The 72,089-nt window shown below is 37.5% G+C and overlaps 4 protein-coding genes across 4 annotated transcripts; 2 read left to right on the forward strand and 2 right to left on the reverse strand.

The window, feature by feature from the left end:
• Positions 1-7,446: 7,446 nt before the first annotated feature.
• On the forward strand, positions 7,447-9,120 carry LOC134212339 (cuticle protein 19-like). Its single transcript, XM_062690101.1, has 2 exons — positions 7,447-7,600; positions 7,731-9,120. The coding sequence occupies exons 1-2, from the start codon at positions 7,589-7,591 to the stop codon at positions 8,559-8,561; spliced, it is 843 nt and encodes a 280-aa protein (XP_062546085.1). The 5' UTR covers positions 7,447-7,588; the 3' UTR covers positions 8,562-9,120.
• Positions 9,121-20,639: 11,519 nt separating this feature from the next.
• On the reverse strand, positions 20,640-21,513 carry LOC134212341 (larval cuticle protein A2B-like). Its single transcript, XM_062690102.1, has 2 exons — positions 21,377-21,513; positions 20,640-21,318 (listed from the first exon to the last, which is right to left on the reverse strand). Exons 1-2 carry the CDS (start codon positions 21,386-21,388, stop codon positions 20,788-20,790), a joined length of 543 nt encoding a protein of 180 aa, XP_062546086.1. The 5' UTR covers positions 21,389-21,513; the 3' UTR covers positions 20,640-20,787.
• Positions 21,514-29,872: 8,359 nt separating this feature from the next.
• LOC134212342 (larval cuticle protein A2B-like) lies at positions 29,873-30,752 on the forward strand. The gene is made up of 2 exons (XM_062690103.1): positions 29,873-29,954; positions 30,027-30,752. The coding sequence occupies exons 1-2, from the start codon at positions 29,943-29,945 to the stop codon at positions 30,543-30,545; spliced, it is 531 nt and encodes a 176-aa protein (XP_062546087.1). The 5' UTR covers positions 29,873-29,942; the 3' UTR covers positions 30,546-30,752.
• Positions 30,753-65,259: 34,507 nt separating this feature from the next.
• Positions 65,260-66,049, reverse strand: LOC134212344 (larval cuticle protein A2B-like). Its single transcript, XM_062690105.1, has 2 exons — positions 65,932-66,049; positions 65,260-65,863 (listed from the first exon to the last, which is right to left on the reverse strand). Exons 1-2 carry the CDS (start codon positions 65,941-65,943, stop codon positions 65,372-65,374), a joined length of 504 nt encoding a protein of 167 aa, XP_062546089.1. The 5' UTR covers positions 65,944-66,049; the 3' UTR covers positions 65,260-65,371.
• Between the last annotated feature and the right edge of the window lie 6,040 nt (positions 66,050-72,089).

Here is a 72,089-nt window from a genome sequence, read left to right on the forward strand (position 1 = left end):
TTAAAAAATTTAAAATTTAAAAATTTTAAAATTTTAAAATTTAAAGATTTAAAAATTTTAACATTTCAAAATTCAAGAATTTAAAAATTTAACAATTACAAAATTTTAAATTTTAAAATTTAAAATTTACAAAATTTAAAAATCTTAAAATTTTAAAATTTGAAAATATGGAAATTCATAAATTTAAAAATTTAAAAATTTGAGAATTGAAAATTTAAAAATTTAAAAATTTAAGAATTTAAAAATTTAAAAATTTTAAAATTTTAAAATTTAAAAATTTTAAAATTTTAAAATTTTAAAATTTAAAAATTTAAAAATTTTGAAATTTAAAAATTTTAAAGTTTTAAAATTTAAAAATTTAAAAATTTTAAAATTTTAAAATTTAAAAATTTAAAAATTTAAAAATTTTAAAAATTAAAGTTAAAAATTTTTAAATTTAAAAATTTAGATTTAAAAATTTAAAAATTTAAAAATTTAAAAATTTAAAAATTTAAAAATTTAAAAATTTAAAAATTTAAAGATTTAAAAATTTAAAAATTTAAAAATTTAAAAATTTAAAAATTTAAAAATTTAACAATTACAAAATTTTAAATTTTAAAATTTAAAATTTACAAAATTTAAAAATTTTAAAATTTGAAAATTTTAAAATTTAAAAATTTTAAAATTTAAAAATTTGAAAATTTATAAATTTAAAAATTTAAAAATTTGAGAATTGAAAATTTAAAAATTTAAAAATTTAAAAATTTAAAAATTTAAAAATTTAAAAATTTAAAAATTTAAAAATTTAAAAGTTTAAAAATTTAAAAATTTTAAAATTTATAGTTTAAAATTTAAAAATTTAAACATTTAAAAATTTAAAAAATTTAAAATTTAAAAATTTAAAATTAAAAATAAAAAAATAAAAATTAAAATTTAAAATTTTAAAATTTAAATTTAAAAATTAAAAATTAAAATTAAATTTAAAATTTAAAATTTACAATTTAAAATTTAAAATTTAAAAATTTAAAATTTAAAAATTTAAAAATTTAAAATTTAAAATTTAAAAATTTAAAATTTAAATATTTAAAAATTTTAAAATTATAAAACTTGAAAATTTTAAATTTTCAAGTTTGAAAATTTGAAAATTTTAAAATTTACGAAATTAAAAATTTAAAACTTTAAAAATTTAAAAATTTGAAAATTTAAGAATTTAAAAATTTAAAAATTTAAAAATTTAAAAATTTAAAAATTTAAAAATTTAAAAATTTAAAGATTTAAAAATTTAAAAATTTAAAAATTTAAAATTTAAAAATTTAAAAATTTAAAAATTTAAAAATTTAAAAATTTAAAAATTTAAAAATTTAAAAATTTAAAAATTTCAGAATTTAAAGAATATAAAAACTTTAAAATTTATAAATTTTAAAATTTAAAAATTGAAAAATTTAAAAAAGTTTAAATTTTTAATTTAAAAAAAATTAATTTTAAAATTTAAAAATTTTTAAAAATTTAAGATTTAAAATTTAAAAATTTAAAATTAAAATTTTAAAATTTTAAAATTTAAAAACTTAAAAATTTAAAAATTTAAAAATTTGAAAATTTAAAAATTTAAAAATTTAAAAATTTAAAAATTTAAAAATTTAAAAATTTAAAAATTTAAAAATTTAAAAATTTAAAAATTTGAAAATTTAAAAATTTTAAAATTTTAAAATTTAAAAATTTAAAAATTTTAAAATTTACAAATTTTAAAATTTAAAGATTCAAAAATTTAAAATTTCAAAAATTTTAAAATTTTAAAATTTAAAAATTTAAAAATTTAAAAATTTAAAAATTTAAAAATTTAAAAATTTAAAAATTTAAAAATTTAAAAATTTAACAATTACAAAATTTTAAATTTTAATATTTAAAATCTACAAAATTTAAAAATTTAAAAATTTAAAAATTTGAAAACTTATAAATTTAAAAATTTAAAAATTTGAGAATTGAAAATTTAAAAATTTAAAAATTTAAAAATTTAAAAATTTAAAAATTTAAAAATTTAAAAATTTTAAGATTTTAAAATTTAAAAATTTAAAGATTTAAAAATTTTAACGTTTCAAAATTAAAGAATTTAAAAATTTAAAAATTTAAAAATTTATAAATTTTTAGAAATTTAAAAATTTAAAAATTTAAAAATTTAAAAATTTAAAAATTTAACAATTACAAAATTTTAAATTTTAAAATTTAAAATTTACAAAATTTAAAAAATTTAAAATTTTAAAGTTCAAAAATTTTAAAATTTAAAAATTTAAAAATTTAAAAATTTTGAAATTTAAAAATATGGAAATTTATATTTAAATTTATTAATTAAATTTGAATTTAAAAATTTGAGAATTGAAAATTTAAAAATTTAAAAATTTAAAAATTTAAAAATTTAAAATTTAAAATTTAAAAATTTAAAATTTAAAATTTAAAATTTAAAAATTTAAAATTTACAATTTTAAAATTTAAAATTTAAAATTTAAAAATTTAAAATTTAAAATTTAAAAATTTAAAATTTAAAGATTTAAAAATTTCAAAATTTAAAGATTGAAAAACTTAAAAATTGAAAATTAAAATTTTAAATTTAAAATTTAAAAATTTAAAATTTAAAAATTTAAAAATTTAAAAATCTAAAATTTAAAATCTTAAAATTTAAAAATCTAAAATTTAAAAATTTAAAATTTAAAATTTAAAAATTTAAAAATTTAAAATTTAAAAATTTAAAATTTAAAAATTTAAAATTTAAATTTAAAACTTAAAATTTAAAATTTAAAAATTTGAAAATTTAAAATTTAAAATTTAAAATTTAAAAAATTAAAATTTTACAATTCTAAAATTTAAAAATTAAAAAAAAATTAAAAATTAAAAATTTGAAAAAAATTTAAAAATTTAAAATTTTAAAATTTAAAATTTAAAATTTTAAAATTTACAAATTTTAAAATTTAAAGATTCAAAATTTAAAATTTCAAAATTTTAAAATTTTTAAATTTAAAATTTAAAAATTTAAAATTTAAAATTTAAAATTTAAAAATTTAAAATTTAAAAATTTAAAATTTAACAATTACAAAATTTTAAATTTTAATATTTAAAATCTACAAAATATAAAAATTTAAAATTTAAAATTTGAAAACTTATAAATTTAAAAATTTAAAAATTTGAGAATTGAAAATTTAAAATTTAAAATTTAAAATTTAAAAATTTAAAAATTTAAAAATTTAAAAATTTTAAGATTTTAAAATTTAAAAATTTAAAGATTTAAAAATTTTAACGTTTCAAAATTTAAAAATTTAAAAATCTAAAAATTTAAAAATTTAAAAATTTAAAAATTTAAAAATTTAAAAATTTAAAAATTTAAAAATTTAAAAATTTAACAATTACAAAATTTTAAATTTTAAAATTTAAAATTTACAAAATTTAAAAAATTTAAAATTTTAAAGTTCAAAAATTTTAAAATTTAAAAATTTAAAAATTTAAAAATTTTGAAATTTAAAAATATGGAAATTTATATTTAAATTTATTAATTAAATTTGAATTTAAAAATTTGAGAATTGAAAATTTAAAAATTTAAAAATTTAAAAATTTAAAAATTTAAAAATTTAAAAATTTAAAAATTTAAAAATTTAAAAATTTAAAAATTTAAAAATTTAAAAATTTACAATTTTAAAAATTTAAAAATTTAAAAATTTAAAAATTTAAAAATTTAAAAATTTAAAAATTTAAAAATTTAAAAATTTAAAAATTTAAAAATTTAAAAAATTAAAAATTTAAAAATTTTAAAATTTTAAAATTTAAAGATTTAAAAATTTTAACATTTCAAAATTCAAGAATTTAAAAATTTATAAATTTAAAAATTTAAAAATTTAAAAATTTAAAAATTTAAAAATTTAAAAATTTAACAATTACAAAATTTTAAATTTTAAAATTTAAAATTTACAAAATTTACAAAATTTAAAAATCTAAAAATTTTAAAATTTGAAAATATGGAAATTCATAAATTTAAAAATTTAAAAATTTGAGAATTGAAAATTTAAAAATTTAAAAATTTAAGAATTTTAAAATTTTAAAATTTTAAAATTTTAAAATTTTAAAATTTTAAAATTTTAAAATTTTAAAATTTTAAAATTTTAAAATTTTAAAATTTTAAAATTTAAAAATTTTGAAATTTAAAAATTTTAAAGTTTTAAAATTTAAAAATTTAAAAATTTAAAAATTTTAAAATTTTAAAATTTAAAAATTTAAAAATTTAAAAATTCAAAAATTTAAAAATTTAAAATTTTAAAAATTTAAAAATTTAAAAATTTTAAAATTCAAAAATTTAAAAATTTTAAAATTTAAAAATTTAAAAATTTAAAAATTTAAAAATTTAAAAATTTGAACATTTAAAAATTTAAAAATTTAAAATTTATAAATTTAAAAATTTAAAAATTTAAAAATTTAAAAATTAAAAATTTAAAAATTTAAGAATTTGAAAATTTAAAAATATAAAAATTTAAAAATTTAAAAACTTGAAAATTTATAAATTTAAAAATTCAAAAATTTAAAAATTTAAAAATTCAAAAACTTAAAAATTTAAAAATTTAAAAACTTAAAAATTTGAAAATTTGAAAATTGTGATTTTAAAATTTAAAAATTGAAAAATTTAAAAATTTAAAAATTAAAAAAAATCAAAAAAATTCAAAATTTAAAAATTTGAAAATTTAAAAATTTTAAAATTTAAAAATTTAAAAATTTAGGTATTTAAAAATATAAAAATTTAAAAGTTAAATGAAAAATAAACCTTCTTGTAGGAATTTCCGGACGAGCTTTTTCGAGAATTCCAAGCATGCTCTTTAAAGGAATTCCTGGGGAACTTTCGTTTTACTTCCTGATGTATCATCCAATGGTACCCGACTAGAAGAGCATAACAGAAACTGAACACAGTTTTAACATATTGTGATATTTGTAACTTATTTTGATACAATTTTGTTCTTAGTAGGAATTATCTTTCAAATGTAGTAACAGAATTTTATCATAATATGATTAAAAAAATGCTGAATACCGAACTGCCCAATAGTAGACAATTAAAATAGATGTAGCAAAGTCTCCCAGCCATAGATATCACAACGCCAATACAATTTGAAAAGTTTGCCTAACTGGGAATGTTGTTAGTGTTATGTTCTTGAAAAATATTCTTGTTCAGACAAAAACAAAAATTTCTAATTGTTGATCACAATCTGGAAACCTATCACGACCTGTAAAAAATTCCAACTGCTCAGAAGCAATACATTTTGTATCTGATTCTGTTATAAATTTCTAACAAAATATGTTATTTTTATGATAAAATTGTAACAAAATTTGATAGTTTTTTTGTTTTCAGTAGTGTAATTTTTGATAGAAATTTGGATATTTTAACAACATCCTGCACCATGTTTATAACAAATTTTGTTATAAAAAATTAGTATATCATAATTACATATGTTGATATAATTTTGATATGACCTTCTAGTCGGGTAGTCGTAAAGGAGTTTTCGATAAAATTTCTGAGGAAATTTCCGGAGTTATTTTTCGGGGAATTTAAATTAAAATTTTCGGAGTCTGTTCTCGAGGAATTACTGAAAGAATTTCCACTTGACTTCCAATGCAATTCCGGAATCAAATTCCAGGGAATTCTTGAATGAATTTCTTGGGATTTTATTAGAAATTCCTGGGGCGTGTTTTGAAGTTATGCCTGGTAGAATTTGTTGGGGAGTTACAGAGGAAATTCCTGCAATAATTATTGGAAGAATTTCAGGAGGAATTTCCGAAGTAGTTCTCAGGGGAAGCTCCGGTGGAGCATTTGGAAAAAAATCCAAAAACATTCGGAGGAGTTCCTTATTCAATTTCCGGAAGAGTTATTGAGTGATTTTTCAGAAATAGTTCTCCGAGAATTTACTGGGGAACGCCTGGAGTAGTTTTGAAGTAAATGTTGGCGCAGGAAAGTGAGAAAATTTCTGGGTGAATTTCCGACGTAATTCCTATCAGAATTTCAACAGATTTTTTCGGGAAATTCTTTGGGGAATTTTCGGAGAAATTCTTTATTTTGCTTTTTTAGAGATATTCGCAGCAATTTTCGAAAGAATTCCTGGACAAATTCTTAGATATGTTCCTGGAATACTTTGCAGAATATTTTTAGAGAAATCTAGCAATTCTCGAGAAAAAATTCGGCAGATTTCTTTAGTGTTTGCTGAAGAATTTCTGCTGGAATTTCATGAGAAATTTTATAAGCCTTTTTAAACTAAAAATTTAGAAAAAAAAAAGTTGTAATCTAAGACTCCGAAAAAGAATGGATTTTTTTTCTGTTGATACAAATCAAATAGAGTTTATAAGACAGCGAAAAGAAAATAAAAATAACGAATAAATTAATGAAGTTCATTGAACGCTTAGAATAATAGTATTTTTTTTTTTCAAATTAGCATAGCAGTTGATATAATTACAAATTTTGACCAGTCAGATAAAACTTAACACTATTTATTGTGTTTTGCCTTCATAATAGGGTAAATAACCCGAAACCGTCGACGACGATAATACCCAGAATAAAAAAGCCTAATGATAAATTAATTTGCAAATAAAATAGTAGTATTATATTAAAATTCATGCTACTCCCATTGTGCTGTGCTCTTATTAGCAGTATGAATTAGGAAGCTCTATTAGAAGGGCTAATAATAGTAATCAGGCCTTAATCGTTTGTCGGGGTATAACTGGTTCTGATGCTTGTTGGCCCTTCCATTGTTCCTCATACATAGCATAAGCATTTTCCATGTTATAATAAGATTTGCAGATTTTACTGAAAGAAAAAAAATATACTTAGAATACTTACAGGAAGTATTTAAATATTGTCGTGCTATAACTAATTTCATTACACTTCATCATTAATCTAATGTGGCATTCCAATGTAAGAAGGGAATTGATTTGTTGCCACACTGACTCATTAGGAAAAAGAAATACCCCACAGCAACATACCGATTGCTTTACAATGTTACAACTTTTTTCCGTCATTCTCAGTGTGATACCGTTTGGATCGGAACATTTGTGTGTCGTTGGTTTGGGCTTCGGATAGAAAAGCTTCGGATGGGAAGCTGAGAGCGATGTCGACCCGCGACAACCCATTCATGAATCTATTTACGGAGCCTCTCGAGTGCGTGTCGGATTGGCACTCGAGTCAACAGTCAGCAAGACGCGGTGATGATGAATAGCAGGTGCTCTCGCTTGAGGTCGGTATTGCCCTCCGGGGCGATAGAGGTGTGGCATGTGAGCGCCTTAAAGGTAGTAATAACTATAATCGAAGCGTTTATCGTAAAGCAGAGCAAAGCGGTGTGTGTTTTTGGCTATTGGCATGTGCCCCCCACAGAATTCCTACATGTAGTGGGCCGAACTGAAGTATTTTTTTTTCCGAAAAAATAGTTCGATACGGTTTTAACAGGGAGCGGATTTGCTGACATCGAACGACAGCCGATTAGTAAACTGTTCTTTGTTTAGTATATATACGGAAAATTTAAATCTGAATAGCACAGTTCTCCGTCGTCTGTTCTACTGATCTAGTTACATCTCGCAAGCGATTCTTCAATCAGTGGAAATGGCATTCAAAGTATGTGGTGGTGTGAAATACTTCTTTTAATAGTGATAAAAGATAAAGGACTGTTATCAAACAACAATTGATTAAGTGATCCCAGTGATACAATGTTCTAATCTGAATCTCATGTTTTGTTTTTTGATAGTTCGTTGCTCTGTTTGCTGTGTTGGCTGTCGCTACTGCCCAGCATTACGATTCACAATATTATCAACAGCAACCTCAGTACCATGCTCAACCAGCTCTGGTGAAAACCGTCCAACCTGCTCTGGTGAAAACTCTGCAGCCAGCTTTGGTCAAAACTGTCAAGCACGTCGAATACCCCGATACTCCTGCTGAATACCAGTTCCAGTACTCCGTTCATGATGACCAGACCGGGGATGTCAAGAGCCAACAGGAGGAACGTCAGGGAGATAATGTCAAGGGAGTTTACACCCTGATCGATGCTGATGGCTTCCGTCGTGTTGTTGAATACACTGCTGACGAACACAACGGATTCAACGCTGTTGTCCGCCGTGAGCCTCTTGAGGGACACAAGGTCCTGAAGACCGTTGCTCCAGTTGCCAAGTATGTTGCCCCAGTTGCCAAGGTTGTTGCTCCAGTTGCGCCAGTTGCCTACGCACCCGCTCCATTCCAACATTATCAACCAGCTCCTGTCCAGAAATTGCACTACCAGCCAGCCCCTGTTCAGCACTATCAGCAAGCTCCTGTTCAGCACTACCAGCAGGCCCCAGTCCAGCACTACCAGCAGGCCCCAGTCCAGCACTACCAGCAGGCCCCAGTTCAACACTATCAGTCAGCTCCAGTGCAGCACTATCAGCCAGCTCCGGTCAAGGTCTACACTGCCCCGGTTGCCAAGGTTGCCGTTCCAGCTGTCGCTAAAGTTGCCGTCCCAGTTGCCAAAGTAGCCTACGCCCCACACCAAGAAGTCACCAACCACGTACAGTTCAGCGGATTGTCTTCCAACTACCGCTACTAAATCGCTTGCTGTCCGGATCAACGACTTGAGGATGATTTTAACGCCATAACTCCTGATCTTTGATCAACAAAGATGCCCAAGTAACCATTAGCACTATATTACGCCAAACCGCCATATAAGGCCACTTTACGGCTATTTAAAAACTTACAAGCATTAAAGTAGCACTATAAAGCCGATTTGGCGAAATATAGTGCTTATTGGTTACTTGGGTGGGGGTGTTAACTAGTTGTAAGTGTATATAGTCATTATTGTTATTATCGATTGAAGCGAATACAGATGATGAAAACTAAAAAAGTTCATTTTTAGTTAGCATAGGTATTATGTTCGATGTAGACATTTTGAAAACTTACCAACGAAATTTACTCCCTACACCCAACCACCCCAGCGGCTGGTAGATTTTGATACAGTTCTGCATAAGGACCTTACAGAAACTGTATAAAATTTTGACAAGTCCAATTCTACAGTTTTGTATTATTTTAACAGTACAGTATCTGTATAAAAAGTTTACCTGTTTTGTATTTTAACCTTGCAAAATTAAATACTAGGTTTTATACAATAATTGTATTTTTTTTTTGAGTAGTAATAACATAAGGAAATATCAGCTTCCACACTGATATTCTTCCCTCCCCCTTCATACGGGAGCTTGGCAGAAGGAAGGTCGTGCCATCACAAATATTGCTCGCTTTCAAATCGACTTCTATAAAAACATTCTTCATGCCTGCCGTATCCTAACGGAACTATCAATTCTATACATTCGCCTCTAATTCTATCATGAACATGTGCGTCTAAGTTTGGAAGATGATATTAGCATTTCCATATCATTATAAGGAAATAGTTTTTTTTTTCGGTGTTTACATCAATGAACATAGAGATAATCAGTATATTCATCGGCATATTTGCACCTTAAATCCCCAAGCCGCCGTCAATAGAGCACATAGCTCTTAAAGTTTTGGGACACGGATCAAAATATTCCTCACCATCCAATTTAGCCGGAAACATGGCCGTTTTAGTTTTAGAAATCAAAATTCATCATTCTCCCTTTTTTGCTGAAAAGTCATTAATATTTAAAATTCTGTGCATTGCTACACACTCAATTTTGTTCGCCGAGTTCTCAGCATTTTTTGTTTATTTTTTCGAGGTGGGCACCGCCAAGTTTCTGCAAACATTATTTTTGCCGAGATCTCAGTAAAATTGAAGTTTCGGTTGCTGAGACACGGTTAATATTGATGATGATGATGAAGATACTACCATCTATTGTAGCAAGGCACCTGCCGATAGCACTGGCCATATCTGAGAAATGATTTGATCATGATTAAACTATTGTTTGTATTTCATCAAACTCCTGTATGAAGGGCCAAAAATGGGAGGGGTGGTTCCATAAGCAGAGACACTTATGCGAATCCACGGGATGAGTAGAGAATCTCCTTCCAGAAGAAAGTTCGTACATACAATAATATAATCAAGCCCTCATTTCCCGGATTGACCCAATAGATGGGGAGAAGAGCCCGCCCTTTATCCACGAAATGTTAACAATAGGAAGTTGGCGATTCCACTCTTCCTATCCAAATCGCTTCAATCGGGTGCCCTGATGGTTTTTTTTATTATATAATCATATAGTTTAAATAAAAATTGGTAAATGTATACAATGGAATTCTCTCACCAAATTTGTCCGTTTGTCCTGGATGAGCGAGATCCTTTCTTCAAATTTAGGGAATACATCTTGGAATGTGCTTCTTTTTGGCAGAAAATTGATAAATAAAATTTTTGAATCCTCCTATTAGCTCAATTGACTTGCTGCCCATGCTATCCGGTTCATGGCTCCAATTAAATTTGGTTGATTGTAAGTTTGTCAACACTTGCTTGCGGTTCTACGGTTCTACTTGGAGCTTTGTGAAAGTTGTAGTATCCTCGGAAACGGAACTAGCATCAAAAGAGGGACAGCTGTTTGCATTCCGTGGGAAGAAATTGTTCAGCGTTTGTTGTACTATGGAAGACCGCAAGCTTCAGCTGCAATCCATTCGAAGATATAGTTTGCTGAGACACGGTTAATATTTGGCTGAAAATCAGTAATTAACGAAATTTTCAGCTGAGATTCAGCTTTAAAATTGACTGAGCTGTACCTAGCAGTGCCCGATTTTGCGAGCTCGAAAGAAAACTTAGTGCGTAAATTGTAAATATTAAGATTAGCAGCATTTCGAAAAATATCGTGTCACGTGATTCGGACTCCCGGAGGAAAGTAGGGTTAAGGCAAGCATTTCCGTCTTTTCATCATAATATCTAAAATCAATAAAAGAGACACTTTCTTTTTGCCAAACTCATTCCTACCAAGTCGTAAGCTCAGGAAGAACGTTCTACTATAATGGAGTTCTAGTAAATGGATTTGCTTTCGTTGGTTTCAGTCCCTACGGCGACGGAAATACCTGCCGTGTCCCTACTCAACATTTCTTGATTCTTTGGGGAGAGTCTATCATGACGTGATATGCATAGCGTTTTGGATAGATGTAAAAAATGATTTCTCGTAAACACCTTCAATATCAGTGAATGTTACTAAATGCAATTCCTTTACTGAGAAGGATTTATCTATTTTTAAAACAAGTATATGAGGAGCCGTAATTGTTGACTTATCTGATTGATGAGCAAATTTTGCTCTAGTCAATGGTTTGTTCTGAAGAATTTCAGATAAGATGTGTTCATTATTTTTTGTTCATTATTTTTAGAAAAACTGATGATAGACTAATAATTGGTCTAAGGACTTTGATTAAGACATATCTTTCTTATTTACTTTGGTATAAAAACCGCCAGTATTTCTTTTTTACAATGATATGGAAATGCTAATATCATCTTCCAAACTTAGACCAATATGTTCATGATAGAATTAGTAGCGAAAGTATAGATTTGATAGTTCCGTTAGGATACGTAAGGCTTAAAGAATGTTTTAAAGATGTCGATTTGGAAGTAAGCGAAGGGCAATATTTGTGATGGTATAAATCGCACGACCTTCCTTCTGTAAAGCTCCTGTATGAAGAGGGAGGGAAGAGCAGTGTTGTGCTGAATCATTATCAGACGATAATGATTGTAATTTTCATGTGAAAACTTTTCACGTGAAAACAGTAGGCTAGTTACCGCCGGCGACAACTACTCAAATATTGTACTCAAACGATAATAAACACAGAATTTCCATTCAAACATTTATCTTCACTAATACCAACTAATTGTCAACAGACCCGTTATATCTTATATTTGGTTAAAATACTATTATTCTTCCATTTACTTCCACTATTAACTTTTTTATGTATCAACAAGCAGATACGTATTTCGTTTCCTACTTGGAAACTTCTTCAGTGTTTGTTATCGATAACAAACACTGAAGAAGTTTCCAAGTAGGAAACGAAATACGTATCTGCTTGTTGATACATAAAAAAGTTAATAGTGGAAGTAAATGGAAGAATAATAGTATTTTAACCTTGTAGCATTTCCCCTAAGACGCTCTAAAATAATTAATTATTATATTTGGTGTTATGATTTCATGGTAGTAAGGAAAAAGAGTTCAGAATGTAATGGTAAATGCTTCAAATTCAGATACGATTTTTAAACGATTCTTAATCGCTGGCGAGTTTTTATCACTTGATAATTTAAACGTAAGATCGCGAGTGAGTTTGATCACCCTCGATTTTTTGAAAAATTGATTTTTCCCATCCCTGGGGAAGAGTACCAGTGTGGAAGCGTACTTGCCTCCATGCGTGAGGAATGTGACTAGATAAAAACAAGTTTTTAAAATATTTTCATGAAGTGGTACTAATGAAGTTTTACGTTTTTGTATGAGTGGTGGGAAAGCGTGAGGGGCCCTCCTTAGCCGTGCGGTAAGACGCGCGGCTACAAATCAAGACCATGCTGAGGGTGGCTGGGTTCGATTCTCGGTGCCGGTCTAGGCAATTTTCGGATTGTAAATTTGTTCACTGTGTATATTTTTTCACATAGCCTCAATGCCGAAGACACAATTTTTTTTTGAAGATGTTCTATGTGTTTTTGTTTAGGTCCTTGTCAGAAGTAAGGCTGGAGTCAAAATAGCAAACCAATGATGCAAATTATGTTTTTTGATCACGAAGAATGTATAGGCAAAATTTTAGAGAAATCAAAAAATACAAAAATAAAACGACCTTTGGTCAAGAAATGCTCTTTTATATAGTAATCATCAATTTTCTCGCAACAAGTTTTATTCGACAGGGGACAAAGCCTAGTTGATCACTATTGAATTTGATAACGATCGGCCGTTGCGTTTAAAAGTAATAACGAAAATGGTACATACATCGAACCATATAAGGTTGGCAGTCCAAGAAATGTCCAATTAAACAGATGAAATTGACCTTAAAAAATTGAAAAATGCTCCTTAAAAAAGTGATCATTTTTCCTTAATTTATCTAACAAATTACCTTGAAATATATAAAATGCTCCGTAAACATCCGAAAAGCGTACCGTAAAAACGAAAAAAAATGTACCGTAAACAATTAAACATGCTCCTTGATAATTGCGCATTATACTGACAAAAGAATTATTATAAAACGGTTAAAAAGGTACCTTGAAATTGGCTATCATAAATTAGATTCTTATGCACAATGGTGTAGCCCCTAGAGTTTATTGCTGCTTGGTAACCCTTTTAAACCGAAAACTAAGAAAAATGCTCCTTAGGATGAATAAAATGCTCCATAAACTAATAAAAAATGCTCCTTAAACTAAGAAAAATGCTCCCTAAAATAAACAAATGCTCCTTAAACCAACGAAAAATGTTCCTTAATTTGAGGAAATGCTCCTTAAACGAAAAACAGTGCTCCGTAAAAAATGAAATGCTCCATAAACTTATAAAATGTAGTCTTAACCAACATGCTATTCAAAGCATTGTTTACGAAATTGTGCACCTGGTTCACAGACAAACAGACGTCCCAGACAATTGCACATCGAATAAAAAAAAATTGGCGATACGAATTTCATTACAATCACATTGCATTTAATATGCTAATCGGTTTATTCATTAACTTCCCCGCATAACCACACACGACTTGAAGAACTCGGAATTGTCTTCTTCTTCTTTAATGGCTCTACATTCCTACTGGATCTGAGCCTGTTTTTCAGCTTCGTGTTCTATGATTAGCATCTCCTCAGTCATTAATTGAAGCATTTCTATGCCCGTCATTGCATGAGTATGTATTTCGTGTGGCAAATACAATGGATACACTATGCACAGGGAGTGGAGAATCGAGCTCGCCATTTCCGGATTGGCAATCCTACGCCTCTACTCGCAAGGCTACTGGAGACGGAACTCGAAATTGTAAAGCACACAAAAAAACTGCTAGTGAAACTACTTTCAAAAAACAGAGCTGAATAGTCGCCTTACAAAAATAAACCTGAAGGAACGTGGCGGTGGATGCTTTGACAGCACGTGCAGTTTGTATTGTGAATCAATTTTACTCATTTACATTTTATAAGTTTATTGAGGATTTTTTTTTTGCGGAGCCCTTTTTTTCGTTTAAGGAGCATTTCCTCAAATTAAGGAACATTTTTCGTTGGTTTAAGGAGCATTTCTTTATTTTAGGGAGCATTTTTTATTTGTTTATGGAGCATTTTATTCATCCTAAGGAGCATATTTCTTAGTTTTCGGTTGAATAGGGTTACCAAGCAAAACAATCAGCAATAAACTCTAGGGGCTATACAATTGTGCATAAGACTCTAATTTATGATAGCCAATTTTAAGGTACCTTTTGAACTATTTTATAATAATTCTTTCGTCAATATACTTTGCAATTATCATTAATTGCGTAGCAAATTTTTGCTTTTTTAAGGAGCATTTTTAATTGTTTACGCTACATTTTTTTTCGTTTTTACGGTACGCTTTTCAAATGTTTACGGAGCATTTTATATATTTCAAGGCAATTTGTTAGATAGTTTAAGGAAAAATGATCACTTTTTTAAGGAGCATTTTTCAATTTTTCAAGGGTAATCATGAATATTTCATGATGCATTTACCATTTTGCCTATAAGGTTGGTGTTTTAGCTAAACTCGAGAAAGCCAGTTTCACTACTCGGTGAATTAAGTTGGGTTTTTCAATCACACATCACATAAGAAATTGAATAAAATCGTTGTTCTGCAATAATGTTTGGTTTTCCTGAAAATGTTTGGACCATATAATAACTTATATAAAAACTATTGATAAACACTTCGAAAAAAAACTTTTTTGGATGGAAGTAAAAGGGCTTTTATTACCGACAAAAAAACACCCTCACGTTACCGACAGGGTACCCGGGTACCCACGGACTTAAAATGACCATAACATTGTCGGTTTTTCACCAATTTCGACAATTTTGGTTGCTACGGATACAGGAACTTACCCGCTATTCGATACATGTTACATAGAACCGATTCGGATTACCTGATTACCGGAATTCCGGATTAACTTAACTACGTTACAAGACCATCTCATGATTAAATCCCGGAATGGTTATTCCGGAAACTGGTTCCCGTGGGGCCTAAAGTGGCCACAAACTCATTTTGAAGAAACCCTGGCAATATGGGTATCAAAATTCATGAAATTGTTTCAGAAGTATGATCTGATCAGTAATTGGACCATAGGATGGTTTGACAAAGAGCCGGTCATCGTGGAACAGGTTTCCGTGGGGCCTACAGTGGCCACAAACTCATTTTGAAGAAACCCTGGCAATATGGGTATCATTCATGAAATGGTTTCGGAAGCACGATCTGATAAGTAATTGGACCATGATGTGGTTTGACAATGGATGGGTATCAAAATTCATGAAATTGTCTTGGAAGCATGATCTTTTGGGTTATTAGGCCATAAGATGGTTTGACAACGGACCGGTCATTCTCAAACAGGTTTCCGTGGGGCTCCTCATTTAGAAGAAACTATGGCTATCTTCTTTTTCCATAATTTCTTGTAAAAAAAAATTCTTGACAGGTACCCAGAAATGATTTATAATAAACCACAGGCGCTATAAGTTATTTCATGAATAATTTACAAAAATAAAAAGAACGACTAAAATTTCTTTCATTTCACTTTTTACTTTTCTCTTTCCACTTTTTACTTTCCACTTCTCACTGCTCACTTCTAACTATTCACTCCTCACTTGCCATTCGACCTAATAACGATTCGGCCTAATGACCCAGCATCAGTCCCATCTTCTTGGAAAAACATGTTTCTGAAAATATTCCAAGAATTTTGACCCCAGGGTATCTTGTGGTCACTGTAGGCCTTTCGGAAACTTGTTCCAGGATGACTGTTCCGGTTGATATCCATCCTATGGTTTCAACTTTATGGATAATATATTTCCGAAACAATTCCAAGAATTTTGATACCCATATTGCCAGGGTTTCTTCTACACTGAAAACCAAAACTACCCAAAAGTGGGTTGTTTGCACTCAAAACCGTGGTTTGGGCCAATAACCCAAATTTGAGTAAAATGACTTTTCTGGCACTAGGTAGTTTGCCTTTAATCCCATGTAAACAATTTACCCAAAGCTGAGTTTAATTTATCCAAAGCGGACCTTAATCAACCCAAAATAGAGAATATTGAATTTACTCAAATTTGGGTTATTGGGCTGAGCAACCTCGGTGAGGTGTTTGCATCTTGCTCTAGTTTTGATAGCAATCATGGGAAAGAAAGGGAAAACTACCCAATTTTGGGTAAATTTTTTCTGCGATATTCTCATCAGTGCGTATATTGAACTCAAAGTTTGGGTTGATTTATCTGTCCGTGTAAACAGAGATGGCATTTCACCACAGTGTTTGCACTGTAGCGCATGAGAAATGCAAAAAATTGAGCCTACAAACAATACTCACCACACTTTATGCGACCCACTCTTTCTTTCGCTGGTGAGTTTATCGAACGCCGGTGAGTGTATGTGCCTGCATGCTACAGTGCATGTGTACCAAACTTGTGCTTAGAAAAACGCTCGCACGCGCTCGGCTGCGTATTCACTGCCGTGTACACGCCAGTGTGCGCTCTTTCAGGATCGCAGCAATAAATTGGTGCGATGTGGTAGAGATCGAATGATTTATTTTAACCGTTAAGACGTTCTCGATCCTGAAACGCTCATGCAGGCTCGCTCGTGCTGTGTACCACGAGCAATGATTTTTTCATAAATACAAAATGTACAAAATACAACATCAAACGTGCTCGAGTGTTAATTTCATTATAATGAATATTTCTCGCTTAACTTTTCAAAAGGACCTAAGTAACATTTTTTTCATGAATTAATTTAAATAGCGCAATCAAAAGAACAACATGAAAGCTTTTGATTGCAGTGCTCAAATTAATTCATGAAAAAAAAGTTACTTAGGTCCTTTTGAAAAGTTAAGCGAGATTTAAGCCTTACTCCATAGATTGTCAGACGCTGGATGAATAGAAGAATAATGTTAAAATGGATACATTCAGTCAAACTATCGTTTTCATCAAATAAATGTAGCTGTTACTTATCTTATTCTTCTTCAATGTTTCTACATTTCAACCAGAACTTGGTATGCTTTTCAACTTAGTGTTTTATTAGCATTTCCACAGTTATTAATTAAATGCTTTTCTTTGCCCGCCAACTGCATGAATATTGTGTGGCAAGTACAATTGAAACACTGTGCCCAAGGAGCCGAGAATGTTTCACGCTATCCAGTGACGAGTCAGCCAAGGCCTAAGGGCTGCAAGTTTCTTTAATAAAGACATATTGTGGTCATGTCTTCTGAAAACATCCTAGGCCGGACCGAGAATCGGCCTTGTCATTTCAAGATTAGCAATCCTACGCCTTTTCTCGCAAAGCTAACTGGATACCCCAAAAAATGAAATGTAGGTAGATATTATTCAATTCATGAGAGATTACAGGTTAATTGAACCAATGCATTATAAAGATAAGAACACTCTCCATCATCATGCGGATACAGTGGGCAACGTTAACTTTACTATTGGTTATCCTCTTATGGCATGTTCAATGCATACACTTGGCCCAGGGAGTCGCGAATGTTTCCCACCCGAAAACATCCTAGACCGGACCGAGAATCAAGCTCGTTATCTCCGGATTGGAAATCCTATGCCTTTGCTCGCGGCTAACTGGAGACCCCTCACTCCATTCCTATAGACAAGAAATGAAGCACTCCTTTTATGCAGATACATATTTCTTATATTCGAGGCTACTTTAGATTAAAGTTTCGCTATGTATATTCCTGGTTTACGTTTTACGGTTATTCCTACAACTTTTTAATCCCACCTAATTTTTCTTCGAATTGTGTATTGTTTCGTGCGGTCAACAAAAAGTATAATTAAATTCAAAGTGTTCGTAATTTTTATTACCTGAGAGATTATCTGGACCCTTCTTATTCTTCAATGGCTCTACATTCCAACTGGAACTTGGCCTGCTTTTCAAATTAGTATTTTATTAGCATTTCCTCAGTTATTAATTGAAAGCTTTCTATGCCCGCCATTGCATGAGTATGTATCTTGTGTGGTAAGTATAAGGATACACTATGCCCAGGGTGTCCAACCTGAAAACATCCTAGACCGGACCGAGAATCGAACTCGCCATCTCCGGATTGCCAATCCTACGCCTTTGCTCGCAATGCTACTGGAGACCCTGGACCCTAGAAAATTAGTAAGCTCTGGCCTATCATGAAGTATAGTATGTATTCCAAAATTAAAATAATTTACCCAAAATGTAACACCGAACCAATTAACCCCATATTTATAAGCTAAATTCGAGAAAACTTGGTCGTGATACGAAAGGCACTATGACCCTTGCTCAGATGCTTGGGATTCAACAAAAATGTTGTGCGTGGCCTGAAAACTGGAAAAATCGAGTATGGAGTCGCAGTATGTCAGTCGCAAGAATTGTAAAATAGATTTATTTTCTATGTGGTTGGTGATACTAGTGAAATTTACGTGAATTTTACTATTCATTGTAATTTCCAAATTCTTAATATGTATGTGGGAAAATGATTATTATTCTCGGCAGGCCTTTGCGCTTTAGTACACTCCTCTAAGGTTTGATGTCCACTAATTGTCCAGTCAACATAGAGTGCATGCTCTCTGCAGTACCCTGCATCGAAGGGGATCATGAATACATTTGTTTAAACACGGTTTTTATTCCATGATGCTCCACGATGCTTTTCGTTCAAGTGAGTTGAATGGAGGTGTTTAGACGTTCAATTCGAGTTCAATTCAAGCGTCTTGTCCAACCCACTTGCCTTGCATTATACGGCAGTTATAGAATTTGTAAATTTTCAGTAAAATTAGATTTTTCGTACGACCGAAAAAGTGCCGTGTGAGAAAATAATTCATTGGGGCAATCATAATGCTTTACATGCAAATGGATTAAGCTGAAAAACAAAAGACTTAAGAACATTCAATATTATTTCCTAAAAAAATTCGCTACAAACTGCTCGGTTTATTCTATTAGCTCAGCAGTAATATTCACACAGAAATGCCACCGGCGCGTATACACGGCCGTGCGCGCGGCTGCGTATTTATCAACGCTAACTGCAGTGCGTTTTAGGGCCCTTTTTCCACACTGCACTGTTCTGCTGTTGATTGTGCGCTCGGTTCATTTTGTTCGATCTTCTTTCATCACACATTTCTCCAAAGCTGTGGTGAATTCAAACGTAAGAGGCGCGCTCCCGTTCAAATGCAACGGTGCGTGTGAGTGTATTAAAATTTCTTTTCACCACACTGAGGAGATGGACATCTATGCTTCTAAATGAGTTTGAGGCCACTTTAGGCCCTCCGGGAACCTGTTCCAAGATGACCGTTTCGGTTGATATTCATCCTATGGTCTCAACTATATAGAAAACATGTTTCCGGAACAATTCCAAGAGTTTTGATACCCATATTGCCAGGGTTTATTGTAAATGAGTTCTTGGCCCCTACGGGGCCTCCGGGAACCTGTTCCAGAATGACCTTCCGATTCATATCCATCCTATGGTCTCAACTACATGAATAACATGTTTCCATAACAATTCCAGGAATTTTGATACCCATACTGCCAGGGTTTATTCCAAATGAATTTATGGTCACTTTAGGCCCTCCGGGAACATGTTCCAGAATGACCATCCCGGTTGGCATCCATCCTATGGTCTCAACTACATGGAAAACATGTTTCTGGAACAATTCCAAGGATTTTGATACCCATATTGCCATATTGCCAGGGTTTCTTCAGAATGAATTTGCGGCCACTATAGGGCCCACGGGAACCTATTCCGGGATGTCCGATCCGAGTCCATATGATCAGATGGTCCTAATAGGTTGGGAAGACATAATCCTCGATTTTTCTACGAAACTGGTAAATCAGGATACAAGAAATCATCATTTGTATTCTATAAGATCAACTTCTCCATTTTTGAGACATGGTCTAGCAAATCCAGAACCCCGGTAACAAGGTAACCCTGATCGGTTCTATGGATCGGATAGAGGATGAATTTCTTAATCCATAGCAAACGGAATCGTCCAAATCGGTTGAAAACTGACGAGGTTATAGTCATACCAAAAACGTAGGTACCCGGGTACCCGGTCGGTACGTTACGGGGTAAAAATATTCAGAAGCCCCTCCTCAAGCCCCCCCTTACTGGATTTTCATTCTCATATCACCCAAACCTGAATTTTGCCGAGTTTGAAGATGTCACGGAGTTTCAATTTCCTGCGATGTTTAGAACCCTAAAAAAATTTCACTTGAAAACGAAAAAGGTACCCCGGTACCCTGTCGGTAACAAAAGGGTTAAACTTGAAGATTTGCTCAAGAAGCACGTTTGATCGAATTTTATTTTTACTTGTTTATGCATTTGTTCCAATCAGCAGCATCAGTTTTGCCCAAATGATCTAAAAAATTTCTTTTGCCTTGTTACTGCTTCCATTTCATTGCAAAACATAATCACTAAAGCCATAGGGGGGAAGGAGGGGTACGTGGGTCATTCACCCGGTAACTCCTGGTTGGGAGCAGTGAAGGGCCTATCAGCCCACCGTTTGACACCTTTACACGTTCTTTTACTAGAAAGGTAGAAATTTCCAATGAGTCTAGGAAAATAAACATTTTAAGAGATGTCTTTTCAATTCAATTATTTATTTACAATAACATTCAATTATACTAATTTGTGAGAGTGAGATAATCCTATAGAAAAGGAGTATGGCGAATCTTTGCTCGATAATGAGGACGAATGACTGATTCTAGGTCCAAGCCTAGATTTGATGTCTAGTAGTGAGAATAGTGAGGTTCTGGGAGGCTGTAGTGTTGAGGAGCGACGATCTTGGCGACTGGAGCAGCGTAAACCTTGGCCACAGGAATAGGAGCAACAATCTTGGCTACCGGGGCAATGGTCTTGACAATCTTGTGACCCTCCAGAGGCTCCCGGCGGACGACAGCGTTGAATCCGTTGTGCTCATCGGCGGTGTAGTCTACAATGCGACGGTGGCCATCGGCGTCGATCAGAGTGTACTGTCCCTTGACATCATCTCCGTGACGCTCCTCCTGCTGGCTCTTGATGTCGCCGGTGTGCTCATCGTGGACGGAGTACTGGAACTGATATTCGGCAGGGGCTTCTGGGTATTCAATGTGCTTGACAGTCTTGACTAGAGCTGGTTGGATTGTCTTGACGATGGCTGGCTGGACGGTTTTAATCAGGGCTGGTTGAGGCTGGTACTGAGGCTGATACTGAGGCTGGTAGTAGTGAGGGTCGTAGTGTTGAGCACTGGCCACAGCCAATACGGCGAAAACAGCTAGGAACTATGAAAAAACATTATTATTTAGAGTAACTTGTTGAACATATGATCAAAATTCTTACTTTGAAAGCCATCGTCTAACAGTGATGAACGCTCTAGTCTCAGATCCTGGCTCGGAGGAAATGTTCTGCTTGAGTGAATTTGTTGAACTGTGATATTTCGAGGCCCAACTTTAGTTTTTATACGCAAAACGAGCCGACTGACGATTCGCGAAACGGTCAACAGTCATCCGTATTGGTGGGTCGGTCGTGTCATGTCAATAATTTGCTTCTATTTTTTTTGGCAATCTCTGCATGCAAAATATTACTCCACCTTCTGCGACGCATGAAACGTAACGAAAGCACTCCTTTGCTGCCTTGAGGGCCGCAGGTTAAACGTTGCAAAAAAATATTCATTCAGTATATTGTTTCCATGTCCAGCCCAGCAGCAGGCAAGCTTTTGGCTAGCCAAGTGGTACGTTCATTCATCGTTTGCACTGGCACAGGGGAGATACTATGCAGGAGATAATGAATGGATATGATCAGAAAGATAAGAACCGGTATGAAGTTTTAGCACGTTGCGAGTGCAGCAGCATTTCATGGTTTGAAAGATGCACTATATGTTCAATCCGTACAATTGTGAAATTTCATTAATTACTAATTTAAGATATCGATTTTCATTAAGAAATGAATTGTGGGTGTGAAAGAGTAGCTACGGCATAGTTGCAACTATAATTGATTATCATTAAGTATGCTGTAAGCAACCTACATGGGTGCTCTAGTCCAATCCACACATTTGCATTTAATTTTTACGATATTGTTTTTATTTTATTTTTTAGTCACAGAGCAAAATGTTGATGTTCGCATTGCTTAATTGGCGTCGATAATTTTCCAATATGTTGTACATCCTCCAAGAGTGCATTATCACTAAAATTAGAATGGACGCGCAGGTCACAAAGGAAAATTCTTCTAAGTCTTTGACATTTATTTTTAAGAAAAATTTTAAAGGTTTAAAATTATTTTTAAATTATCCATATGCATTTTGTGAGATGGAAAAACGAGCAATACTAGATTGTTCGAGCTAGTGCAGCACATAATATATGAAGTGGTCATTGAATCCAGAAAGACGTGCCATCAAGTTCCTGCTTCAAAGATTTCGCGGTCCACTGCTGCGAATTAGTAAATGCTCCCCCAAACACACGCTACGTGACAATCGCGACGTGATTCTATCGCTTGGCGACTGCGATTCTGTCGCCGTTGGTATGGAAGCGCAAATGGAACATTGCCTGCAGCGACCCAACGATAGATTCGCGGCGACAAGTTGTCGCCATCGCGGCGATGAAATCGCTTAGGTCTGGGGGAGCCTTAATACCGTTCAAATCTTTTGGTAGGTACCTCATCAAAAACTGAAGCTCCAAATGCAGTCTCTCCGATGTCAAGTTCTTCGTCATCTGACTTCGCTGATATTTCCAAACAAAGATTCTTTCTAAATTTGCACCCCGCAATAAGTCCACACACGTTTACAAGAATGCTTAGTACTAGTGTCCCTATCCCGTACCCCTTCACGATCAGAATTTGCATTCCTATCCTGCTTCAATTTTTTTGTATATGCTTCCAGGCTTTTGCTGCTTCTGGACCGCAACTCAGGGTTTGGAGACGCATGGTGTAAGAGATTATCTACAGCATTGCCTGTGTTAACGGAAGCCGGTATATATCCCTTCCGTTTATCCTAATGTCGAAAGGATCATGATCAGGGTTCATAATGCTCACTCAATCTCAGGAGCACATGATTTTCCCTCACGAAAGTTTTCGGGGAGAAATCGCTTTTCGGGAAGAAAAACAGCCTGGAGAATGATAACAATTTTTCGCTCACTTCGATTGCCGCTAAACGTTGGTTTGCTCTTTTTCTTTCATATGCGAGTCTTTTCGTGGCATCATCAATGCAAATGGTAGTAGCTTATGTGGAACAAATAACTTAACGCTTTTATACAGATAGCGTGGTGGTGTGGCTAAAGTAAGCGCATTCCCACAGCTATTATTGTTACTATTTTGGGTTCGAATCCCGGTGCGGCAATACAATTTTGTAATTGTTCTGCGATAATTCTCGCGAAAAGTGAATGAGAGGTGAAAGTAATGAAACGAAAAAGGATTTTCATCTAATAGGCAAGATTTTCGTTCATCTTCCAATGCTAATTTTAGAGAAAAGATTGATGGGTGAAAGATGATCCAACTTGGAGTGTCGGACTCGACCAGTGACAGATAATACTGACTAAACTCACCTTGGAGTCCGCCATCATTTCCCTCAGGAACTGCCTCCCAGTATTACTTCTGGGGGATAGGCAGTACTTGGGGCCCTCCTTAGCCGTGCGGTAAGACGCACGGCTACAAAGCAAGACCATGCTGAGGGTGGCTGCGTTCGATTCCCGGTGCCGGTCTAGGCAATTTTCGGATTGGAAATTGTCTCGACTTCCCTGGGCATAGAAGTATCATCGTGCTAGCCTCATGATATACGAATGCAAAAATGGTAACCTGGCTTAGAAACCTCGCAGTTAATAACTGTGGAAGTGCTAAATGAACACTAAGCTGCGAGGCGGCTCTGTCCCAGTGTGGGGATGTAATGCCAATAAGAAGAAGAAGAAGAAGGCAGTACTTACTGTACTGGCTCATTCACACATATCTCTCAATCAACACAATAACAACGTTCATTTGGCTCAGATTTTGGTAATGCTTTGGTAATAATAAATGCTCGATTGGCTTATGATAAATGTGCCAAGTGACGTCACTATTTGCATTGCATAAGATCAGCGGAAGAGTAAAAGAGACAACTAGACAACTCATTTGCCTAGAAATTTATAAAAAAAAAAATATTAGCGAAGTTTCCTGGAACATGTTTGAACTAACCTGAATAGGGGAAGCGTATTGGTTTTGGCCCACTTAGTGCCTAATTTGGCCAACCCTGAAAAATACACATTTATCCAAAATAATCGATCAGTTGAAAGCAGCGTAGAAGCGAGATGAGATGAGAGATATATCTCTTGTTGGAACTAATAAAACCCTCGTGAATTGCTTATTTTTGGAGTTATTCGCAAAATTGGCCAAATTAGGAACATGACCAAAACCGGTATAGTTCCCCTATTCGATAAGACCAGAATTTTCTCATCACTTTTGATACAAATTCGTACAATGACATCAAACTCCACGAGGTTTCGATTTGCAAATCAAAATGGCGTCGAATGATGCGGCATTAGGTTGAAAACTGATGACTCGGTACTTTTTTTACCGAGGACTCACTGAAGCGTATTTAATTTTACTGAATCAATCGTTTTTTTTTGACAAATGCAGGATTTTTGCTTAGGACAGGGTGGCTCGGTAACACTATCCAACAAAATTGAACTTTTTTCGCTGCCTTCAACCATTTTCAATGTACTCAATAGATTATTTTGCGCTGAATTCAGGTACGAATTCAGATTTTCTGTAACATGTCCAGTTTTTGAGAAAAACGCATTTTGATTCACGAAAGTACGTATTTTCATAGAAATTTAGTTTCTCTCCTCTGCAATACTGAATTTCGACTCCTCACTTTTAGAATAAAGTTTGAATCTGGTGAAATGGGCCTTGTAGAATGCATGTGGGTTGCTGGATTACATTTGACACGTTCGTTTGTTGTGAAAAACGGAATTGAATTCACAAAAGTACGTCTTTTCATAGAAATTTGGTTTCTCTCCTCTGCAAAGCTGAATTTCGGCTCCTCACTTTTAAAATAAAGTTTGAATTTGGTGAAATGGGCCTTGTAGAATGCATGTGGGTTGCTGGATTTCATTTGGCATGTACATTTGTTGTGAAAAACGGAATTTCATTCACAAAAGTACGTCTTTTCATAGAAATTTGTTTTTCTCCTCTACAAAGCTGAATTTCGGCTCCTCACTTTTAGAATAAAGTTTAAATTTTGTAGAATGGGCCTTGTAGAATGCATGTGAGTTGTTGGATTTCATTTAGCACGTACATTTGGTGTGAAACCGGAATTTCATTCACAAAAGTACGTCTTTTCATAGACACATTGGCGTAACTAATAAAAAATTCTAGGGGGGGCTAACTTTTTTTAAAACTTTTCTATTTTAGCACTCATAAGACAGAAAGTTTACCATTTTCGCTCGATTCAACTGATGTGTGATATTATTGGTCTACCAGATATCAATGGACGACTTATATATTTCAAATGATGTTCATCGACGCTCAGCCCTGTTTAAAAAATCTAGAAATCTCGTATACGAAATCGTTGATAGGTTAAGAAAACCATAGGTGTTGTGCTCGCCGTTAATAGAATGTGAAGCACGATCCTGAGTTTTAAAGGATTTTTTGATTTGCTTAGAACCGAGAATACATTATAAATTAAATATTAGCTAGTAAAACTCTTTTTGCCAGCTTTCAATTCAGTGGCATACGAGCTTTCGACGATCTGACCACAACAAACTAACCTTTCTTTTCTGTTAGAATAACTTCTAGGATGATTTAAAAAAATCTGTTTTACATCCCAATACAACTTATTGGTCGTTAATTTTCAATTTAGTTTAAAAAAATTGCAACAAATTAACTTATAGGAGCATTTGTTAACACATAGGAACATTTAACACATCTTTTCTCTCAGTAGGTCTGTTTCACGCCTACTGAGTCATTTTCACTGGTTTCATTGCTGCAGCGACAATAGGAGTTCAGAGAATTAAATAGTATGCGGAGTTTCTAAAACCCATCCGAAAGAATACAAAGCTCTTTCTTATTCAACTTTTAGTTACCTCTACTTGAAATCTAAGAGTTTTACCGAACCTTCTCAAGAAGCCTACAGTGAATTAAAATGCGCTGCAGCTTTTAGGATTGATATTAGCTAGGAAGGTTAGGTTAGGATCATACACTCGATTTAGATAACAATTACTCACAAAACCCTGGAAAAACTTAAAAATCTCAAGGAATTGTCCATTATCCATTAGTACTTGTAATTCTAATAAATAATATATTTTTTATTTCACTTGTTGATGAGGTATTTCTTTTGGTATTTCATAAGTTATACCGTGTTTTGATGGGTCCAGATTTTGTCGTGAGCAAGCCTTATAACAATTGCTTGAAGTTCAAAAACTTGAGCGAATAGATTCAACTTGCTGTAGTGTTTCGAAGAGAGGGATTGGATAATGAAGACAATCCTTTCTCTACATTTACCCCCGTATATAATCAGTGGACTAGATATGTGCAATACTTATACAAAGTAACAAATTTTCTAGGGGGGGCTAGCCAGATCCTAGGTGGGGCTATAGCCCCCCCTAGCCCCCCTGTAGTTACGCCAATGCGATAGACATTTGGTTTCTCTCCTGAGTTTGAGTTTGAATTTGGTGAAATGGGCCTTGTAGAATGTATGTGGGTTGCTGGAAATCCTGCAACCCACATGCATTCTACAAGGCCCATTCTACAAAATTTAAACTTTATTCTAAAAGTGAGGAGCCGAAATTCAACTTTGCATAGGAGAGATACCAAATTTCTATGAAAATACGTACTTTTGTGAATTCAATTCCGTTTTTCACAACAAATGTACGTGCCAAATGAAATCCAGCAACCCACATGCATTCTACAAGGCCCATTCTACAAAATTTAAACTTTATTCTAAAAGGAGCCGAAATTCAACTTTGCATTGGAGAGAAACCAAATGTCTATGAAAATACGTACTTTTGTGAATTTAATTCCGTTTTTCACAACAAACGAACGTGTCAAATGAAATCCAACAACCCACATGCACTCTACAAGGCCTATTCTACAAAATTCAAACTTTATCCTGAAATTGAGGAGCAGAAATTCAGCTTTGCAGAGGAGAGAAACCAAATTTCTATGAACGTACTTTTGTGAATTCAATTCCGTTTTTCACAACAAACGAACGTGCCATATGAAATCCAGCAACCAACATACATTCTACAAGGCCCATTTCACCAAATTCAAACTTTATTCTAAAAGTGAGGAGAAGAAATTCAGCTTTGCAGAGTAGAGAAACCAAATTTCTTTGAAAATACGTACTTTTGTGAATTGATTTCCGTTTTGCCAAATAGTAGGTGCCAAATAAAATCCATCCAGCCTTGCATCATGCAAGGTCTATTCTACGATATTCAAACCTAATTCTCAAAGTGAGAAGCCAAAATTGAACTTTTTCAGACCAGAGAAACCACATCTCTTTGAAAATACGTACTTTTGTGAAATAAATTCCGTTTTTCGCAACAAATGAACGTGTCAAATAAGATTCAACAACTTACTTAGATCTTTTACGATTTCTTCTATATAATTCAAACCTTTTTCTCAAAGTTATAAACAGAAAACCAGCTTTACAGGATGAAAACCTCTATAATAAAGACAAAAAAAAAAAAAAAGCTTTACTGAACAGAGAAACAAAATTCCCATAAGAATAAGTACACCCAAAAAACAAATCTGACAATTATTGTATAACATTTGGGCATATACAATTCTATAAGCTTTTTATACAAATATTGTATTAAAATAATACAAATCTGTATTATTGCAATACAATAATTGTATTGAAATCTTCCGAAATTGTATATGCCCAATTTTTATACAGTTTATGTAAGAATCTTATGCAGAACTGTATTAAAATCTGCCATCCGCTGGTTGGGTGTAGTTTTGTGAATTTAAACCCGTTTTTCTCAAAAACTGGACGTGTTACAAAAAATCTGAATACATGACTGAGTTCAGCGAAGAAAAATCTTTCAAGTACACTGAGAATGGTTGAAGGGAGTAAAACACTGTTGACTAGTGTAATATATACTACCGGAACTCAGTGTTTTATATTTGCAACTGACACATCGATAAAAATGGTTGCATATATCAGTAAATACCTTTGAATTAACTGAGATGTCGTTTCAAATTTTGTTTTACCGAATGAAATTAGTAAAAAATATTACCGAGCTGAAATTCTCGATTTAAGTGTGTTGGCATCTACGGACGTAGAGTGGACATGTCTGCTTGGAATTGCATGCAACGCAACGGTGCCTTAACGAGTGTAGCGAAAAACTTGCGGCATCGGTTGTGGTCGTCGGAAGTGGTTGCTGCAGAAAATTGCTCCTTGAATTATGACCAGAGATATCGAGATAGGGAGAAAATTACAAAATTTGAAACGGCATTAACCTTCCGGGACTCGCACCGTTGTAAAAAGTACATTATTATTTATTTATTCAGACTAAGGCCGAAGTGGCATGTGCGGTATATAAGAGTCTTCTCCATTCGGCTCGGTCCAGGGCTACACGTCGCCAACCACGCAGTCTACGGAGGGTCCGCAAGTCATCTTCCACCTGATCGATCCACCTTGCCCGCTGCGCACCTCGCCTTCTTGTGCCCGTCGGATCGTTGTCGAGAACCATTTTCACCGGGTTACTGTCCGACATTCTGGTGACTGCCGAAAATGACACCAGCAGAGAAATTCGGAGACGCATAGTGGCTGGAAATCGTACGTACTTTGAACTCCGCAAGACGCTCCGATCGAATAGAGTTCGCCGCCGTACCAAACTGACAATCTACAAAACGCTAATTAGACCGGTAGTCCTCTACGGACACGAGACATGTAAAAAGTACAACACCTTCGAAAAAAGCGCGCTTGTCGTTCACACGAGAGGCGGGGCTGCATGACTGATCCAGGACAATGCGAGTCCCGGTAGATTAAGTATTCCATACAGACCTTGTTCTTCTTCTTCCTTGTTCTGCTATTTAAGAGGAGAAGCGTTATGGTAAAACTTGAAAACATTCAATATCTAAATCCAATCTTCCAAAGAAATAATTATTCGTAGGATTTTAGAATCAACATTCGAACATGGATAGTTCGATGTTAGCTAATATGCACGCAAAAAAGCATTCATAAACTCGATAACTAATAAAATCACGGTGCAATTGAATCATTTGTTTGAAAAACTGCATACATCCATTTTACACAATTTCAAGAAAACAACAAAAAACTGTTGTGAAAACTCATATGTGAATATGTACGTAATGTGGAAGATATTGATTTGGAAAATGTATTGGAGGTAACCACTTTCTTTTCGATGGGACTCGAACCCATGACCCTACAGTACGCTAGACTGGTGCTTTAGCCAACTAAGCTACGAAGAACCTCCGTCGGCCTTCGCAACCTAGCGGCTACTGAACGAGCTCGAGATTCCCAAATTGGACGCATAGTCAAATCACTCGCAATCCATTTCTCAAGCCAACACATGTGTATAGTACACCTTCACATTAGAGGAGCATGAGTATTTAGAATGTCTGGCAGCTTTGTCTTATCAAAATCAAAATTAGACCTTTCGTAAAAAATATATTTATTTTTTAGATTGATACAGATATGATTATAATTATATCAACGGATATCATTATTAACGCATAAAATATCTCCACTGCAAAAGAATGAGATAATTTGCACGCCGGTCTGCTCATGAGGGAGAACGAATGATCGTAAAAGGAAGCCGATGGCTGTTGATCGTTTCGCAAATAGTACGACGCACCAATTCGCATATAAAAACTATGATTGACCTCACAATCGACACAGACCAGCGAGATCATTCAAGCAACGATTTTCCTCTGAACAAGGATCTGAGTCTAGAACATTATTCATTGTTAGACGATGGCATTCAAAGTAAACATTTGCTCTAGTTGTTCTTTAGATAAATATTCAAATAAAGTTAAATACTTTTTTTTTTAATTTTAGTTTTTAGCTATTTTTGCTGTTTTGGCTGTGGCCAGTGCTCAACACTACGACCCTCACTACTACCAGCCTCAGTACCAACCTCAACCAGCCCTGATTAAAACCCTCCAGCCAACCATCGTCAAGACAATCCAACCAGCTCTAGTCAAGACTGTCAAGCACATTGAATACCCAGAAGCCCCTGCCGAATACCAGTTCCAGTACTCCGTCCACGATGAGCACACCGGCGACATCAAGAGCCAGCAGGAGGAGCGTCACGGAGATGATGTCAAGGGACAGTACACTCTGATCGACGCCGATGGCCACCGTCGCATTGTAGACTACACCGCCGATGAGCACAACGGATTCAACGCTGTCGTCCGCCGAGAACCTCTGGAGGGTCACAAGATTGTCAAGACCATTGCCCCGGTTGCCAAGATTGTTGCTCCTATTCCGGTGGCCAAGGTTTACGCTGCTCCAGTCGCCAAGATCGTCGCTCCTCAACACTACAGCCTCCCAGAACCTCACTACTCTCACTACTAGGCGCATTCTCGAAATGTCATATAATGGTACCCTCATTCCTCTAGCTTTATCTCAATCTCCCAAATTAGGATAATTGATGTGAATATGGGAATAATTTATAATTCATACATTATACGTCATTCGAATTAACTTTAAATTGTGTGAAAGCTGGTATGATTTATTGTATGCTAATCTTTATGTATCCATATGAAAAATAAAAGAAATGTTATTGCCAACGAGACAGCCTTCCAAATAATTTCGGACTTGATCCAATCGACAACATATTTGCACTGCCCCAAGCTCTCTATACATAATTTGATTGCAAAGAGTTGCTTGGTAGCTATTCATGAACACCTCAAAACCAATGTCAAGGTTGCAAGCAAATCTGCACAGATGTCCATTTTCGACTTCGGTACCTTGACATCGCCTTGCATGTCAAACCAATTCACGTTTCCCATTGGTCGGAATGCTCAGTGTGATGAATGCTGTGCGGACATTTCGGAGCGCTGTTACACCCATCATCAGCTTGTCAACCAGTTTTTCGATTTGTAGAAATGGCAATGACAGTAATAAAATTATAAGTGAAGAGTGATGGCGATGGAGAGATAATGTAGACGGGCCTTCAATAAGGTTCGTAGAAAAAGGTTTTAGATATATTTATATAGGGGAACGGTTCGGCACTTCATCCTATAGCTCCTATTTCCATCCCATCCCATCCCACAAGGCAATGAAAAGGAAGGAAATCATATTTTTGTGATTTTTTTTCACCAGTGTTAGCAAAACGAAGCGACGAGATTAGCGCTGTATTTCTTTGTTTTGCGATGAGATGAATATATCTCGCTTAAGTTTTCAAAAGGACCTAAGTAACATTTTTTTCATGAACTAGTTTGAGCACTTGATTGCAATATTCGAATTAATTCATGAAAAAAAATTTTTTAAGGTCCTTTTGAAAAGTAAGCGAGATATGTTCACGTTCAGTGAGATGGAAAACGAAACAGTTACCCTATAACACTAGTTGACCCGGTAGACGTTGTCCTGCATAGTAGGCGAAAATGTGCGTTCTGAACTGCCCATGAGAAATTTCCATCCGAATCTTAACTTTAGTCTTTCACGATTTACTCAACTTTATTCGCATGAGGAAATCTGTATACATTAAAATGGATTTCTGTCTGTCTGAACCTGATAGACTCAGAAACTACTGAACTGATTGGTGTGAAAATTTATATGCAGAAATTTTTAGGGCCGTGGAAGGTTCTTAAGATGATTCCAGACCCCTCCCCTTACAATGCATAAAAAAGGAATAATCACCGCAAGATGGATTTATCCGTATTTTTTCCTCATTCTCATTTGTTGGAAATTAAATTGTTTCCAATCGAACTGTCAAAAGCGGTTCCAATTCGAGTTGTTTATTTCGAGTTTTATTATTTCCAAAAGTGATCAACAAGGGTTTGTTCAGCGTCGAATGCAATTTGTTGAAATTTTCGACTTTGAACATTTTTCCCATGCGGGGAACAACAGTGATTCGGCAATAACTCCGGAACGCAATAACCAATCTGGCCAATTTTCAATAGAAACCAATGGGACCGGTTTCCACGTCGAATGCAACGTGTTGCGGATAAGTGCAATAAAATTAGTGAGTGTCTCGTGCACATACACACACATACATATATACTAGAGTGGGGCGTCATAGTCATTTTTTCAAATCAATGGTTTTTCTAAGCCATTCTGGGTCCTGAACAACTCTGCAAAATTTGGGACCGATTGGTTGCCTCCTCGCTTTCCGCATCGCGTTTGAAGTTTGTATGGAAATTTGTGTGGGAGAACGTATATTTTTGCATTTCTACTACTAGAGGTTTCAGTTCATCGTAAACCAAGCGGCACATTGCGTTAAAGTATAACCCAAAGGATGCCGAAAAATTTTGCTGAAGAAGGCACGTTGCTGGAACGTCCACGGAAAAAGTTATAACGCTTCGAAGATTGAGTGTTCAAACCATATGCAATAAATCGTTTATTCTGCCAGCACTGCCGAACTACGTAGACCAATAATTTGACTGAGTGTTATTTCAAAATTATTGATCTTATAGGGCCTTAAAGCTAATGGGAGCTATTCGGAATTATTTCACAAAGAAAAAAATCCGACAAGAAGGAAGATGGGTTTTGCCCTTCGATAACCATAGTTTGTCCGGTAGTGCTGGCAGGAACAATAATTTCTTGCATTTGGTTTGAACAATCAATTTTCGAAAAGTAATAACATTTTTTGTAGACCTTCCAGCTACGTACCTTCTTCGGCAAAGTTTTTCGGCATCTTTCAGACTATATGCTAACGTATTAAGTCACGTGATTGATGATAAATTGAAACCGCTAAGAGCAAAAATGTAAAAAAGTACGTTTCTTATACTAATCTCCATGTATGTAAATTTAAAACGCGATGCGGCTTGCGAGGTCGCAACCAATCGAGCCCATATTTTGCACAGTTGATTGGGGTCCCAAAACGATTCAGATAAACCTTGATCTGACTTGATCGGACGAAATTTGCGTTTTCCCATACAACAGCGCCCCACTCTAATATATACACACACATACATCATATCATATCATATGGGCTGCGAAATGGTGAGTTGACATCTGGGAAGGAGCGACCTACACAGCTCTGGTCCTCACAAGTTCCAATCTCACGCTTCCACGGGTCTTCTGATGACAATCGACCGCCAGCTAAGGGTTTTGTACTTAGCTGGTAGTGCAGACTGGCCACTGTTGTCCTTCTGACATCAGATAGAGTGAGTGGGTGCGACCAAAGGGACCATCGTCCCTAACCCCTGATCCCAAGGCGTTAAACGACCCGTGCCGAGGGGATGCATGGCCAGGAGGGGTGAAATAATGAGCTAGGCCTTTAACGGAGCCTGTGGCGTACCTGGGCACCCTCAACAGTAACCCAAGTAACATTTTAAGTTTCATAACGCTCTTGAAGACCATAATTTACTCTTCAAGAGTGTTATAAAACTAGCATAAAACCAAATTGTTACTAGGGAATTGTCCCTTACCGCGTCATGCTGGGCTCTGGCATGGTGGACCTCTTTTCCCGAGCAACTCGTGGGACCAAAATGGAAAACCAAGTCAATTCTTCAATTAGTGGTAGTAGTGTAGGGGACAACCCCTTCGCAAGAGGTGGGTTGTTCAGGTCTCCGCCTAGGAGGCCAGAAGCAATAGTCGGCATTTCGGCGTTTAAGCGTGCTGCAAAATCACAGTGCAGGTAACGCAGCTGGCTTGCTCGGCCTCGCCCGAGTGTTTGGTGTGCGCAGGTTTAGAGGAAACGGCGGAACACGTGTTGTTCGTATGCCCACGTTTTCGCGCAATGCGTGACCACATGCTTGCCACATGGTCTGTACACTACCCCAGGCCCAGACAACCTAGTTCGGAGGATGTGTAAAGATGAAGTTGGCTGGAACGCCGTTTTATCGGCTATCGTCCAAATCATCTCGGAGCTACACAGAAGGTGACCCGTGGACTCAAGGATGGCTAGTTCAGGCGCAAATAAGAGGTGGTCCAAGGGATCGGAGTCGGCTTCATGGGTCATACCTGTGGTCAATTCATGCCCTGTGGTCGAACTCGATCCTTTTATCGAACAAGTGGCCGCGCGAAGAACAACATGGTATCGTCACTTTCGCGGCGTCGGTCAACCGGGCGGGTTCCGAGCCCGAGGACGGAAAGGGGTCCTCGTCAAGGCTGAGGCAGGCGTAGGCACCGCGTCGGCAAGTCTCTCTGTGTGTTAGCGAATAGACCCTATCGCAGAGAGGTCAATTTGGGGTGCACGCGGCATCATCATTCTTGATACCAGTCGTGCAGAGGGAAGCAGGCGCGAAGTCGACCCTTCCCACCTTCCGAGGACATAGGGCGTGGTAAGGCCAACTGGAAAGTCGGCAATGCGCTGGCACGATACCATGGTGTTCTTCAAAAAAAGCGAGTCACGATGTTCGATTCTGCAAGGACACGCAGCTAACCTCGAGGGTGTGCACTGGCCCCCCCTTTGAAGCATTACTTTCTGGTTGTACCGAAGGGACCATGGGCTTGGCGGCAATGGAAACGGTTTAGCGGGTAGGGAATGTAGTCCTGCCTCCCTCGTTTGCTGTTGGAGGTGGTCCCTAACCCCGCACTTCCTGGACAACCCAGGATGTCTGTCGAGTAAATTCCCCCTCCATTGCTTGGGAAGAAAAAAAAATAAAACACAAGTCAGACTCACAGGGTGTGACAGAGCATGTAGGGTGTGTTAGAGGGTGTGATAGAGCGAGCACCCAAGTAAGACTCGCATGGGGGGGAGGAGGCTGTGTGAGCGAGAATGATCGAGTACGTTAAGTACTGCCATCCCCCAGAAGTAGTACTGGTAGGTAGTTCTTGGGGGAAACGATGGCGGAGCCCAAGGGAGTTTAGTCGGTATTACCGGTACGGTCGAGTCCGACACTCCAGTACACTTCCGTGTGGTAGTTTGGCAACTACAATGCACGTGTGCTGGGTTAGTGTGTAAATGCATTCTCCCTTGTAAAAAAAACTCAAAGGTGCAGCCCAATCGGGTTGTACGCAAAGGTGACGTAGGACTACGTAGCTATACGAAATGGAGGGTATTTTTTATTGGAGGGTAGCTCCCAGTTGGATGAACCAGCCGTGGAAAAGGAACGACCAGGGTTGTTACGGAGATCCTGAAATATTTTCCGCGCCAAATCCGCGCCGACTAAAATTAAATCCGCGCCATTTCCGCGCGACATAAAATCCATTCCGCGTCAAATCCGCCAGATCTAAATTCTTTTAAACTGCAACATATGTTTGTATCAAACTTCTAATAGGACTAATAAAACCGCAGTAAGTATTACAACTCTTCTAAATGGCTTTATTTACCACTAGAAGTACTGAATCTATAGGAACAAGAACTAAACAGCCAAAACTGTTTGCATAATCACCGCTTTTTGGATTAGATGATTATTGTCAGGGTTTTTTTTTCTTGATAGAACTTTATAAAATTTCGCGCAAGGTACGTTGATATACAAATGAATGTTAAGGCCAGATTTGATCATAATTGATTAAAGATAATCTGCCAAAACCGCAATTTCTTTTGAAGTTATTAATTATGCAGCTTTGTTGTAGTTATTGATCACAAGACAAACTTGCGTAGATAATAAGGAATTAGGCAATGAAGCTCCGTTTTTAAACAAAACTTTTGTAAAAAACTCAAAGGTGCAGCCCAATCGGGTTGTACGCAAAGGTGACGTAGGACTACGTAGCTATTCGAAATTGATAGTATTTGCCATAATAATTTGTGTCGTTTTATTAACATTGAGCAAACTGCTCGGAGGCCAACTGAATCAAGAAGTCGAATAGTTGTTCCGAGTTGGATGGACTTTGAGTCTCTAATCGTGGAATTAACATGACTCATTGGCCGCTGAAGCCACTCGACTGGCTTTCAGTCGGCAACATCACAATCCTTACTTTGCCACGAACGCTTACATCGCGGGCGAAACCCAAACACTGCATATAAATATATTTGCGTTTGCTTTCACGCCACTTCTGATTCTGCTTATTTCTCCTTTATTTCGGCCATTTTTGAGGATGGTGTCCTCCAAAAAGGTCTTTATGCATACAAAAGAAGGTTGATCCGACAATCCTATATGAACTTTCTTTAAAGTGCAAAACTCAATCGTAACTAGCAAATTTGATAGCGCGGCGGAGGGAGATGATGCAATTAATTTGAACGGGTGGAATCACTAACAGCAACCAAGCTACCACGCAAACCCGATGCCGCCGAAACAATCCATTTTCGCAATTAACTCTTTCTTTCAATAAAATGCTGGTCCTGAGAAGAACCAATTTTCTTTTCCCAATGCGTCTTTCCAATAACTAACTGCATCCAAACGCTTGACAGCACCTTGCGTTGAAATTGTCCAACCGCCGACCGCCTTCGTGCTGCTATGTCCGTTCTGCTGCATCGAATGTCGAACCGCTCTTTGTGGAATCCCGATCAAAATGGCTCGCGCGCGCCCTAATAGCAGCTTTCTTGTATTTAATAAATCAAGCCCGTTAGCTCCCCCCCTTTGTGATATGATATGGGTGTAAATAAAATGTGCACTCATAACGATTAATGAAGGGCGGGGCTAATGGAATTACTTCATTAGATATAAGAAAGCTGCTTTTCGGCGCGCGCGAGCCATTTTGATTGGGATTCCGCAGCAGACAACGGACCTTTCGGAGAATGACAAATTCTAAGAATCTTATGAAATTTTCTCGCAAGTTTCTGAATTTGGTTATGGTTATCTAAGATGCGTATTGTTGCGAAGAGTAACAAGAGAAATTTGACTCAAGCCGAAGTTTCTTTATATTACCAAACATTATCTCTTGGCATCTGTCTGTCCGAGCGACGTTCACCGATGGGTGGTTGCTGTAGATAGTTTCCACTGAGGTGGCGTCTTCATTGATTTTATACAAAAGAAGGATGATCCGACTATCCGAAATAAACTTTCTTCAAAGTACACAACTCAATCGTAAATAGCGAATTAGATATTTTGAATGGATGGAATCACTAACAGCAACCAAGCTACCACGCCAAACCCGATGCCACCGAAACAGTCCATTTTCGCAATTAACTCTTTCCATAAAATGTTGGTGCTGAGAAGAACCAATTTTCTTTTCCCAATGCGCCTTCTGTCCAATAACTAACTGCATCTAATCGCTTGTCGACACCTTGCGTTGCAACTGTCCGACCGCCACTTGATGATTTTTCGCTAAGCCTCCAAAAGTAGAAATAAAATTTTCAGCATTGCCACCCACTCCTTCGTGCTGCTGTGTCCGCTCCGCTGCATCGAATGTCGAACCGCTCTCTGAGGAATCCCGAACAAAATGGCTCGCGCGTGCCGGAAAGCAGCTTTCTTGTATTTAATAAATTAAGCTCGTTAGCTCCGCCCCTTTGTGATCTGATATGGGTGTAAATATAATGTGCACTAGGGTGGCTCAAATTAGTATGGGAAAAACTTTTTCAATTTTTTGATGGGCCGCCCTCTTATTCAGTTCTATTTGATGCCCTGATATTCTGGACAAAATTTCAGCCAAATCGGTCAACGTTTGGGCGGTGCTAAACTCGTTGGAAGTTTATAAGAAAAAATATATGCAGAAACATCCAAAAACAGTGAATTGCAGTTGGAAGGCACAACTTACGATGAATAACTATGATACTCATTCAGATCTTGAAGAATTTAATACGGAATGTTATGCAGAAAACCGCGAGAAGATTAGAGTTTACCCGGCTAAGTTATTAGCATTTCTCTGAAGTGGGGTTTAAGCAAATTTCGTTTCTTTTACCTTTAAAAAGAAATAAATTCACCCCTACAACACTCCAGTAAAATGCTAATATCTTTGCCTGATTAACTCTAATCTTCTCGCGATTTTCAGCATAACATTCTGTATTTAATTCTACAAGAAGTGAATGAGTATCATGGTTATTGATCGTAAATTGTGCCGCCCAACTGCACATCACTGTTTTTGGTTGTTTCTGCATACATTTTTCCATATAAACTTTCAACGAGTGTAGCACCGCCCAAATGTTGACCGATTTGGCTGAAATTTTGTCCAGAGCATCAGGGCATCAAATAGAACCGAATAAAAGGGCGGCCCATCAACAAATTTGAAAAAGTGTTTTTGAGCCACTCTAAAACTCATAACGATTAATGAAGGGGCGGGGCTAATGGAATTACTTCATTAGATATAAGAAAGCTGCTTTTCGGCGCGCGCGAGCCATTTCGATCGGGATTCCACAGACAACGGACCGTTCGGAAAATGACAAATTCTAAGAATCCAATGAAACTTTCTCGCAAGATTCTGAATTTGGTTATGAGATGTAATAAAAATGGTTTTCGTACGGCCGAGTTGCCGAACAATATGCAATTAATTATGAGATGTAGTTTATCTAAGATGCGTATTGTTGCGAGGAATGACAACAGAAATTTGACTCAAGACGAAGTTTCTTCATATTACAAAACATTATCTTTCGGCATCTGTCTGTCCGAGCGACGTTCACCGATGGGTGGTTGCTGTAGATAGTTTCCACTGAGGTGGCGTCTTCATTGATTTCATACAAAAGAAGGTTGATCCGACTATCCATAATAAACTTTCTTCCAAGTGCAAAACTCAATCGCAAATAGCGAATTTGATAGCGCGTCGGAGGGAGATGATGTGGTGCATTTTAATGGATGGAATCACTAACAGCAACCAAGCTACCACGCCAAACCCGATGCCACCGAAACAATCCATTTTCGCAATAAACTCTTTCTTTTCGTAAAATGTTGATCCTGAGAAGAACCAATTTTCTTTTCCCAATGTTCCTTTCCAACTGACACCACAATTTGTAATAAATTTTCAGCATCGCCACTGGCGGTGCGGGATCGCCACAGTGCTATTTTTATGGTCAACCTTTTCTTCATATGAAATTCTGGTTCGTTGAGGATGAATGATCTGCAGCAACACATCGAGCACCACCACCAATGCGATGGATTTTCTTTGAAAATGTTATTAGCGCCTCCGTGATGCTGTATCCGCTCCGCTGCGATCGCTTTGATGCGTCTGCTCTGCATAAAATCTTGTTCTAACTGAGGATTAGATCGAAACCCGCAAGTGATTGATTTTTGATGTCTGTGCTAGTGATGCATGTACGTGATTGGTTGGTTGACCTATTTCTAAACTTTTTATCAATTTTAGATAATAAATAGTTAAAAATAAGTATTTTCATATAAATACAAAGAAGCGTTGACTCATCCTTGATCGAATGGTCCAAAAAAATTGAAAATCCATCGAGAAACGGCTTAGATATTAAAGTTTAAAGTCTATCATATTTTCGTGACGGTCCCCGATTTTCGCAATCGTAATGTGTACCCCAATATAGAAAACACAGACGTAGTCCTACGTCAAAAAAATATTTGAATTCATATAAATCTAACATAGTTGCTCAAGCTCCGTTGATTTCTAAGTCAGAATCAAGTGCAAATTCCTTCAAAAATTCCAGAGGAATATTTTTATTTGAAAAAGATTTTTCAAAAGAGAAAAAGAAATTTCAGAAGAAATTTCTTTGGAAATACGGCAGAATAATTTGCGTAAACCCCAACAGAAATAGCCCGTTATTTCTCCTTCAATTATTGTAACAAGCTTTTCTAAAAGTTCATGCAGAAATTTTGTTGACTATTCTTGCTGAAATTTCATTTAAAAACTCCGAGAACTCCTGTCTTTCGTTCGCAGATTCATCCCAGATATTTCTGCGGGTCATCCTCCGGAAATTCTCCCGGAAATTTGCATGGAAATGTTTGCAGAAATCAAACTGCCTTGAATCTGAAAGTGCAGAAGTCGCTCCAAATTATCTGTGGGAATTCCTCCGAGTATTTTTACAAAAATTCCACTGGGAAATTATTTTGTAATTCATTTAGGAATTTCGTCGTGAGTTCAAGTTAATTCTCCACAAAAAAAACCTGCGCAAAATCTTCAGAGCTTACTTGCAGAAATCCCTTCATGAATTCCTACGGAAATTGCTTTAGAAATTCTTGCAGAAATTGATTGGTGACTTCCTGCGGAAAAAATCCCGGTTCTATTTTTGAGAACTTAAAAAAAAATCTGTGATCATCGAACTCTTTTGTAAATTCAAGGCGGCATTCTTTTCGATTTTCTAGTCATACCTGCGGTCACCGCTCCAGGAAATTCCTCCAAAAATGTCTTCATAATTTTTCGGGGTTTTTAATGCTGCAGAAATCCTCTTTACGCTATAGAAATTGATTTGCAAGGAATTTATACAAGGATGATGATAGGGTCCTTGTGGAAACTTCTTTAGGAAGTTTCTTCGTTTTCTGTTGGTAATCCTGTAGAATCGGAGTTAACCGAAAATATCATAAAAAACCCGCCAGAAATAACTTTTGAGAATCATCTTCTAATTTTTGATCGACTTTCTGCGGAAGAACTTATTAAAATGAGGCATCTACATTAAATCACAGAACATTTTTATGTTTTCAATTGTTGTATAAACCCTTATTCGTTCTAGATGAATGTTATAAAGGAAATATAAAATGTTCCAATATTATGAAAGAATTCCTGACGACTTTTGAAGAATGATATAATATATCATGCTGAGTGGTTCATCGTAAAAGAAACAACCAATCAGAAACTGACAAATATCTTAGAATTACAAAGAAATTGACAAGATGAAAATAGGTATTCATGTCCTTCAATAGGCATGGTTTGTGGGCGTCGTGTTTTAGAATGGATTAAAAATGACAACAAGGGGCGTATCTCTCCTCATAACATTTGTTTAAATAATGCTTGAGAGTGTAATGCATGTCATTAAATAAGGACTTGGACATATCTCAAAAATAATGTTAATAACCTTGAAACGTAAATTTGTTCTCAACAACATTTGCTAATGAAAGTCTAGCCCATCTAGCCCAGCTAGTAGAGCCCATCTAGATAGGCATCAAACTAATTTTCAAATAAACTTCCTAAGATTTAGCATTTTATTTATTAAATTTTCACCTAAAAGTAAATCCGCGCCAAATTCGCGCGAAACCCTTAAATCGTTATGTAAATCCGCGCCAAATCCGCGAAAACCGCGAAATCCGCGAAACCCGCGAAAATCGCGAAATCCGCGTAGTCGTAACAACCCTGAACGACTCATCGGCCGCATCGCCACTGAAGTCACTCGCCTATCTTTCAGTGGATATCATCAGAATCCTAGAAGACATTATGCTCGAAAATGTCCAGAATAAAGGAAAAATAAGCAGAATCGGAGGTGGCGCGAAACCAAACACAATTATATTAATTTGCAACGTTCGACTTCCGCCCGCGATGGAAGCGTACATGCATCGTTTTCTATAGCGCTGGTGGCAAGGTGAGCAGGACTTCAAGAATAAATTACAAACAGTCCTTTTCAGGACTTAAACTATTTATCCAAGAAGAGGTTTTGACCGTTAGGAAAATTGTTTATCCAGACAAACCAGACTGGCTGTTCAGCTGTTTAAACGACAATGACGATTTGGGTAAGATTTGTTGTTTTTAATAATGCGCCATTTGAAAAACTAAGGCAGCTAAACGACATTTTTCACTAAGGTGGCGTCTTCATCGATTTGGCCGTCGTCGACGGAAAGTGAAATTTTCTGGCAAGATTCTTTGGTTTTGTTTCGTTAGTCATTAGAAATGATATCGATTTTTTTCCGGGTTACCATCGTTTGGCGACGACAGAAAGTTGCCCTTTGGTAGCACAACCACAAGCGCGCGTCGGAGGGAGATGATGCAATGAGTTTGTTCAAATGGATGGCGTCAGTAGCAGTCAAATGGAATTTCCTCACAAGATTTTGATTATGTTTTGTTGTAGTTGAGGATTGAAAAGCTCCATTATTGGAAAAATATCGGTTCTTTACAGTACCATTATTTTACACAAGGGTAGTTTATTCCGGGATGCAAGAATGTTCATCAAAGTCCAAAATTAATAGTTTGGCGTTGACAGAAAGTTACCCTTCGATAGCTGAATCATAAGCGCGCATCGGTGAGTAACAACGCAACAAATTTGTTCGAATGAATGGAATCGCTCACAGCAACCGAACTATAACGCCAAACGCCGGTTCCACGGAAACAGTCCATTTTGCAATCAACCCTTTCTGTTCAGAAGATGCTGGTCCTGAGAAGAATCAATTTTGTGTCCCCAATGCACCTTTCCAATAACTAACTGCAACCCAATGCTTGTCGAAACGTTAGGGTTAGAATTCTATTTCGTGCTGTTATTGTTCGACGACCACTCGATGAGTTTTCGCCAAGACGCCACCATTAGGAATAAACTTTCAGCATCGCCACTGCATCGCACGGGATCGTCATTTTTGTAATCAACCCTTTCTTCACATAAAATGCTGGTTTGTTGAGGTTGAATGACGACCACCAACGCAGACTTCCACCACCAATTCGATGATTTTCCTTTGAAAATGCTACCAGAGCGCCTTCGTGCTGCTGCGTCGGCTCTGCGTAAAATCTTATTTAACCGCTCTCTGCGAAATCCCGATCAAAATGGCTCGCGCGCGTTGGAAAGCAGCTTTCTTGTATTCAATAAATTAAGCCCGTTAGCTCCGCCCCTTTGTGGTCTGATATAGGTGTAAATAAAATGTGCACTCATAACTCATAATTAATGAAGGGGCGGGGCTAATGGAATTACTTCATTAGATATAAGAAAGCTGGTTATCGACGCGCGCGAGCCATTTTGATCGGGATTCCGCAGACAACGGACCGTTCGGAGAATGACAAATTCTAAAAATCCTATGAAATTTTCTCGCAAGATTCTGAATTTTGTTATGAGATGTTGTTTATCTAAGATGCGTATTGTTGCGAGGAATGACAACAGAAATTTGACTTAAGACGAAGTTTCTCCATACTACAAAACATTATCTTTCGGCATCTCTCTGTCCGAGCGACGTTCACCGATGGGTGGTTGCTGTAGAAAGTTTCTACTGAGGTGGCGTCTTCATTGATTTTATACAAAAGCCACCATTTTATACAAAAGAAGGTTGATCCGACTATCCGAAATAAACTTTTTTTAAACAGAAAAGCTCAATCGTAAATAGCGAATTTGATAGCGCGTCGGAGGGAGATGATGCAGTAAATTTGAATGGATGCGATCACTAACAGCAACAAAGCTACCACGCCAAACCCGATGCCACCGAAACAGTCCATTTTCGCAATTAACTCTTTCTTTTCGTAAAATGTTGGTCCTGAGAAGAACCAATTTTCTTTTCCCAATTACCATTCCAATAACTAACTGCATCCAATCGCTTGTCGACATCTTGCATGCGACCGCCACTTGATGATTTTTCACTAAGCCTGTAGATAGTGTCCACTGAGGTGGCGTCTTCATTGATTTATACAAAAGAAGGTATATCCGACTATCCGAAATAAACTTTTTTCAAAGTGCAAAACTCAATCGTAAATAGCGAATTTCATAGCGCGTCGGAGGGAGATGATGTAGTGAATTTTAATGGATGGAATCACTAACAGCAACCACGCCAAACCCGATGCCACCGAAACAGTCCATTTTCGCAATTAACTCTTTCTTTTCATAAAATGTTGATCCTGAGAAGAACCAATTTTCTTTTCCCAATGTTCCTTTCCAACTAACTGACACCACAATTTGTAATAAATTTTCAGCATCGGCATTGGCGGTGCGGGATCGCCACAGTGCTATTTTTATGGTCAACCTTTTCTTCATATGAAATTCTGGTTCGTTGAGGATGAATGTGCAGCAACACATCGAGCACCACCACCAATGCGATGGATTTTCTTTGAAAAGCTTATTAGCGCCTCCGTGATGCTGTGTCCGCTCCGCTACGATCGCTTTGATGCGTCTGCTATGCGTAAAATCTTGTTCAAACTGAGGATTAGATCCAAACCCGCAAGTGATTGATTCTTGATGTCTGTGCTAGTGATGCATGTACGTGATTGGTTAGTTTACCGATTTCTAAACTTTTCATCAATTATCGATAATAAATAGTTAAAAATCAATATTTTCAAATAAATACAAAGAAGCGTTGACTCATCCTTAATCGAATGGTCCAAAAAAAATGAAAATCCATCGAGAAACGGCTTAGATATTAGAGTTTAAAGTCTATCATATTTTCGTGACGGTCCCCGATTTTCGCAATCGTAAAGTGTACCCCAATATAGAAAACACAGACGTAGTCCTACGTCAAAAGATGAGGGTTGAGGCTCAAACTACCGTCATCCAGTCATTGACGAGAAAGACAGCCACGTGCTCGCACCACCCCCCAGTAAAAAAAACCACCCACCGAGGAGAAAAAGCAGTCTCCAGCTGGATGGGGGAAGTATTTTTGTTTCAAAACTACATCATCCAATAGCGAAGACATAATTATATCCGGTGGATGCTTCATTTGGTTGTATTTTGCTTCAGTTTTCAAAAAAACTGCCTTTTGCAACATTTATTCCCAAGAGGGGAAATCGACGATTTACTCTCTCGCTCTCTTATATATAAGTACACGCTTAAAATCAATAACACAGAGATGTGTTTGCATCACACAAAACGGACCTAATGCGGAACATCCCCTAGATGAGCGATAGTTACACAGCCACAAAAATAGCTCGTGTGGTTTTATTGAAGCTTGGATTTCAATATTTTCAACAGTATTTGGTTCCTCATGAAACAAGGAATCTGTACAAACGTTTACATGTTGAAAAGGACCGTTATCACGACCGTACGAGGCATTTTTGTGCCTGTGTAACTGTCGCTCATCTAAGGGATGTTCCACATTAGGTCCATTTTGTGTGATGCAAACACATCTCTGTGTTATTGATTTTAAGCGTGTAAATCTAACTAATTAATTTACTAATAAACGATTTGAGTGTATTACTTCTACGTGAAGTTAAACGATTTACAATGATATGGAAATGCTAATATCATCTTCTAAACTTAGACGTACATGTTCATGATAGAATTTGAGGCGAAAGTATAGAATTGATAGTTCCGTTAGGATACGGCAGGCATGAAGAATGTTTTTATAGAAGTCGATTTGAAAGCGAGCGGAGGGCAATATTTGTGATGGCACTAGCCAGTGAAGATATTTCAGTTTCCACACTGATATTCTTCCCTCCCCCTTCATACGGGAGTTTGGCAGAAGGAAGGTCGTGCGATATGTGCCATCAAAAATATTGCCCTCCACTCGCTTTCAAATTGACTTCTATAAAAACATTCTTCATGCCTGCCGTATCCTAACGGAACTATCAATTCTATACTTTCGCCTCAAATTCTATCATGAACATGTACGTCTAAGTTTGGAAGATGATATTAGCATTTCCATATCATAATATTTGACTCTTCCTTGATCGTTTGGTCCACAAAAATTGAAAATCGATCGAGAATCAGCAGAGATATAAACGATCGAAGTCTATCATATTTTCGTTACGGTTATCGAGTTTCCCCATCAAAGTTTGAACACTCGGGAAGGTAAATGCGTATGAGAAGCACTGTTGGTGGAGTAATCAGTCAAATATTCATAAGACGCCAGCTATGATTTTCGATAGTCCAGTTTGGAGAGTGTACTAGTTGCAATTCTCGACTATCCATGTCCTATAGGGTAGAGAACCATTTGGGCAGCACCCCCTATTCCCGTCAGCAACGTTCATTACTCGAGCGCATTATAACCGAATTACTTGTTTTTTAGTACATGGTTAGTTTCTGTCGATATCTAGTGATGTACAAACAATCAAGCCATTTGGTTAGAACGCGGTAGATTTATAAACGTTGTGGACGGGAATAGGGGGTGCTGCCCAAATGGTCCCGCTCCCTATTTCAAACTCACGCAGGACTTTAAATCTCCATCCTTGTCCATAAAAATGGCATCGACACAGTGGCGAGCTTACGAGCTAGTGGCGAATATGAGTAACAATTCACGAACGATTAATGGCTAATGCTGCTCTCCGAAATTGACCACTCTCAGCATGATATTCTATCAGTCACGATGACCAGATGACCGAATCTAGGAGTGGACCAGATGAAAAAAATCGGTTGAGGTCATATGAACGTTAGATTGGTTTAAGGTGGTGATTAGTCATGAACATGATATTGTATAATAGTTTGCCGAAAATTCTTCGACCTACCTAAAGCACAAGTGATAGTTCGAAAAAGCTGTTTTACACTATGGTTGCTTTTTTCGTAGTTTGTTTATGGTATTTAACCTGGTTGAAGTATTAAAACAATTAATTGACCTCATGAACAAACTCTTAAAATACTATTTTTTTTCTTTTCCGATACCCTAGTTCACATTCAACACTTATGATGTTTAATACTATACAGAGAAAAAAAAATTTAAGAGTGAGAGACCCTAGCTTATACAAACTACGATTGATTCGTTTAGTGGTGAAAAACGGTATTTCAATGATGCGTATTCAATAAATTACTTCAGTTCGATGGAATTTAATAAACGATAAACGTCTCTATGTAATTATAGTCAACACAAGTTTTGTAGTGAACATAATTGCCAATATTTGATGGCATACCCAAGTACCATTTTTGGTTTTATAATGGTACAAATAATATTTTATTCTACAAACATCGTTCAAAGCAGTATAACATTATTGTTAGTAGAGCAGTTTGATAACAAATATGCTCAATGCGTCTCAGTACGGAAGATTTAAATCAGAAATTAGTACCTACTGAATCTCAGAACAAAATGATAAAATAAACGTCGAGGGTGTTCGGCAGATGTTCGGAACATGGATAGTGCAACCTTTTGATACTAAGCTCAAAACCACACCACATGAACAAATAACAGTTCTGAATCACAAAGCCCACCAACAAACTTTCCACTTTTTCAGATAGTTTTTCATGTAAACTACTTTGAAATGCAAGAAGCTACAATCCTTCCAAGCGGCTGTATAGTGCGACGAAAGCAAAAACGCTCACTTCCATTTCGCAGCAATCAGCAGCCTGATCCGGTGTGCACCTGGACTTGACCTGCCACTGACTGTGAGCCCAACAACGTTCGCTGCCTGCACGCTGGGCAGACGCAACGGAACGCGGGAGAACCTACCACACCAAGGAGAGCAGAGCAAAACAAAAAGAAAAGAAGTGATTTTAAGTGCAACCTTGAAAATGGTTATATAATCAAAACATAATACACCCGGTGAACAATGTTGGGCGCCCGAGACCTCTGCCCACCACCCTCCGGCGTTCTTTGATACGGTGGCTGATCGATTGGCTGGTTTCAGGTTCAGAGAATAAGAGCAACTTGATCAACCTCAGAGCGCTGCAGCATCTCGCCCCACCAGTTTGTAACTGAGGGCGGCTAAAGATTCGAGCCGGCGTGAACTGAATGTGTGTCAATTGGAATTCTTCGCATATAGGTATGTAGGGAAGCATGGAGTAGTATTGTATCTGCTTCTTACGAAACTAAGATTTAATTAGTCCCAAATATTTAAAATTTTAGTTAGACTTTTTTTTTTCGATAAACCAAGCTTTTGAACAAATTTATATCTATAATAATAGTATAGAATAGTAATTGAGATGGAACCAAATCCTAATTCACTCGCTTCAGATTTTGTATTCGAAAAAAAACAGCACCTTTCGAATTGCTTTTAATGATTTTATGGCCTTGCACAAACGTTAAAGTGGCGGAGCAACCTTTTATATGAGAACCTATAAGTAAAATCGTTGATTAATAAGGAGAGAGGAGTGGTAGAGCAAAGGACCCAAATAAAATCATCGGTTTCTAACAAATTAACAAGCAGATGTTGCTTCCATTTAATCGTGAAACCTCATTTGCAGCTCAATAAAGAAAAAGCCAGGACAATTCATCTCTCTCATAAAACTACAACCTAAAAAATCGCAAATGTTCAGTAACCAGACTACTTGATAAAATATTTACTAAATAATTAACTATGTAATTATTGTTCCCCATCATCCTCTGTGCGACGCGAAAGCGAAAGTAATGACGAGAAGTGCCACTTACCAACAACAGATGAAACATGGGACGGAAGGAGGTGGCTCGAGACCCGAACGAAAGGATTGAAGAGCGAACGAGAGCATAGAGATGTCGTAAAATCCCGATTAATCGATTAGTTACTAATCGATTACTCTTGATTCTTGTCGATTATTGAATCGATTAATCATTGTATAGTAATCGATTCAAAATTAATCGATTATCACAACGATGAATCGATTAATCGAAATAATCAATTAATTTTCGACATCCTTATGATGTCGTAAAATTCTGATTAATCGATTAGTAACTAATCGATTACTCACGATTCCTCTCGATTATAGAATCGATTAATCGTTGGGTAATAATCGATTCAAAATTAATCGATTATCACAACGATGAATCGATTAATCGAAGTAATCGATTAATTTGCGACATCTCTACGAGAGCAATCACCTCGACGGTACGCGGGACAAGCGAGACTCGATAGAAAGGTTTTGATTGGCTGGATGAATCTTTGGTTTGAATGGCGTGGCACCAGCAGCGGTTGAGTGACGGTATAGTGGGGTAGCAATCGAGTGGAGGTTGGTAGTGACAAAATCGTGATCAGACTCAACTACTGGAAGCTATCGTATAAGTAAGTTCAATTTTGATCATCGATTCAAAAAATGTTGTGGTTTGATACACAAATATAAATTTAACTACGCAATAGAGTAATTTTGTGGTCAGTCTAGTAGCTGACCCCAGCGGATCAGGTGACCACGGTCGAATATGATTTAGACATTATTAGTGCTGTCAAATGTGATTTGGACTTTGTTGGAGCTGTCAATAAAGAAAAAGTAAAGCTGAACATATTTTTTATACTTTATTGAAGTAAATTTTTTGAAGTGTTAGAATGTTAAAAAAAAAACCATAATTAATCCATCTAGCGGGAATGGTGCGCGTTCAATTGGATAGGTGAATATATTCTATTCGCGCATTCGGTTATGCTAATTGTAGAATTATCCACTGGATAAAAATAACTGCCAATGGGCATATACTGGTCCGCATTGCTCCGGTATATGCATTTTTCATGAGTAATCTTGCTGAAAAATCCCGCTAGTATAGACAACAATATAATTGTCAACATCTTTCAAAATTTAGAATTGTTTTACATCGCTGTATTAATGAACTAAGAAGCGATTGCAGAATCTGCATCCTGAAAATAAACAGCCCAAAGCCCTCAAAACATTTTGCAAACTTACTCGAAGCTGATAATACATCATAGGGGAACTGTTCCATTTCCCATCTAACTGAACATATATTCACAGAGAAACAGACGTCTCACTTAGAACAAAATGCAACCAAAATCATCGTCACGGAATCATTATCGCCCAATTCTAAATTCACTTTGTTTGGACAAGCGGCAACCAGGTGGCGGTAGTGCGTAAACGTCAAACACAAGCAAAATCGATGGAAGCGCCATCAGTGGCCGATTGACCACCTACAAAAAATTGAATCCACCGTTAAAAAGGTAAACGATGGAACATGTGTTGAGTGAGACGTCTGTTTCTCTGTGATATATTCATCTCATCGCAAAACAGAGAAATACAGCACCAATCTTGTCGCTTTGCTAACATGCGTGCTCACTGCTGAAAAAAAATCACAAAAATAAAAAAACAAATCAAATTCTTTTTCGTTGCTTTGTTTTTGATGGGATGGAAATGGGAGCTATGGGATGAAGTACCGAACCGTTCCCCTAAGTACTATGATAATGGTTATGGGAACGTCTGTTCTCCATGTTTGGAACGACTCACAACAGCGTCTGTTGCCCATATTAGGGGTGGTTGATCATCGTCCGAGTGCCAGCGAGAGACTCTAAACAGAATTGTGCACCATGGTCCACCAAAATTTAGGCGGAATGGTCCTTCGCAAATTTAGGGGGTTGGTGTCAGGCCCTGCAAGCCAGCTTTAAAAAATTGCAACGAATAAGCGAGAGAATATGGACCGGAACAATCGGCTTAGACCTCAGCGACGAAAAGGGACCAGCTGCAGCGATTGAAAACTTGCTTCGTGGAACTGTCGTCCGACTTTCGCGGTGTGAACGATGGATGGTTCTTCCAGCAGCTGGTTCATTCGCCTCCTCCTTGTACCTTCCGCCATTTGCACTTGCACTCCACCATAATAGATGGTACGCAACACTTTCCTTTCAAAACTCCAGCCACTATGCGTCTCCGAATTTTCTGCTGGTACATATAATATTCGGCAGTCAACAGTGAGCCCAAGTACACAAATTCTCTACCTATCATTTACTTTGTCTTCGACGTGTTGATGACTAGTCCAATCAGTTTAGCTTCGCTTTTCAGTCTGATATTCCTCCTTCCTCCTTCTTCTCAAAGTTACGTGCCATAATATCAATATCAATATCAATATATCAACGTTCGAAATTTCACATAATTTCTTGACGGTCTTTCTTGACTCCCAGTACCATCGAGTAAGAAAGACGTTAGCCAACGTCAAAAAATAACCACAAAATAAATCTAGAGGGAGAGAGGTGGTGCAGAAAAAGTATATAATAAATCATTTTTGTTCCGGCCTAATAACAAATATAACCCTTATGCGGCCGAAAGGGTACCCGTGTTCCGTTTTTAAACTTCAAGTGGTGATATTTCAATGTCTTTTTAGAGCTGAAAGCTGAAACTCGGTGACATCTAAGAACTTCATAAAATGTAACATCTGTGAGAAAATCACGTTAATACAGGGAGGAGGGACGTGGGGATGGGCTTCTGATTTTTTTTACCACGTGGATGGCCGACAGGGTACCCGTGTTCCCATAAATTGATATTTTCATAACTTTGGGGCCGTCCTTGGCCGTGCGGTAAGACGCGCTGCTACAAAGCAAGACCATGTTGAGGGTGACTGGGTTCGATTCCCAGTGCCGGTCTAGGCAATTTTCGAATTGGAAATTGTCTCGACTTCCCTGGGCATAAAAGTATCATCGTGCTAGCTTTATGATATACGAATGCAAAAATGGTAACCTGGCTTAGAAACCTCACAGTTAATAACTGTGGAAGTGCTTAATGAACACTAAGCTGCGAGGCGGCTCTGTCCCAGTGTGGGATGTAATGCCAATAAGAAGAAGAAGAAGATAACTTTTACAATTTTCAACCGATTTAGATAATTTTGACAGTTTTGGAAACAGAAACTCATATATTTTTGCCCATTGTCAAGGTTTACAGCTTTTGTCTATGGTTATACACGAAATCTTTGAAGTAAGGCTTAAGAGTCTACACGCGCAACCAAAGGACTATCAACCAGTTTCAAATATATTACATGCTCATTGTGCTTTTTAGAATAGTCGGTGTTCACAGTATATATTCTGGGTCTCCAAAAGCCTCTGAAGTAAGGCCTCAGTCATCCAAAAAATCCCTGGATTAAGATCTTATTGTCTTCTAGCGTAACCAAAGGTCTATCGTGCAAATTCAAAAACGGTGCATGCTCTTTATGGTGCTTAGCATATAATGCTTTCACAGTATATGTTCCGGGTCATCCAATCAATCTCATACAATAACCTCTTCTTAAAACATGTTTGCATTCCATGTAGTTCTTGTTGTTGTCGTGGGCTCCAGGTAGTCTACGAACTCCATAGATTCAAGGTCTGTGGATCAACCTCCGTAATGGAGGCAGTTATTGAAGAATAAACAAGTTGTGTGACCCCTTCTTGGTACATGTTTGTTTTTCATGTAGTTCTTGTTGTTGTCGTGAGTTCCAGGTAGTCTACGAACTCCATACAGTCAAGGTCTTCGGATCAGTCTCCGTAATGAAGGCAGTTATCGATTAATAAACAAGTTGCGTGACCCCTTCTTGGTATATGTTTGCATTCCAAGTAGTTCTTTTTGTTGTCGTGGGCTCCAGGCAGTCTACGAACTCCTTAGAGTCAAGGGTTATGGATCAAGCTCTGTAACGGATGTAGTTATTGCAGAACAACTGGGAGGGATGGAAGGTTACGGTTTTCCTCCAATACCTTTTCCGAACTTGATCTATCACATGTTGTGCATATGCATAATCGAGTTTCAGACATAGTAATTAAGGTCTGAGGGAAGCTCTCTCGCGGTAGAGCGCTATTTTTGTACTAAAATGTCTATAACTCGGAATTGGGAACGAATTTCGCTTATCCCAACTGACAATCTCTTTTAAATTTATCAAGGAATGTTCCTACAAAATTTCATGAACCTACTATTTCCCAAATTTGAATGAATGTCTCAATACTGAGCTATTGTACAACTGAAATTTTCGCTTCTCAGTACCTCTCTCCGATGATTTGAGGCACAAAGGAACCGAATTTCGCAAAACCCAACTGACAAAAGTTTTGAATTTTTCCAACGATCATTTTGATGTAATAAAAAGTATATGTCACCGCAATAAATTTTGCAGGAAGCTCTTTTTACTTCAACCAAGTTTTTTTAATTCCATACAATAGTTACCATTTCGGGAAAGCAGCCAACAGCACATTTTCTTACACGCTTAAAATCAATAACACAGAGATGTGTTTGCATCACACAAAACGGACCTAATGCGGAACATCCCCTAGATGAGCGATAGTTACACAGCCACAAAAATAGCTCGTGTGGTTTTATTGAAGCTTGGATTTCAATATTTTCAACAGTATTTGGTTCCTCATGAAACAAGGAATCTGTACAAACGTTTACATGTTGAAAAGGACCGTTATCACGACCGTACGAGGCATTTTTGTGCCTGTGTAACTGTCGCTCATCTAAGGGATGTTCCACATTAGGTCCATTTTGTGTGATGCAAACACATCTCTGTGTTATTGATTTTAAGCGTGTATGGCGCACGGCAGGGAAGGAGCGATGAGAGCGGTAGAAAGTCCGTCAACTTTGTATCTAGCGTGACACTAGAAAAAAGCGTATTCCTATTTGGGAACACGAGGATACCAAATATATAAATTGAAATCAAATATTGGAATTTGATGAGATAAATAATCGAAAATAAAAAAAAACAAATAAGACAAATAGAACAAATAAGCAAAATAAAAGAGACAAATAAAGCAACTAAGACAAACAGTACAAATAAGATAATCAAGACAAATTCCTACGGAAGTCCCTCCAGGTATTCCTCCAGAAGTTCCTCCGGAAGTACCTCCGGGAATTCCTCCGGAAGTTCCTCCGTAAATTCCTCCAGGAAATCCTCCAGAAGCTCCTCTAGGAAATCCTCCAGAAGTTCCTCCAGGAATTTCTTCTGAAGTTCCTTCAGGAATTACTCCGGAAGTTGCTCCAGTAATTCCTCCGGAAGTTCCTACAGTAAATCCTCCTGGAATTCCTCCGGAAGTTTCTACAAAAATTCCTCTGGAAGTTCCTCCAGGAGTTCCTTCGGAAGTTTCTCCAGGAATTACTCCAGAAGTTACTCCAGTAATTCCTCCGGAAGTTCCTCCTGGAATTCCTCCGGAAGTTCCTCCAGTAATTCCTCCGGAAGTTCCTTCTGGAATTCCTTCGGAAGTTCCTCCAGAAATTCTTTCGGAAGTTTCTCCAGGAATTCCTTCGGAAGTTCTTCCAGGAATTTCTTCGGAAGTTTCTCCAGGAATTTCTCCCAAATTTATCCAGGAATTCTTTCGGAAGATCCTCCAGAAATTCTTTCGGAAGTTTCTCCAGGAATTCCTTCGGAAGTTTCTCCAGGAATTCCCTCGGAAGTTTCTCCAGGAATTCCTTCGGAAGTTTCTCCAGTAATTCCTTCGAAAGTTTCTCCAGGAATTCCTTCGGAAGTTTCTCCAGAAATTCCTTCGGAAGTTTCTCCAGGAATTCTTCCGGAAGAACCTCTAGGAATTCCTCCGGAATTTCCTCTAGAAATCCTCTCCAGAAATTCCTTCGGATGTTCCTCCAGGAATTCCTTCGGAAGATCCTTCAGGAATTCCTTCGGGAGTTCCTCCTGGAATTCCTTCGAAAGTTCCTCCAGGAATTTCTTCGGAAGTTCCGTCAGGAATTCCTTCGAAAAATCCGACAAGAGTTCCTTCGGAAGTTCCTCCAGGAATTTCTTCGGAAGTTGTTCCAGGATTTTTTTCGGAATTTCCTCCAGAAATTCCTTCGGAAGTTCCTCCAGGAATTCCTTCGAAAGTTCCTCCAGGAATTCCTTCGGAAGTTCCTCAAGGAATTACCCGGAAGATTTTCCAGGACTTCATTCGGAAGTTCATCCAGGAATTCCTTCGGAAGTTCTTCCAGGAGTTACTTCGGTAGTTCCTTCAGGGGTTCCTATGGGAATTCCTCCGGAAGTGCCTTCGGGAGTTCCTCCGGAAGTTCATTCGGGAATTCTTCCGGAAGTTCCTTTGTGAATTCCTCCGGAAGTTCCTTCGGAAATTCTTCCGGAAGTTCCTTCGGGAATTCCTCCGGAAGTTCCTTCGGGGATTCCTCCGGAAGTTCCTTCGCGAATTCCTCCGGAAGTTCCTTCGGGAATTCCTCCGGAAGTTCCTTCGGGAATTCCTCCGGAAGTTCCTATGAGAATTCCTCCGGAAGTTCCTTCGGGAATTCCTCCGGAAGTTCCTTCGGGTATTCCTCCGGAAGTTCCTTCGGGAATTCCTCCGGAAGTTCCTTCGGGAATTCCTCCGGAAGTTCCTATGAGAATTCCTCCGGAAGTTCCTTCGGGAATTCCTCCGAAAGTTCCTTCGGGAGTTCCCCCGGAAGTTCCTTCGGGAATTCTTTCGGAAGATCCTTCGGGAATTCTTCCGGAAGTTCCTTCGGGAATTCCTCTGGAAGTTCTTTCGGGAATTCCTCCGGAAGTTCCTTCGGGAATTACTCCGGAAGTTTCTTCGGGAATTCCTCCGGAAGTTCCTTCGGGAATTCCTCCGGAAGTTCCTTCGGGAATTTTTCCGGAAGTTCCTTCGGAAATTCATCCGGAAGTTCCTTCGGGAATTCCTCCGGAAGTTCCTTCGGGAATTCCTCCGGATGTTCCTTCGCGAATTCCTCCGGAAGTTCCTATGAGAATTTCTCCGGAAGTTCCTTCGGGAATTCCTCCAGAAGTTCCTGCGGGAATTTCTCCGAAAGTTCCTATGAGAATTTTTCCGGAAGTTCCTTCGGGAATTCCTCCGGAAGTTCCTGCTTGAATTCCTCCGGAAGTTCCTTCGTGAATTCCTCCGGAAGTTCGTTCGGGAATTCCTCCGGAAGTTCTTTCAGGAATTCCTCCGGAAGTTCCTTCGTGAATTCCTCCGGAAGTTCGTTCGGGAATTCCTCCGGAAGTTCTTTCAGGAATTCCTCCGGAAGTTCCTTCGGGAGTTCCCCCGGAAGTTCCTTCGGGAAATCCTCCGGAAGATCCTTCGGGAATTCCTCCGGAAGTTCCTTCGGAAATTCATCCGGAAGTTCCTTCGGGAATTCCTCCGGAAGTTCCTTCAGGAATTCCTCCGGAAGTTCCTTCAGGAATTCCTCCGGAAGTTCCTTCGGGAATTCCTCCGGAAGCTCCTTCGGGAATTCCTCCGGATGTTCCTTCGCGAAGTCCTCCGGAAGTTCCTATGATATTTTCTCCGGAAGTTCCTTCGGGAATTCCTCCGAAAGTTCCTTCGGGAATTCCTCCGGAAGTTCCTGCGGGAATTCCTCCGGAAGTTCCTTCGGGAATTCCTCCGGAAGTTCCTTCAGGAATTCCTCCGGAAGTTCCTTCGGGAATTCCTCCGGAAGTTCCTTCGGGAATTCCTCCGGAAGTTCCTTCGGGAATTCCTCCGGAAGTTCCTTCGGGAATTCCTCCGGAAGTTCCTTCGGGAATTACTCCGGAAGTTCCTTCGGGAATTCCTCCGGAAGTTCCTTCGGAAGTTCCTTCGGAAATTCCTTCGGAAGTTCCTTCGGGAATTCCTCCGGAAGTTCCTTCGGGAATTCCTCCGGAAGTTCCTTCGGGAATTCCTCCGGAAGTTCCTTCGGGAATTCCTTCGGAAGTTCCTTCATGAAATCCTCCGGAAGTTCCTTCGGAATTCCTCCGGAAGTTCCTTCGAATTCCTCCGAAGTTCCTTCAGAATTCCTCCGGAAGTTCCTTCGGGAATTCCTCCGGAAGTTCCTTCGAATTCCTCCGAAGTTCCTTCGAATTCCTCCGAAGTTCCTTCTGGAATTCCTCCGAAGTTCCTTCGAATTCCTCCGGAAGTTCCTTCTGAATTCCTCCGGAAGTTCCTTCAGAATTCCTCCGGAAGTTCCTTTGGAATTCCTCCGGAAGTTCCTTCGGGAATTCCTCCGGAAGTTCCTTCGGGAATTCCTCCGGAAGTTCCTTCGGGAATTCCTCCGGAAGTTCCTTCGGGAATTCCTCCGGAAGTTCCTTCGGGAATTCCTCCGGAAGTTCCTTCGGGAATTCCTCCGAAAGTTCCTTTGGGAATTCCTCTGGAAGTTCCTTCGGGAATTCCTCCGGAAGTTCTTTCGGGAATGCCCCCGGAAGTTCCATCGGGAATGCCTCCGGAAGTTCCTTCGGGAATTCCTGCGGAAGTTCCTTCGGGAATTCCTGCGGAAGTTCCTTCGGGAATTCCTGCGGAAGTTCCTTCGGGAATTCCTCCGGAATTTCCTTCGGGAATTCCTCCGGAAGTTCCTTCGGGAATTCCTCCGGAGAAATTTATTTGTCTTATTTGTCTTATTTGTCTTATTTGTCTTATTTGTCTTATTTGTCTTATTTGTCTTATTTGTCTTATTTGTCTTATTTGTCTTATATGTCTTATTTGTCTTATTTGTCTTATTTGTCTTATTTGTCTTATTTGTCTTATTTGTCTTATTTGTCTTATTTGTCTTATTTGTCTTATTTGTCTTATTTGTCTTATTTGTCTTATTTGTCTTATTTGTCTTATTTGTCTTATTTGTTTTATTTGTCTTATTTGTCTTGTTTGTCTTATTTGTCTTATTTGTCTTATTTGTCTTATTTGTCTTATTTGTCTTATTTGTCTTATTTGTCTTATTTGTCTTATTTGTCTCATTTGTCTTATTTGTCTTATTTGTCTTATTTGTCTTATTTGTCTTATTTGTCTTTATTTGTCTTGTTGTCTTATTTGTCTTATTTGTCTTATTTGTCTTATTTGTCTTATTTGTCTTATTTGTCTTATTTGTCTTATTTGTCTTATTTGTCTTATTTGGCTTATTTGTCGGGTTTGTCTTATTTGTCTTTGTTGTCTTAGTTGTCTTATTTGTCTTGTTTGTCGTATTTGTCTTATTTGTCTTATTTGTCTTATTTGTCTTATTTGTCTTATTTGTCTTATTTGTCTTATTTGTCTTATTTGTCTTATTTGTCTTATTTGTCTTATTTGTCTTATTTGTCTTGTTTGTCTTGTTTGTCTTGTTTGTCTTGTTTGTCTTATTTGTCTTATTTGTCTTATTTGTCTTATTTGTCTTATTTGTCTTATTTGTCTTATTTGTCTTATTTGTCTTATTTGTCTTGTTTTTTTTTTATTTGTTCTATTTGTCTTATTTGCTTTATTTGTTTTTTTTGTCTTATTTGTCTTATTTGTCTTTATTTGTCTTATTTGTCTTATTTGTCTTATTTGCCTTATTTGTCTTTATTTGTCTTATTTGTCTTATTTGTCTTATTTGTCTTATTTGTCTTATTTGTCTTATTTGTCTTATTTGTCTTATTTGTCTTATTTGTCTTATTTGTCTTATTTGTCTTATTTGTCTTATTGTCTTATTTGTCTTATTTGTCTTATTTGTCTTATTTGTCTTATTTGTCTTATTTGTCTTATTTGTCTTATTTGTCTTATTTGTCTTATTTGTCTTATTTGTCTTATTTGTCTTATTTGTCTTATTTGTCTTATTTGTCTTATTTGTCTTATTTGTCTTATTTGTCTTATTTGCCTTATTTGTCTTATTTGTCTTACTGCATTGGCGTAACTAATGAAAAATTCTAGGGGGGGCTAACTTTTTTTTAAACTTTTCTATTTTAACACTCATAACACAGAAAGTTTACCATTTTTGCTCGATTCAACTGATGTATATTGTTGGTCTACCAGATATCAATGAACGACTTAAATATTTCAAATGATGTTCATCTACGCTCAGCCCTGTTACAAAAATATAGAAATCTCGTAAGATTCCCAAAATTCTTCATAGGTTCAGAAAACCATAGGTGTTGCGCTCGCCGTAAATAGAATGTGAAGCACGATCCTGATTCTAAAAGAATTTTTTGATTTGCTTCGAACCTAGAATACATTATAAATTAAATATTGGATAAATTATTTGGTTAAACTCATTGCACCAGCTTTCAATTCAGTGGCCTGACAATTCCTATGAGCTTTCAAACGGCGATCTGACCACAACAAACAAACCTCTCTTTTCTGTTAAAATAACTTCTAGGATTATTTGAAAAAATCAGTTTTACATCCCAATACAATTGGTCGTTAATTTTAAATTTAGTTAAAAAAATTGCAACAAATTAACTTATAGGCGCAACCGTCTAAGACGAGTTAAGTAACTTCCATTTAATTTCACCAATTATTTCGATATCTTTGCAGATACGTATTTCGACCACAACTGTGTGGTCGTCTTCAGTGTCTTCTACTTGACTCGACTTGCCAAGTCAAGTGTCTTCTACTTGACTCGACTTGCCGAGTCAAGTCGAGTCAAGTACAAGACACTGAAGACGACCACACAGTTGTGGTCGAAATACGTATCTGCAAAGATAATTGGTGGAATTAAATGGAGGTTACTTAACTCGTCTTAGACGGTTGAATACATTCCACTAAAAAAGCTTAAAATATTTTTTCTTATAGGAGCATTTATTTACACATAGGAACATTTAACACATCTTTTCTCTCAGTAGGTCTGTTTCACGCCTACTGAGACATTTTGACTGGTTTCATTGCTGCAGCGACAATAGAAGTTTAGAGAATTAAATAGTATGCGGAGTTTCTAAAATCCATCCGAAAGAATACAAAGTTCTTTCTTATACAACTTTTAGTTACCTCTACTTGAAATCTAAGAATTTTACCGAACCTTTCCCAAGAAGCCTACAGTGATAATTAAAATGCGCTGCAGCTTTTGGGATTGGTATTAGTTAGGAAGGTTACGATCATATGCTCGATTTAGATAACAATTACTCACAAAACCTGGAAAAACTTGAAAATCTCAAGGAATTGTTCATTATTCATTAAGTACTTGTAATACTAATAAATAATATATTTTTTAATTCATTTGATGATGAGATGTTTCCTTTGGTATTTCATAAGTTATAACGTGTTTTGAGAGGTCCAGATTTTGTCGTGAGCTCGAAGTTCAAAAACTTGAGCGAATAGATTCAACTTGCTGTATTGTTTCGAAGAGAGGGATTGGATAATGAAGACAATCCTTTCTCTGCATTTACCCCCGTATATAATCAGTGGACTAGATATGTGCAATACTTATACAAAGTAACAAATTTTCTAGGGGGGGCTAGCCAAATCCTAGGTGGGGCTATAGCCCCCCCTAGCCCCCCTGTAGTTACGCCAATGGTCTTACTTACACCAGCACCACTGTTATCACCCAAATACTTTTCAAAGCTTGTGTGGAAACCTTGTTCAGAAATCCTCCTACGATATTTTCTAATGTTGTTCTAGAAACGACTCATGTTTTCATTTTCCAAAACCAGCTGGAGTTTGTTTATTTTGATTTCCTCTTTGCGTGATTGGTCGGCGCTGCTGCTGTTCTCTCGCCGAACCACTGCATGAGTGATAAATTTCTTCCCCATTGTTGCCAATTCCTTTGTTCTCCGTTTACGGCAAATTCTCAAGCAATTGTAAACTGCATAATGATGAAATAATTTTGGCGACACTGACAGCATCATTCTGGCGGGCTGAATTGGGCAATTTTCTCTCTCAGAGAGTGCTACCACGTGCTTTTTTTAACGGAAAACCCTTCCCTCAGACCTTAATTTCCTCTCCGGGTGGCTTAATACCCGGAACATACACGCTTAAAATCAATAACACAGAGATGTGTTTGCATCACACAAAATGGACCTAATGTGGAACATCCCTTAGATGAGCGACAGTTACACAGGCACAAAAATGCCTCGTACGGTCGTGATAACGGTCCTTTTCAACATGTAAACGTTTGTACAGATTCCTTGTTTCATGAGGAACCAAATACTGTTGAAAATATTGAAATCCAAGCTTCAATAAAACCACACGAGCTATTTTTGTGGCTGTGTAACTATCGCTCATCTAGGGGATGTTCCGCATTAGGTCCGTTTTGTGTGATGCAAACACATCTCTGTGTTATTGATTTTAAGCGTGTAGGCAATTAACTTTGAATGTACTGAACTCGAGTGGCGATCTCTCTTCGCTTATGTGGCCGAGTTAACTCTGACGACCAACTGGCACAATCTCACACAACCCTACTTCATCGAGCGCCGTTGCTGATGAAGCAAGTGTGTAAGAGCCAGATAATACTTGGTTGACATTGTACAAAAATACATATAAGAAAGTTAGTTCTGAGAATGTATTGCGAGAGTTCGGCTACATGCCCGGTGCTGGGAATTTGGTTTCATCAGTACCCGCCAAGCTGCGGAGGATAACGGAGGTCCTTCGTAGCTTAGTAGGGACAGCACCTGTCTAGTGTACTGGTTTCGTGGGATCAAACCCCACCGAAGGTCTGTGGATCAATCTCCGTAATGGAGGCAGTTCTCGATGAATAAACAAGTTTTGTGACCCCATCTTTGTATGTGTTTGTATTCCAAGTAGTTCTTGCTGTTGTCTTGGGCTCCAGGTAGTCTATGAACTCCATAGAGTCAAGGTTGGTGGATCAAACTCCTTAATGGAGGCAGTTATTTGAAAATAAACAAGCTGTGAGACCCCTTCTTGGAATATGTTTGTATTTTAAGTAGTTATTTTCGTTGTCGTTAGCTCCGTAATGAGGGCAGTTATTGAACATTACACACTTTGTGTGAACTCTTCTTGGTACAGTAATATCCTGATTTTAACACCCCTTAGTGAATTTTGGAATGATGAAGTAGAAAATGTGACAAAATCGGAACAGTTTTTATTTCAAATTTATTTGTTTCTGCAAATATGAATCAGTTTATGCTTTGGAAAGGCAAAATACGTGAATGGAATCCGTAATTTATAGTCGAAGAGATTTGCAAACTTCTTGACATGACTCATAAATGATTCATAATAAGCTACAGGCAGTGAAAGTTATTTCATGAAAATCATTGTTGTTTGCGGCAAATTGGGTCGAAAACGTGATAAAATCGGGGGTAGGCAAAATCAGGGATAGACAAAATCGGGTCTATACTGCATATGTTCGCATTTCATGTAGTGCTTTTTATTGTCATGAGAAGTGCTTTTTATTGTCGAAGTAGTCTACGAACTCCGTAAAGTCAAGGTCTGCAGATCAACATTTATAGTTGAGGCAGTCGTTGATGAATAGGCAAGTTGTGTTACCGCTTCTTGCTATATGATTGCATGAGTAGTTCTTATTGTTGCCATTGTTTCCATGAAGCCAACGAACTTCATAGAGTCAAGACCTGCTAAACAACCTCCGTGATGGAGCCAATAATTGAAAAAATAACAAGTTGTGCAACCTCATCTGAGTAAATGTATGCATTCCAAGTAGTTTTTTTTGCCATGGTACTAGGTAGTCAATGAACTCTATACAGGAATGATCTGCAGATCACCCACGAACTTCCCCGTTTTGGGCGCAAAAAGAGGTTTTGCAGTACATATGTTGTGACCGTATTATTTTCAAAGGACATGTACCAGCATGTACCACTTTTGAAACCAATTGACAGACCTTCGGTTACGCGTGTAGATCCTATAGCCTTGCTCCAGGGATTTCTTGTAGGACTGAGGAGTTATCCGAGAGAATTCTTCGATAGCGCAGAACATATGTAGTGATCACATTTGATTTCAAGGAGCACATACAGCATGCACCATTTTTGAGACAAGTCCATAGACCCATGGTTATGTGTGTCGACCTTAACGCCTTTCTCCAGAGATTTCTTGGATGACTCGGAACATATACTGTGAACGCATTCTGTGCTAAGTACCACAAAGAGCATGTCATTCATTTCATTTATTTAGTATACATCTAAACAGATAACACTGAATCAACAATTTGACGCCACAATACACGGTTCGAGGCCGCATCTCTCCATCCTCGAATACGCCCCACGCTCGCCAAGTCGTTCTGCACCTGGTCTGCCCATCTCACTCGCTGCGCTCCACGTCGTCTCGTCCCTGCCGGATCGGAAGCGAACACCATTTTTGCAGGGTTGCTGTCTGGCATTCTTGCAACATGCCCTGCCCATCGTACCCTTCCGGCTTTAGCTACCTTCTGGATACTGGGTTCGCCGTAGAGCTGGGCGAGCTCGTGGTTCATTCTTCGCCGCCACACACCGTCTTCTTGCACACCGCCAAAGATGGTCCTAAGCACCCGTCTCTCGAATACTCCGAGTGCTTGCAAGTCCTCCTCGAGCATTGTCCATGTTTCATGTCCGTAGAGGACTATCGGTCTTATTAACGTCTTGTACATGACACATTTGGTGCGGTGGCGAATCTTTTTCGACCGCAGTTTCTTCTGGAGCCCGTAGTAGGCCCGACTTCCACAGATGATGCGCTTTCGTATTTCACGACTAACGTTGTTGTCAGCCGTTAGCAAGGATCCGAGGTAGACGAATTCCTCGACCACCTCGAAGGTATCCCCGTCTATCGTAACACTGCTTCCCAGGCGGGCCCTGTCGCGCTCGGTTCCGCCCACAAGCATGTACTTTGTCTTTGACGCATTCACCACCAGTCCAACTTTGGTTGCTTCACGTTTCAGGCGGGTGTACAGTTCTGCCACCTTTGCAAATGTTCGGCCGACAATGTCATCCGCGAAACAAATGAATTGACTGGATCTGTTGAAAATCGTACCCCGGCTGTTACACCCGGCTCTCCGCATGACACCTTCTAGCGCAATGTTGAACAACAGGCACGAAAGTCCAGCACCTTGTCTTAGTCCCCGGCGCGATTCGAACGAACTGGAGTGTTCGCCCGAAATCTTCACACAGTTTTGCACACCATCCACCGTTGCTTTGATCAGTATGGTAAGCTTCCCAGGGAAGCTGATGTCGTCCATAATTTTCCATAGCTCTACGTGGTCTATACTGTCGTATGTCGCCTTGAAATCAACGAACAGGTGATGCGTTGGGACCTGATATTCACGGCATTTTTGAAGGATTTGCCGTACAGTAAAGATCTGGTCCGTTGTCGAGCGGCCGTCAACGAAGCCGGCTTGATAACTTCCCACGAACTCATTCACTAATGGTGACGACGGAAGGTGATCTGGGATATCACTTTGTAGGCGGCATTAAGGATGGTGATCGCTCGAAAGTTCTCACACTCCAGCTTGTCGCCTTTCTTGTAGATGTGGCATATAATCCCTTCCTTCCACTCCTCCGGTAGCTGTTCATTTTCCCAGATTCTGATTATCAATTTGTGCAAGCAAGTGGCTAGCTTTTCCGGGCCCGTCTTGATGAGCTCAGCTCCGATACCATCCTTACCAGCTGATTTATTGGTCTTTAGCTGTTGGATGGCATCCTTAACTTCCCTCAAGGTGGGGGCTGGTTGGCTTCCATCGTCCGCTGAACTGACGTAGTCATCTCCTCCGCTGCCTTGACTTTCACTGCCTGTACTTTCAGCGCCATTCAAATGTTCCTCGTAGTGCTGCTTCCACCTTTCGATCACCACACGTTCGTCCGTCAAGATGCTCCCATCATTATCCCGGCACATTTCGGCTCGCGGCACGAAGCCTTTGCGGGATGCGTTGAGCTTCTGGTAGAACTTGCGTGTTTCTTGAGAATGGCACAGCTAGTCCATCTCCTCGCACTCCGCTTCTTCCAGGCAGCGTTTCTTCTCCTGAAAAAGGCGAGTCTACTGTCTCCGCTTCCGTCTATAACGTTCCACGTTCTGCCGGGTACCTTGCTGCAGCGCGACCGCCCGCGTTGCGTCCTTCTCCTCCAGAATCTGTCTGCACTCTTCGTCGAACCAATCGTTCTAGAGCATGTACCGTATATGAATTTGGATAATAGGTCTTTGCGACTAGATCTTTATTCTTTACTCCAGAGATGTCTCGGATGACTAAGACCTCACTTTATGGATTTTTTGCATTACCCGAAGCATATACTGTGAACACCTTCAGCTCTAAGAAGCGCAAAGGGCTTGTGTAGCATATTTGAAACTGGTTGAATGGCCTTTGGTTACGCGTGTAGACTCTTAAGCCTTACTTCAAATATTTCTTGTATAACTATGGATATAAGCTGTAAACCTTGACAATTGGCAAAAAGCATATGAGTTTTTGTTTCCAAAACTGTCAAAATTATCCAAATCGGTTGAAAATTGTTTAAGTTATGAGAATATCAATTTATGGGAACACGGGTACCCTGTCGCCCATCCACGTGTGTTTTTTTGTTTGCCGCATAAGGGATAATTATCTGCTTCTGTCACCGCTCCCTCGGTTTTTGGTGGCTTTCTTTTATTATGTGAAGGGGAATTTGAAATTTGATTGACAAAATTAATAAAATATTGTACATTCCCAGAAAATTATTTTAAAAAATTGGTGAGTTTTAAGATTTTACTAAGGCCGATACAAATATTTAAAATCTATTTTGTCCAACCCCCCGCCCCCTCAGGTTTCTTTGCCAAGAAATAATATTTTGAGGGGGCAACAAAATAAAATTCGGTTAATTTTGAGGATTTTCAAAACATTCTTTAACAAATCCGAGGTGTTTATTTTTTATTTTTTTCATTTTAATATTTATTTTTTATTATCCCCCCCCTTGACCTTTCGGGGACCAGTAGGACAAAAAGTTTATTAAATATTTGTAACGGCCTAATTTATCCATTTATTTTTTATTTACCACCCCCTTCGTTATGCAAAGACCAACTTGACAAAAAAAGGAAAGGAGTCAAGTACGAGACACTAAAGACAACCTTACTGTTGAAGTCGAAATACGTATCTGTCAAGGTACAATAAAATGGTGCAATTAAATGGGAAGGTACAAAATCGTCTTATGACAAGTGAAGACATTCCACTAAAAAGCTCAAAATAATTTTCTTAAAAAGAAGGAATTCATTTTTATTCCAGCCTAATAGCCTTAAAACAGAAAAAAAAAATCCTGATCTCTATATTTCATGGTTTTTGTACCATTCTCATACATATAAGGATCTCTATCTCATTGCTTCCATATTCATCCATATTTAATTAATCATGTCAATTGATCTGCATTATATTTTTGTGATATTTTAAGCAGTAAGCACGAATGTTAGCAAACAGTGGCAATGGACAAAACCGGGGGCAACAAAAGCTGAATACAATAAAATCACGTCATCAATGTATTTCAGTAATTAAAACAAATAATTGATTATAATTATGCATAACAGTATAATCGTTCTAGACTTATCAACAAATCGATATAAAAATCCTAATACTGGTAACTCAGACTTGGGGCAGAGAAGCTAACAGTGGCCAGGTTGTTGGAATATGCAGCCTTCTGAATTGGGACAGCTACCTTGGCAACTGGGAGGGCAACCTTGTGAACGGGATAGGCGATCTTGGCCACAGGAGCAACGTAGTGCTGAGCAATTGGAGCAACAACCTTGGCAACTGGGACAACGGTCTTGACAATCTTCTGTCCTAGTGGTTCACGGTGTACCACGGCGTTGAATCCATTGTGCTCATCGGCGGTATAGTCGACAATTCGGCGATAGCCATCGGCATCGATCAGCGTGTACTGTCCCTTCACATTGTCGCCGTGACGTTCCTCCTGTTGGCTTTTGATGTCCCCGGTGTGGTCATCATGGACGGAGTACGCGAACTGGTACTCAGCTGGACCATCCTGGTATTCAATAGACTTGATGGCAACTGGTAGAACAGCGGCACTGGCGGCAGACACCAGAGCAAGGAGGGCCAAGAACTGCAGGATAATTGAAAGAAAACATTAATTCCTAATTGAGAACATTTGTGTTTTCTGCATCTGCTTACTTTGAAAGCCATTTCCAAGAATTTAATTGAGGGTATGTTAAGATTCGATAGGTGTAAAGCGACTGATGGTTTCTCAATCAAAGAACATAGTATTTATACTGGTAGAAGCAAATTTGCAAATGGACCACATTTTTCTATCGCAGAAAAACATTTTCGATTGAATCATGTACATACCAGCAAACTGCTATGCAAAGAAATGGTGACCTTTGCGCTGTCGAAACTGCCCACTCCTAATCATAAATTACAAACCAAGCATGTGCAACAAATCTAATAAATGTGCACTGTGGCAAACATGTGCCGCGTATTTTCAAAAAGTAGACCCCAGACAGCCTTTGAAATTAATCTCATGTCAACTGGCCATAAAAAAGCAAACCAGAACACACATGATAAAATGCGATACATTCCTATCGGCATTGGCCATCACACCTCACCACGCCGAAGTGAAATAGAGTTGAACTTCAAAAATTCGAGCATGATTGCATGCTACAGCTTTCAATATCTATTCGGTTTTCTTTTTGAAATCGTATTTATCTTTGGTATATCACGCTTACGCTTGGACGTATCAACTTCTCTGTACGATGGTCTGGTCAAAATGTGTTGTGTGAACCAGAATTAGGTAAGTAAACAGTATGCTTGAAATATGAGAAATGTTTGGCCAAAATCAGATTTTTGTATGATTTGATTTTGAAGTGTCAGTGTCTTGTACTTGACTCGACTCATCGTCGAAGTCGAATAAAGTACGAGAAACTGAAGACGGCTTTGCAGTTGAGGTCGAAATATCTGTAAAGATTATAACGCGACAGGTGAAATCTTTCCAATAATAGAGCCTAATAATTTTCTTCCCACGAAAAAATATTTCCGAATGTATTAGGTATTAAAATTTTGACGTTCGTTCGAGTTGCAGTTCTGCTTCTTCAATGCCTGTACATATCAGCTTGAACATGGCTTGATTTAATAAAGAATTATTAATTGAAAGCTTTTCTATGCCTGCCATTGCATAAGTAGGTATGTATCCTGTGTTGCAAATATTTTGGTTTGGTTTATTGGACTATAGGCTGTAAGCCCGTTACCCTGCTTAAATATTATACACAAAATTAACGTTACACATACAGTTGTCCTCTTAAATATAATCTTAACTTATTACGAATCACTTCTGTTGTCATAGTTGTGGAAATAACATCCTGTAGTCTGTTGAAATCATTCATGAACCAACTAGTTGGCTCATGCTGCGTGTAGTTCCTCGATCTGAATGGAGGATCAAAGACTCTCCGACGACGAATGTTGCAAATAGAATGGATAAACAAAGCCTAGGGAGTCGAAAATGTTTCCCACATGAAAACATCCTGGACATGACCGAGATTCGAACTTGACATCTCCGAATTAGCATTCCTACGGCTTTGCCCTACAAGGCTAACTGGAGACCGCAGTATAAAATGCAATAGATTGGGTAACATATCTAGCAAAGACTGGCATTTAGTTGTTAAGGAAATAGTAATTGACCTGTATGAAAGCAATTAAAAGATTCAATTTAGATTTAGATAAAAAAGCAATTTAAGGCTCCCCAGACCTAAACGATTTCATCGCCACAATGCACAGTGTTGCTTTTTGCCGATTTCGTGTTCTTTTTTAATAGCATCGTTTCTGTTGATTTTTTCGCTAAAGTTTGTTTGGAGAAGACGTTAGATATGACAAGGGCCTTTTTTTTCGTGAAAATCTGTAAAATGATTAATCCACCTAAAAGTGAGATAAAAATTTTGCTTAACCATTTTTGAGCATAACTTTTTTTCCATGTTTCAGTCATTTTTACCACCTTCTACAAAGTTGTTTGGCTAGCAAAAATAGGGGAAGAGGTGGTAAAATGAACAGGGGTGGTAATGTGAACAGTAGGCTATATTTATATTAAAACACTATTTAGGCGTATGTTAATCATGCACACGTTTTCTTCGAAATAAGATAAAGTACCAGAGCTAATATTTTGGTTTTGAGACCGAACGAATAGCTATTACTATCCAAAATATCAAACGAGGCTGTAAAAATAGGGTCTGATGTAATTTTCAACCATTTTTCCGCAAACTTTAATTCTTAATAAATTCATAATAACATTGATTCAAACCTGTTCTTAGTACAGCAGCGAATAGGACAACCTTCACAAAGATGTTGCAGGGGTAAATAGTAAAATTATTGGTTTGCATAGTTAGAGGAAGAGTTATTTATCCCAAGGCATGTATGGGGGTAAAATGAACACTTGTATCAAACTTCTCAAATTTATGATAACATTTGTGCAATTGTGAAGCGGAGGTTTAAGAAACAATCCATATCAAATAACCAAGATCATTCCGTGCCGATAGTTCGAACGAGCCAGACGTGTGTGCTGTGTCTCATCGCGGATTGTGTTCGGTAGTGCGAGCTGTATTGTGTGGTGCTATTCCTACCTACGGATCCAAGGCGATCGCTGTCGGCGAGTGAAGTAGCTGCTTCTGGCGACGGCAGTGAAGCAGGTTATTATTACTGCTGCTACCTACAGCAGCAGGGGCAGATAAGTAGAAACGTTTTTATTGTTCTCCCATCTGCTTGATTCGGAGTGGGACTGATAGAATAAATAAAATTAGTTTTTTTTAAGTTTTTTTTCTGATTAGCTATTAGTCTTAAGCTAACATAAGCAAAATCATCCTTCCACCTTGCGGGGTGAGAATGGAGACAGAGACTGTGGAAGGCAATGGGCCTCCAAAAGATGCAGGGCGCACACGATTGTACCATGCGGCTTCGCCTGGGCCTTGGGTTGTTTACTTTCGGCATAAAGTGAAGAGCCTAGATTTTCTGGGCATAAAACGAGATTTGACGCGTCGTTTTACGAAGCTTGAATTCAGCCAAATCAACAGGAACAAACTACGCATCACCGCACCTACATACCAGGTGGCGAATGAAATTGCTGGCGACAGGGCGTACAATGTTGAATATTTAGTTTATGTGCCCTCGCGGGAGGTCGAGATAGAAGGCGTAATTAACGCAGCGAGCTTGACTTGCAAGGATGTGCTTGCAGGGAAAGGTCGCCTAAAGAACGCCCTGCAATCTACCGTGGATATTCTGGACTGCAAGGAATTGCATTCAGCAGCCACGGTAGATGGCAAAAAGGTTTATTCCAAGTCAGGCTCGCTTCGGGTGACATTCGCCGGTTCGATGCTTCCAAAGTATGTCGATATAGAAAATATGTTGTTTCCGGTGCGTCTTTTTGTGCCAAGGGTATTTAATTGTACCAACTGCAAACAACTTGGTCACACTGCCGAGTTTTGTGACAACAAACCACGTTGTGGCAAATGCTCAGAAAGACATCGGGAGGAGTTCTGCCAGCAACAAGCAACAAAATGTGCTTATTGTGGTTTGAACCCTCCCCATGGTTTGCAAGAATGCCCGGTGTACAAAAAGCGCACCGTTGGTACAGCGCTCCAAGCAGTCGTATGCGGAAATGGTTAGGTCGCAAGACACATCCGCCACAGCCACTGCATCGACTTCTATTTCAGCCACCGTTCGTGTAAGTGATTATTATGATTCCACTAGCTTTATGTACCCGGCCTTGCTCGGAATTGCCAGTTTGATTCGCAGTTTTTTTTTCACAATCGGAAAATGAATAAACCAATTGGTCAACAGGATAATTGCGTTTTCTTATCGATACTTCATCATTTGATCAGAAGAAGGCAGATTTCATTTGAAAACATTGACTGGTTTTGAAGAAGGGAGCAAACCCATAATCGCCATATTCCGGGCAAACGTTTATTTCTAAAGAAGGAAAAACATCCACCGATGCCTTATTCCGGGCAAACGTCTATTTTTAAAGAAGGGATCACATTCACCATCCAGAAGGAAACACATTAATCATTGCTTGTCACTGGGCAACCATAATTTCGATAAATGGTTAAATTGATCGATAACTAAACAATACAATAATGGGTTCAGAAGTTAGGCTGGAGCATACACACAAACATACAAACATTGAGTTTTATATATCTCAGGTACTTATTCAAAAGGACGTATGTGATTTTGTAAACAAAGATGCATACGTCGATTTGTCAAATATGATGGCACTCCTACGCAAACCAACACAACGAACATGTAGCCGAAACCTCCCCTACCTGTATGTGGCGATGGTTTGCGTGGGAGTGCTATCAGATTGCAGAAATCAACGTTTAAATTTTTGTTTACAAAATCACATACGTCACATACGTTGAATAAGTATCCGAGATATATAGATAGCTAATAACTATATGTATTCGGCTTTGCTAGGGACTGAAAAGTAAATTATTCAATTAAAATGTCCAATGCTGTAGCACAAAACCCACAGAGGTAGATCTACCGCTCATAGAATTGTTCCTTTGTATCAATCTATTTTATATATTTGTTTGGCCCTTCTACCTTTTCAATAAACATCTTCCAAAAATAGAGAATAAGTGTACCAAATCTGGTTGTAATTTATCCTGGGAGTTACACTGAATTGCTCATTTTTTTAAAGACAACCCCTTCCCCATAACTTCCCTTTTTCCCCAATGACCCTCCACCTCCTTTGTTATCTTCTCCTTGGGATAGAAAATGTGTACACCAATTTTGGTTGAAATCGGTCCTGGGAGTTAGGTGTTACACTGAATTGCTCTTTTCTAAATACAACCCTTCCCCTTACCATCCCTTTTTCCCAATGATCATACCACCCTTTGTTATTTTATCCTTAGGATAGAGAATGTGTGTACCAAATTTGGATGAAATCGGTCCAGGGGTTCAAAAGATACACTGAATTGCTTGTTTTCTGAACAATACCCCTCCCCAGCCCCTCCCTCTTTACCAAATTACACTTCCATATGATCGACTACTCTTAGTGAATATGTGTACAAAATTTGGTTGATATGGGTACTGGGGTTGGGAGTTACACTGAATTGCTCGTTTTATAAAGACAACCCCTCCCCATACCCTCCTTTTTTACAATGACCGCCCCACCGCTTTGTTATCTTTTGTTTAGGGTAGAGAATGTTTGTATAAAATTTGGTTGAAATCGGTGCAGGGGTTCAGAATTTACTCTGAATTACCCGTTTTCTGAACCATACCCCTCCCTCAGACCCCTCCCCTTTCAAAGATTACACTCTCATATGGTTGTCTCCTTATATTGAATATGTGTACAAAATTTGATTGAAATCGGCCCTAGGAGATGCAAGTTACACATAATTGTTCGTTTTCTAAACAAAACCCCTCCCCCTTTTCTAAATGACCCTCCCACCCCCTTTGTCAACTTCCCCTGAGGATAGAGAACGTGTGTACCAAATTTGGTTGAATTCGGCCAAGTGGTTCAGAAGTAGTTAGCGAACATACATACATAGATTGATTTTTATATATATAGATATCAATTGACGAATTGGACTCTGACGCAGCCGACATGGATGATTCTGCGGAGGTACACGTGCCCGAAAAGAGGAAGCAACCGTCTTCCCCGGGATCGCGCCGTAAGAGAACAAAAGTCATCCATAAAAGCTTGCCAAAATCTGAAGGTAATGGGGGTTTATTTAAAATCCCGAAGCAATCTGTCCCTACTGCTTCTTTTGATCCTAGTTGCAGTAAGGCATTTCCGTCATTACCTAAATCCGATGTTTCGAAGAAACATCCGGCTAGGAGAATCAACGAAAGAAAAAAACAAATTCGCACTTCTAGAAAAAATATTCCGTCCAAGCGAGGATTGATCTCCTTTAAGGACCTTGTGGACCGTTTTTTGAATTTGTTCAATATTCCGAATTCATTGAGGCCAATCATTGACCTCTTTATACCAACAGTAGAAAGTTATCTGAAGCAATTGACTGTTTCATGGCCCCTTCCTGCAGAAATTGTATCTTTCGATGGATAATACGGCTATTACACAAGATACAATCACTGTGCTGCAGTGGAACTGTCACAGTCTGAAAAATAAATTAGACGTGTTCAAGTTTTTGATTCGCAATTCCGATTGCGATATATTTGCACTCTGTGAAACATGGCTTTCTTCTGAAGATGAAATCAACTTCCACGATTTTAACATTATTCGCCAAGATCGGGATGATCATTATGGTGGCGTTCTTTTGGGGATCAAAAAATGCTACTCCTTCTACAGAATCCCCATTCCGACTGTTCCCGGCTTAGAAATCGTCGCA

This window comes from Armigeres subalbatus, chromosome 2 (genome assembly GCF_024139115.2).
Source record: "Armigeres subalbatus isolate Guangzhou_Male chromosome 2, GZ_Asu_2, whole genome shotgun sequence".
In the NCBI taxonomy this organism is placed as follows: domain Eukaryota; kingdom Metazoa; phylum Arthropoda; class Insecta; order Diptera; family Culicidae; genus Armigeres; species Armigeres subalbatus.